At 45.9% G+C, this 71,152-nt stretch overlaps 2 protein-coding genes across 4 annotated transcripts; one reads left to right on the forward strand and one right to left on the reverse strand.

The window, feature by feature from the left end:
* Positions 1–305: 305 nt before the first annotated feature.
* LOC310708874 (signal-regulatory protein beta-1-like) lies at positions 306–9,546 on the reverse strand. Of its 2 annotated transcripts, XR_014527183.1 has the most exons (4): positions 9,214–9,379; positions 4,769–5,110; positions 1,436–2,259; positions 306–772 (listed from the first exon to the last, which is right to left on the reverse strand). XR_014527183.1 is itself a non-coding variant. In XM_083507788.1 (3 exons), exons 1-3 carry the CDS (start codon positions 9,326–9,328, stop codon positions 2,159–2,161), a joined length of 558 nt encoding a protein of 185 aa, XP_083363914.1. In that variant the 5' UTR covers positions 9,329–9,546; the 3' UTR covers positions 877–2,158. The 2 variants fall into 2 exon arrangements, 1 of the variants encoding a protein (XP_083363914.1); XM_083507788.1 differs by lacking the exon at positions 306–772 and having other exon boundaries at positions 877–2,259; positions 9,214–9,546.
* Positions 9,547–11,219: 1,673 nt separating this feature from the next.
* Positions 11,220–31,284, forward strand: LOC310708824 (signal-regulatory protein beta-1-like). 2 transcript variants are annotated; one of them, XM_083507687.1, is made up of 7 exons: positions 11,221–11,461; positions 18,047–18,385; positions 19,422–19,760; positions 20,361–20,465; positions 23,236–23,257; positions 26,914–26,956; positions 30,386–31,284. In XM_083507687.1, the coding sequence occupies exons 1-7, from the start codon at positions 11,389–11,391 to the stop codon at positions 30,500–30,502; spliced, it is 1,038 nt and encodes a 345-aa protein (XP_083363813.1). In that variant the 5' UTR covers positions 11,221–11,388; the 3' UTR covers positions 30,503–31,284. The 2 variants fall into 2 exon arrangements, with proteins under 2 accessions (XP_083363814.1, XP_083363813.1); XM_083507688.1 differs by lacking the exon at positions 19,422–19,760 and having other exon boundaries at positions 11,220–11,461.
* The last annotated feature ends 39,868 nt before the right edge of the window (positions 31,285–71,152 follow it).

Here is a 71,152-nt window from a genome sequence, read left to right on the forward strand (position 1 = left end):
GCACCACTTTAGCTAATGGGGCCTCCTGCTGCTGCTGCCACGCCACCACCATGCGATTTCTGTTCTCATCCTGAAGCAAAGTTCTTAACCCGAGGTAATATTTCTGGGTTAGCGGAGTCTGTAACCTGAAGTGTATGTAACCTGAAGCGTATGTAACCTGAGGTACCACTGTAATAATAATACAGTTGCGCTGGCGCGACAGAGGCAACAGGGATAGCTACAGGCACATGTGGTCGACCCGCCCAAAGGTGGCAACTGTGGGAGAAAATTCATTTCTGAGGGATCAATACAGAGGCTCAAACCAGCTTATCAGACTTTTACTGAGTAACGCATTACAGGACAGAGTTCAAAAGAGTCTGTGAGAGCATTCCATCATCTTGGCTGTTTCATCCTCTAGCCAGCTATCTCCTGCCCTTTCTTCCGCCCCAGCAGCTCACCACCACTTCACCCAAACATAGTCTTTTCAAACACTTATTCAACCCAAGCAGTCAGTTAGGCTCCCTCTAAACCAGCCCCCTCCCGACCCCCCGGTTTAGTGGTCAGACTGCAATCTTAACAAACACAAGCATAGCCTTAATGATCATGAGATTTGTCGAATTTCGGCCTCGTGACATTTTGGAACCAGGCAATGAGTCAAATAGATAAGAACCAAAGTCTGGAGGTAGCCTTATTGAATTTTCATACAAATGAAACCGAAGAGCTGGTGAACAAACATTTAACTGGAATTGTGTTGATGGGAGCATGTGTGGCTAAGGCCAAGTTCTGGATAGACCTTGTTACGGTAAAATCTGGGTGTTAGGCTGCTCTGCCACCCAGCTCGTCGGACTAAGTCCGCGGGTCCCTGCGGAGTAAAATGAGCTCAGCCGGAGACAGGAGCAAGCTGCAGAAGATCCAAGTTTATTGCGCAACAGGTTCAAGGCGAGATTGAACAGCGAGAAAGGGGTGACATGAACTTTTGAAACTTCCCTCCATGTCCCAGAATACAGTGCAAAATACATCCCAGTTACATCATGAATACATTAAGAAGAGGTTGGGTTACACAGATTACATCATGAATACATTAAGAAGAGGTTGGGTTACACAGATTAACATATGGAGGAGGGAGGGGGGAATATGCAGAGCTGGAGATATGCGCAGATAAGCACATCCTGAGAAGACAATGGTCCATGTATGCATAGTCTGTCACCTGGCATAGCCCGGAGGAAAGGCTTGGAAGAGTGATTTGACAGGATTAGGGTCTTGACACCTTGCTTGAGGGATTATGGAGGACAGGGGAGGTGTCATGGAGTCCTAGAGAAATTGAGCAAATTGGCACGTTGATTTTCTATGAATTTTATAGATTTTAGTCCCTTTTGACATTGACAATTGGAAATAAATGGATATATTGTAGCGAAGAAGGAGGTGAAGAAGACATGCCCCCCCCTTCCGTATCAACCTCAAGGGAGCTCCTGTAGCACCGTCCTCCCAGAGAGTGTGGCAAATAACCCTCATGGAGAAATAAACACAAAACCTGAAACTATCCAGAGGAATGAAACACAAGGGGGCATTCACCAGAGAATGGTGGAACTTCATTGTATTCACAAATACACCAGAAGATGAAAGGCGTATGCCCGTTTGTGGGATAGTGTAACAAACAACTATATTTATTTGCTTCTTGCTATAATACAACTTGCTTCTACTGCAAGTGAATAACTAGGTTTGCATGGTGCTGTCTCTAGGAAAAAAACCCTGAAAGAATTGATTAGGTGTTAATAATTTCTGTTGCTCCAGCATAAGGGGCATCAACTTCTGAAATGGTGGGAAATCACAATAAAGTACCGTACAAGTGGGGGTGGGGAATGAAAAATATCCCTGAAAACAGTTTCTAATCCAATGCAGATACACAACAGGATAAACATCTCAGGGATAAGACTTGTTGAGAAAAGGAGGACTTCAGAGGGTGCAGAAATGGCACCAGAGAGGGTATCTTTATGATACATGATGGAAGGAAGTTTCAAAAGGTAGCTGGCACCATTCCCACATTGTGCAGAGTGGATTCCAAGGTATCCTGGCCCTGGCTGCATAGGTCTTTGTTCACCAGCACCTTGAGATGTAGACAAGTTCTAGGAAGGTCTCCACCAGCTCCTGTCCCTCTGTTTCTTAGGTTTCTCTTGGCACATTATTTTTTGAGGAAACGGTAGAAGAGGAAAGGGGCAAGAACAATAAGCTTGTTGGCCAGAATAAGCCCGATAAAAAGATTGAAGGACAGCAGAGAATGATCTGCAAGGGAAAAGACAGGAGATTAACCACCAAGAAAAGCTTTGGCCCAACAGCAAGGGGAGCCTCTGTCTGAAGACTCTGGCAAGGTAATATTCAGAGAATATACAAATCAACTTGTAAGAATCTACATATAGAAATTCATAGCTGCCTTGCTCATTTCAAAGTTCAAAAATACTCCGCATGTCATTATTCCTATTAGCAGTGCATTTTTTAAAAATAAAACAACCCTGTAATATTCAGAGAACTTACAAAATGTTAAAGGCAGTAAGAGCAAGCTGCTCGTTCATAGGGCTGCGATACGTCTGGGTTTTCCTGGTCATATCTGGGATTCATTCTTTTAAAATAGCGCTGAGTGGGGGAGGAATTTCTGGAAAAATGTCTGGGAAAACTGGGACGTGTGGCAATACATGTCAAAAGGGAAGATTTTTTTGGCGAATTTCCTTAAAAATAGCTGGAAAACGTAGCTTTTAAAAAAAGCTCAACAACTTTTAGCTCAACAACAACTGATTGGAGAGTGTTGGGTGACTGGAAGCTCCTTCCTTCCTGGTGTCCTCCTTATATGGTGTTTTTCTGTAACACTTTGGAGGCTGGCTTTTTGTGAGCCTGAGGTTAGCCTGAACTGCTTTGAATTGATCCAGCTGCTTCAAGACCAATCCAAAACTACCTTGAACCTGCAACCTTGGCATTATCAGCACCCTGCTCTAACCAGGGGTCAGCAAACTTTTTCAGCAGGGGGCCACTGTCCCTCAGACCTTGTGGGGGCCCCCGACTATATTGGGGGGGGGAATGAAAGAATTCCTATGCCCCATAAATAACCCAGAGATGCATTTTTCAATTTTTATTATTATTAAAAGTTTTCTTGATTTACAAAAGTGTGTGCAATGTCTCTCTCTCGTATTTTTTCCATGTAACATTTTTACAAATCAGTTTCATTTGTTGAGACATTAGGAAGAAAAGCGGGAAAGAGATGGAGAGGGGGGGGAAGAGGGGTGGGGGTGGGGTCGGGTGGCGATGTTTCTATTTTACTTAATATATGTAGGGTTTGGTGTCAGCGTTGCTTGTGCAGGTTCTCTGCTGTTCGCTTGTGTTCCTTTGGTGGTGAGAGAGGTTGGGGTTGGCCTGGGGTGTGGCTGTTCATTTGTGGTTGGCTGTGGTGGTCTTTGTTTTCGTGTGTGAGTGGGGTGGGTGGGTGTTTTGGATCAGGTTAGCCAGATTGATTCGTATGCTGTTGGTGGATTTCTATCGTTGTCTTGTTGGGCTTTGTGTGAAGAGATGCATTTTAAATAAAAGCACACATTCTACTCATGTAAAAATACACTGATTTCCAGACCATCTGCGGGCCGGATTGAGAAGGCGATTGGGCTGAATCCGGCCTCCAGGCCTTAGTTTGCCTACCCCTGCTCTAACCAGCTTGATCCAGGGTGACAATCAATAGTAAAAAAGACTCCTTCATCAGCCACCACTGTGCTTCATTGAAGAGAAATGCTCTTTGTCCCTCTCCCTCTTCCCTCAAATGCCCAAATAATTAACTGATCAATTAGGAAATCAGACCAGGCTGGGGGTGGAGTCAGATCCACCTATTCCCATGGAATAAAGACCCAGGTATGTTGCGCTGTAGGTTAAACCACAGAGCCTAGGGCTTGCCGATCAGAAGGTCAGCAGTTCGAATCCCCGAGACGGGGAGAGCTCCCGTTGCTCGGTCCCTGCTCCTGCCAACCTAGCAGTTCGAAAGCACGTCAAAGTGCAAGTAGATAAATAAGTACTGCTCCGGTGGGAAGGTAAACGGCATTTCCGTGAACTGCTCTGGTTCGCCAGAAGCAGCATAGTCATGCTGGCCACATGACCCGGAAGCTGTACACCGCCTCCCTTGTCCAATAAAGTGAGATGAGCGCCGCAACCCGAGTCATCTGCGACTGGACCTAATGGTCAGGGTTCCCTTTACCTTTACCTTTATGTTGCAGGCATCGTGAAAGGAGGATTTCTAGGAAGGATAGCCTTAAGAGAACTTGCTAGAGGGGAAACAGGACCACCTGGCCCCTGGGACTCCCCCAGACCACACCTTTATCGGTCCCACTTTGCCCACTGCTTGTGTGTTTCTCCATGGCTGAAATGTGTCCTTGAGCTACAATTGTGCCTCTTACTGGCCTGGTATATTTCACATTTTCATTATTTTTATTATTACTTTATTTATTTGCATTTAAAAAGTTATTAAATTTATATACCGCCCGTCATCAAAAGATCTCAGGTTGGATCCCAAGTTTAAAATACAAGATAAGAGGACAAATACATAGTTAAACCAGAAATGACAAAATAATAACCCCCCCTCAAAAAATATATATATAAAAGGGTTAGAATATTAATCAGAGGAACGTTTTGTGGCTCCATCCACTGTTCTTTCTTTTTTAAGTCTGACCTTCACCAAAGACCTTTGCTCACAATATGGAATTTTTGTACTGAGGGGGCATTTTTTCCTCATTGGAGGCAAAGAGAATTTGAGCAGGGGACTTACCAGTCACAGAAACCTCAGTGCCCACTCCCGATTTAAATTCTTTTTCTTGGGATCCTGCCCTGTACTTGACACAGTAATAGGTCCCGGCATCCTCAGGTCGGATGTTGCTGATGCGGATGCTGAAGTCTGTTTCTGATCCAGGAAGAACCCTGGTCACGCGTGGGGGAGATTGTCTTATTTCACTGTAAATGGTGGGCTGGTTTCTGCCCAAGCCCTTGTGCCATTTCACGCCTCCTGGTGGACCAGTTCCTCCTACTGTACACGTCAGAGTGAGGGTCTCTCCTACTGACACGCACAAGGGTCCTGGGGGTTGCAGAACTTCAAAATCTTGGCCTTGGGCACCTGCAACAAAATGAATGGCTTTTATCCAACACTGTGTGCGAGTGAAACTGACTTCCACCCATGTGGCGGTGCTCCATTTTCTCCTCTTCTCCTTGCCGCCCCTGAGTGTCCTCAAAATCTGATCCAGGGGGTTAGAGCAGGATTTAAGGGTCCACGGGGGGCTGCAGTGGAAGAAGAGGAAAGCGAAATCCCACTGCATGAGCAGACATCCTCTCACATTTGTTTGTTTGTTTTCCAGTATACCCCCAATAACAGACAAATCAAAACAATAACAATTAATTCCCAACTATACAATTATCAAAATTCCAATCAACTTCCTACTAATACATTTTAGTTAAAGTGCCCCCCCCCCTGCACGTTGGTTTGGGCGCATTTCCAATCTTATATCACTGTGTTCCATAATCTTAATTAATTTCAGTTACATTTCAGTTATAATAATAATCCCTTAGTCAACAGCTACATAATTAATGATTTCTGTTCGTGATGTTGCAATATACACGGAACTCAAACTATTATCGTTATTCTGCCCTGCATGTGAAACTGTTAGGTCTATGGAGATACCTTCTGTCCATTTACAGTGTTAGTTGTTTTTGAACGGAGGTGAGGCAGGAATTAATCTGTCTTTCCAACATAGTCTTAAACTTCCCTTCCCCCTTCTTTCTTCATTTCAGATCATGCGCAGTTTCCATTTTTGCCTGTCAATATCAATATTACTCCAACGCCCCTTCCTCACTTGTAAATATCTTTTTATCTTACATCTTATATTCTGGAGAGGGTTGCCGAATCATAAATATATAAAATAAGTAAATCACGGGCTTCCCTCTCTCCAATCGACTCTCACGCCGAAGAAAATCTTATCTCAGTTCAAACCTTTGATCCATGTAGCTGGTATATTCTGCAGTATGTTGTTGCAACCCTTTCCCATCATGCATTGATACTTTAAAGCCAATTGAAAGGCAAATTAAATGGAGAACCTCTGCTTCTTAATGGTGACGTAGGAGGGTTTTCGCCAGGCGAAGTGCTTTTGCACTCAATGCCTCTCGTATTCCATGCTGGAGCAGGAGCCAGGTACCAAGAAGAACTGTGAGCGAAGCAAATTCCCTGGGGGAGAATTTGCAAGGATGATTTATCCTCAGCTATCCTTGTTTTTTGTTTGCTGATGATCCCCCACTATCGTGGGGGCTGCCTGCAGTAAGGCAGGCAGGACCGGAAGCCCACAATGATGCATTTAATCCAGGGAATGAAAATGGGGAAACAGAGGCAAGATGAAGGACAACACAGCCCTGCTCACCTCAGTTCTTCTCAAAAGCATTTCACTAGAGGTGCATGATTTATGCAGTTATTTCATCTCCAATACACATGGCAGTCCTGTTTCAGATTAGCTGGTAAGAATAATTTTTTACTCCCCTTTTTCTGTTTTTTAAAATCTCTCTCATTTTAGCAGCTGTTACCAAGTACTGCCAAATACTACTTGCTACTGCATCCCTTCTTTCTCCCAAATAGTGTTCCTTATATTGAGGGAGGTGATAAATACTGCAAATATATTGATGTGAAATGTTCAGGAAATAATTGAATATTCAGATAATAAATCAGCATGAAGCCTGTTCATACAGGAAAATTGATTTTTGGGGAAAATCGGGGGGGGGTAGGGAATGGTTCCAACTCTAATCACAGTCCTCTAGCGTGGATATTTTGTTTGAAAAGCTGGAAGTCAGTGATAAAAAACAACAACAGAACAAAGACAAAGATATAAATTCTCCCCAATACTGCCTTGTGTTTCATTATTTGTTACATTTAAAGCAGTAATGGGGAACATTTGGAAACGCGGCATTCAAACCAACCAAATGAGCTTTTCAGGCACAGTAGGAGATAAAAAATTCTGACTTGCAAAGTGCAGGAAGTGTTGCAATTCTTCTTCGAAAAGAGGCAGAAGAGAGAATCAATGTCCTGTGAGCCCCCAAGTTCTGATTTTCATGGAAATGCAAATTCAATATTGCAAACTCTGGAGACTTTGTGATAAGCAAAGTAACTTGACTTACGTCATTAAACACTGGTTTCCCCAAATTTGCCACCTTTGGCCATGTCCACCACAAGTGCCTTTAGCTGCCCTCTCTCTCCAGCACATAAATGGAGTATGTTTCAATAACATGTTGCAGAAACACCCTCCCACACACAATAAAACAGTAGCCTGGAGGGCCCTTTAACAAGGAAGAAACAAATAGCACTGTGGATATGAGGAACACATTGGTGCAAAGCAAGACAGAACCCATGTCAGAAGACCGAGTAGGTGGTCACGGGAAAGTCACCCTGCCTGAGATGGTGCTGTTCATCTGGGACAAGCCAGTTTCTAATGTTCTAAGAGAATTTAAATCAAGCATATAATAAAGGACCATGGCTTTTGAAGGATGCAAGGTCTATTTATGCCGGCTCTCACATCGGGCTCAGCAGTGCTAGGAACCTGCAGGGGTGTCTGCTGTCGGCCTCCAGAGCAGCCTTGCCCTTGTGCGCTATGTCCTTGCTTGGCCACTTGCCCTCTTGGACCAAGAAAGGAGGGGCAAGAGTCATTCCCTGTCCAACTTTCAGTGCTTTTTGAATATCTATACTGGGTTCTGTCAATAAGCATCACATGAGCATATATCAGCCATATCTGGAGGACCACAAGTTCCCCATCCCTGGAGGATAGGAGTCCAAAGGAAAGTTCATTTGCTAAGATTTAGGAGGAGGAACTAACAGCTTTGCCCTTCCTTCTACAGAGCATCCCTTACTTTGCCTCACACTATTCTTTATTATTATTATTATTATTAAGTCACAAATGTGACCCAAAGCTACATAGAAACACTCTCTAATAGCTCAGATCAATTACGAGAAACACAACCATCAAAAATATCTACAAATACAAGGTGGGTCTTATAGATCCTGTTCCACTAAAAAAAAGTCTGCAAGTACTTGAAACCTTACAACTTCAAGGCCGAAAGCCCAGGTCACAAAGGAGAGCATTCCACAAATGGGGAGCCACCACTAAAAAGGCCCGTGCTGTCACAGGCACTCCCGTGATGGAGGCAAACAGAGAAGGACCTTGGATGACCGCTGCAGGTTCCCTATACTTTCTTGCTACACCGAGGCTCACCAACCTAGTGCTGTCCATAGCCAATTCCCATATATCTTGGGGGCACCAGAGTGGCAGATTCTGGAAAGCTATGGGTTATACTGGACTTGTGCGGGCAGTTGTGAAGGATTCCCTGGTCCTGAATGGGGTAACTGTGCCCCTGAAGGACCAGGTGAGCAGCCTGGGAGTCATTTTGGACTCACAGCTGTCCATGGAGGCACAGGTCAATTTTGTGTCCAGGGCAGCTGTCTACCAACTCCACCTGGTACGCAGGCTGAGACCCTATCTGCCTGCAGACTGTCTTGCCATAGTGGTGCATGCTCTGGTTATCTCCTGCTTGGACTACTGCAATGCACTCTATGTGGGGCTACCTTTGAAGGTGACTCGGAAACTACAACTAACCCAGAATGCGGCAGCTAGACTGGTGACTGGGGGCGGCCGCCGAGACCATATAACACACGTCTTGAAAGACCTACATTGGCTCCCAGTACGTTTCCAAGCACAATTCAAAGTGCTGGTGCTGACCTTTAAAGCCCTAAACGGCCTCGGTCCCGTATACCTGAAGGAGCGTCTCCACCCCCATCATTCTGCCCGGACACTGAGGTCCAGCGCCGAGGGCCTTCTGGCGGTTCCCTCATTGCGAGAAGCAAAGCTACAGGGAACCAGGCAGAGGGCCTTCTCGGTAGTGGCGCCCGCCCTGTGGAACGCCTTCCCACCAGATGTCAAAGCGATAAACAACTACCTGACATTCAGAAGACATCTTAAGGCAGCCCTGTTCAGGGAAGTTTTTAACATGTGATATTTTACTGTATTTTTGGTTTTTATGGAAGCCGCCCAGAGTGGCTGGGGAGGCCCAGCCAGATGGGCGGGGTATAAATAATAAATTATTATTATTATTATTATTATTATTATTATTATTATTATTATTATTATTACTTCACTGTAGCTAAAACCCTGAGCAAGCCTGCAAGTTCAGTGTCTACCTTTAAACACTCACCCAGCATTTGCAGGAGAAGGAGCAGCAGAAATGAACGAGGAGGCCCAGAGAACGATCTTGAGGCAGTCATCAGGAGGGCAGAAAAGAACCCCTTCAGAGCTGTGTCTGGCATCATCTCCTTTCCCGTCAGATGTTGCCTCTGTAGAAGGAAGGGAAAAGCTGTTAGTTCCTCCTCCTCCTCCTATTAAATCTTAGCAAATGAACTTTCCTTTGGACTCCTATCTTCCACAGATGGGGAACTTGTGGTCCTCCAGATATTGCTGATATATGCACATGTGATGCTTATTGACAGAACCCAGTATAGATATTCAAAAAGCACTGAAAGTTGGACAGGGAATGGAAGTTGTGACTCAGTGTGCTTTAGGTTGACACTGGGTTTCAGGACATTGACTGACCAAACCCAAAGAGTGCTCACTAATGGTTCCACATCGTCCTGGGACAAAGCAACAAGTGGGGTGTTGCCGGGTTCTGTCCTGGGTCCATTGTTGTCCAGTGTCTTGGATGAAGGAATTGGGGGGGATGCTTAGACCTTCATGGGGGCCCCCATGATATTTATCTACTTGCACTTTTTGGGTGTGCTTTTGAACTGCTAGGTTGGCAGGAGCAGGGACCAAGCAATAGGAGCTCACCCAATCGCGGAGATTCGAACTGCTGAACTTCTGATCAGCTATGGTCTAAACCACTGAGCCTCTTGGGCTACCAATCAGAAGGTCGGTGGTTCGAATCCCCGCAATGAGGTGAGCTCCTGTCGCTCGGCCCCAGTTCCTGCCAATCTAGCAGTGCAAGTAGATAAATAGGTACCGCTCTGACAGGAAGGTAAACAGCGTTTCCATGCGCTGCTCTAGTTTCGGTATTCCGTTGCCCCAGAAGCGGCTTAGTCATGCTGGCCACATGACCCAGAAAAACAGTCTGCAGACAAACGCCGGCTCCCTCAGCCTGTAAAGTGAGATGAGTGCAGCAACCCCAGAGTCGTCTGCAACTGGACTTAACTTTCAGGGGTCCTTTACCTTTACCTTTACTTTACCCAGATCTTGTTTCTGGTTGTCAAGGGGCCACCATGAAGGTCTAAGCCATCTCCATTCTGTCTTCTGCGGCATTAGCTACCCCTTCCTGTTTGCTGTCACCTGCAAATTTGATAAGCATCCCCCCAATTCCTTCATCCATGTTATTAATAAAGACACTGGACAACAATGGGCCCAGGACAGAACCCTGCAACACCCCACTTGTCGCTTTTTCCCAGGACGATGAGGAACCATTAGTGAGCCCTCTTTGGGTTTGGTCAGTCAGTGTCCTGAAACCCAGTGTCAACCTAAAGCACACTGAGACGCAACTTCCATTCCCTGTCCAACTCTCAGTGCTTTTTGAATATCTATACTGGGTTCTGTCAATAAGAAAAACTGTCTAAGGACAAACGCCGGCTCCCTTGGCCTGTAAAACGAGATGAGCGCCACAACTCCAGAAAGGTCTGGGTAACCACTGTTATTTTCTTCAATGGGGTTGTTTTACGACAGTTTGCCACAAATCTTCTATGAATTTGCAGTTTTGGTATCCGCAAGTATTTTTGTGAACTCAGTGTTATTCTTGTAGGGTCTTGACTTCTGTTAAAAGGGGGGGGGGGGGATTACATTGGTCACAGCAGAGCAGCCAACTTAACATGACTCACCTCATCTATGTGCTAGTGACTCTCAAACTTTGGGATTGTTGAAATATATCAACCCCCCCCTTAAAAAAAAAATTAAGGGCCTTGAAGCCGAAGCTTCATTAGTTTCAATCTTCCAGAAGATTTCAGTGGGGAAACTCAATTAAATGATCCCCAAATCGAAACACTTTCTGAATATTGTCCCAGTGCCTCCTACGTCCTTTGTCTACCATGGAAAACCAACCCTTTGTCTACATTAATCACAGTGCACTGTCCGTGAGCTGGCTGCTCCCCACCACTGCCATGTGACTGTAGCGCAGCAAACAGTGATTGAACCACATTCTGAATCCAGCGAGACTTGGTTTCCTGCTGCCACTTCCTGTTTGCGCTTTGTGGGCTGAACCCAGAAGCCGCAAGGCAGTGGAATTGCCCAAAGTGGAGCCTGGTGATCTGTCAGCAGCAGCCTCTTCCATGCCACATTTGAGTGGCCGGCGCTGAAGGTGCCCTTTCTCCTTTCAAAGCAACCAGCGTCTCAGATGGCTTTCAAGGGCTCCCTTGGGTGCCTGTTTCTCAATGCGCTGATGATCCAGTTTTCAGAAGGAATGGAAGGTGAGTACACGGCCACAGTGTGAACTTCATAGGAAAGTTATACTGAAGAAGTGAGACCAGCAATGCTGTTCCTTGTCTGAGTTACAGCCAGCCAGACATGCCCTTTAGTGAGAAACTCCATTCCATTCCTTTCCCCCTGGTTTTCAGACAGCTTGCTGTGACCACTGAGGCTGCTCCATCCTAATAGGGTTGGTTTTTTGGGTGTGTGGGTGTGTGTTACCTTCTTAGTGTGGTGTAGGGGTTTGAGTGTCAGACTATATGACCTGGGAGACCAGGGGTTGAATCCTTTTTCCTTGGAGGTTTTTAAGCAGAGGCTGGGTGGCCATCAGTCAAGGATGCTTTAGCTGAGATTTCTGCATTGAAGGGGTGGGACTAGATGACCCCTGGAGGTCCCTTCCAACTCTCTAATTCTGATTCCATGATCAAAAACCATTCTACCTTTCTTTCAAATCAGAACCAGTGAAGGCAGTGAAGGTCCTGTGTGAGTGTCTGGAGGCGGTTGGAGGATGGATGGCGGCTAACAGATTGAGGTTGAATCCTGACAAGACAGAAGTACTGTTCTTGGGGGACAGGGGACAGGCAGGTGTGGAGGACTCCCTGGTCCTGAATGGGGTAACTGTGCCCCTGAAGGACCAGGTGCGCAGCCTGGGAGTCATTCTGGACTCACAGCTGTCCATGGAGGCTCAGGTCAATTCTGTGTCCAGGGCAGCAGTCTACCAGCTCCATCTGGTACGCCGACTGAGACCCTACCTGCCCGCAGACTGTCTTGCCAGAGTGGTGCATGCTCTGGTTATCTCCTGCTTGGACTACTGCAATGCATTCTATGTGGGGCTACCTTTGAAGGTAACCCGGAAACTACAACTAATCCAGAATGCAGCAGCTAGACTGGTGTCTGGGAGCGGCCGCTGTGACCACATAATACCGGTCTTGAAAGACCTACACTGGCTCCCAGTACGTTTCCGAGCACAATTCAAAGTATTGGTGCTGACCTTTAAAGCCCTAAATGGCCTCGGTCCAGTATACCTGAAGGAGCGTCTCCACCTCCATCGTTCTGCCCGGACACTGAGGTCCAGCTCCGAGGGCCTTCTGGCCAGACATTCGCTGCGAGAAGCCAAGTTACAGGGAACCAGGCAGAGGGCCTTCTCAGTAGTGGCACCCGCCCTATGGAACGCTCTCCCATCAGATGTCAAAGAAAAAAACAACTACCAGACTTTTAGAAGACATCTGAAAGCAGCCCTGTTTAGGGAAGCTATTAATGTTTAATAGGTTATTGTATTTTAGTGTTCTGTTGGAAGCCACCCAGAGTGGCTGGGGAAAGCCAGCCAGATGGGCAGGGTAAGGTAAAGGTAAAGGTAAAGGTACCCCTGCCCGTACGGGCCAGTCTTGCCAGACTCTAGGGTTGTGCGCTCATCTCACTCAAGAGGCCGGGAGCCAGCACTGTCCACAGACACTTCCGGGTCACGTGGCCAGCGTGACAAGCTGCATCTGGCGAGCCAGCACAGCACACGGAACGCCGTTTACCTTCCTGCTGGTAAGCGGTCCCTATTTATCTACTTGCACCCGGGGGTGCTTTCGAACTGCTAGGTTGGGAGGCGCTGGGACCGAACGCGGGAGTGCACCCCGCCACGGGGATTCGAACCGCCGACCATGCGATCGACAAGTCCTAGGCGCTGAGGTTTTACCCACAGCGCCACCCGTGTCCCTGATGGGCAGGGTATAAATTAATAATAATAATAATAATAATAATAATAATAATAATAATAATTCTTATTATTATTATTCTCCCATTCAGTCCAGTCTCCTTTAGCCCTTCCTGCTTGTTTAGTTTAATATATTAACATCAATGGACTGAGCAATTCCCATTATTTAAATAACCATAACTTCTTAACCCTCTATTACATTTTGCAGAGCATTTTAGTGGCATATAATAATAATAATAATAATAATAATAATAATAATAATAATAATAATAATACAGGTGATATCAAACATACGTCACACTCTGAATAGACGCACTGATGTCACCTGACTTTAATAACTTGAGCCTATACTGATTACAGTGGGTCTGCTCCATGTCTTAGTTGAAACTCTCTCTGACACTTCTGTGAATGATTCCTTAAGAGTCTCAATCACTGCAAATCCTCCTATGTTATGCTTTAAATCTATTTGTTGTTGTTATTGTTTATGGCTTAAGTACCTGAAAGAATGCTTGAGTGCTTGCGAAAGATAAGTGTGCAGCAGGATAATGGGTAGATAAAAGAAGCAATTATTTTCTCTCAGAGAGGAACTAATTTCGGTGGCGATTCCGGCAGGATTAAGAGCTGAAGTCCTAAACTCCACATTACGAAGACGCAAAGGCCTCTCCATTTGTCTTTTGCCTCTCGATTAGCAGCTCGAGATAAGAGGACTCCAGAAAGCTGCCTTAGATCATCTGGTCTTAGGTCCTCTAGTCTATCTAGCCCAGTAATGTCTACACTGACTGTCAGCTGCTCTCCAGAGGAAGAACATGTGAAGAGTCTGCTGGACCAGGTTTGTGGTCCATCTGGTCCAGTATTCAGTGATGAGAGAGCTATTAATGGCTTATTACCTTTAAAGCCCTAAACAGCCTCGGTCTAGTATACCTGAAGGAGCGTCTCCACCTCCATCGTTCTGCCCGGACACTGAGGTCCAGCGCCGAGGGCCTTCTGGCGGTTCCCTCATTGCGAGAAACCAAGTTACAGGGAACCAGGCAGAGGGCCTTCTCAGTAGTGGCACCCGCCCTGTGGAACGCCCTCCCATCAGATGTCAAAGAGAAAAACAACTACCAGACTTTTAGAAGACATCTGAAGGCAGCCCTGTTTAGGGAAGCTTTTAATGTTTAATAGGTTATTGTATTTTAGTGTTCTGTTGGAAGCCGCCCAGTTGGAACCCCAGCCAGATGGGCAGGGTATAAATAATAAATTATTATTATTATTATTATTATTATTATTATTATTATTATTATTATTATTATTATTATTACCCTGATGCTCCAGCAGTCTCTTCTTATCCTGTTCTGACAATGACCAACCAGATACTCCTGGGAAAGTTAGAGGAGACCCATAAGCCATGTCTTCCCTGGGACTTGGATTGCCAAATTCTTATTGACCCCTACAACCTGACAGACAGAAATTTAACAGGTGAAGCTCTTTCAAGCCATGGAGATAAGTGGTGGAAAACACTTATTACCTGATTGTTGTTGATGATGATGATGTTGATATAATTTACCATATTTTTCCGTGTATTAGACAAGGTTTTTTGACTCAAAAATTGTGTGAAAAAACGGGGGTCATCCAATACATGGATAGTGGCATGCCCACCAGCCAGCCGGTTGGCAGGCGTGCAACTTCCTCTGATGCGCGTGGGAAACGATCTAGGGAGTGTTTCCTGCCCGCAGCTGCGTGGAGGGAGAAGCTCAACAACTTTGGCCCATCTCCCCTCATTTTCTTAAAATCAAGTCCCCCAAAATAGGGGGGGGGTCTTATACATGAGGGGGACGCGGGTGGTACTGTGGGTTAAACCACAGAGCCTAGGACTTGCCGATCAGAAGGTTGGCGGTTCGCATCCCCACGACGGAGTGAGCTCCCGTTGCTCGGTCCCTGCTCCTGCCAACCTAGCAGCGTGAAAGCACGTCAAAGTGCAGGTAGATAAATAGGTACCTCTCCAGTGGGAAGGTAAACGTTGTTTCCATGCACTGCTCTGGTTCGCCAGAAGCGGCTTAGTCATGCTGGCCACATGACCCAGAAGCTGTACGCCGGCTCCCATGGCCAATAAAGCGAGATGAGCGCTGCAACCCCAGAGTCGGCCACGACTGGACCTAATGGTCAGGGGTCCCTTTACCTTTATACACAAGGGCGTCTTATAGATGGGAAAATACGGTATATGCCACCCATCCTGACTGGGTTGCTCTGGCCACTCTGGGCGGCTCCCAACAAAATATTAATAGTACAAGGCACTGGAAAAAGTTTTTAAAAGGAAGAACGTGGATTGGGGTTCCATGTTTGTCGAGAACTTACTATTAGATGAACTCTACAGGTTTATGGCTGCCAGCTGAATGTGTGACCTCCTGGCTCCATTGAAAAACACCACTCAGATGATTTGTGGCGGTGCCTCAGTGGTGTCTGCGTGGGCTTGACCTCTGATGGCTCACCCACAGATGAAAGCCACCACTTGACACGGCACAGTCATCAGAGATGACCGTTCTATGTGCAGAAACAGGCCGCTGAGACTGAGTTTCTGAAATAGACGCCCACACGGTTTGTGCTGGGCTTTTCTCTCTTACGTACTTTCCCCTAAGATGTTCTATATCCTTACTAACCACTTGATACAGCTGGAATGGACAACCTGTGGCCCTCCAGATGTTGCTGAACCCCAGCTCCCCTCAGGTCTGGCCATTGGCATTGTAAACGGAGAAATCTGAGGGCTCCCTTGGACAAAAAAAACAAGGATACCAGCCAGGAATACCAGAGCAAAACAGCAGCCGGTAGGCTTGGTCTTTATTGAAGACTGTTGGGGCAGGACTCCCACCTGCCACAAGGTGGAACAAGATGGAAGCCCCAAACAAAGAGAACCCAAACTTTTATTAGCTGCTAATCCCCATGTTACACCCCCCTAAACTACATCACTCATACATCACGGTTACATCATGAAAGGGGAGGTCTGGTGGCCGTAATCTGAGCATCCTGGACCCTGCCCCATGGTTCTCCTTGCCCTCCACCAAACCCCCATCAAGTGTAACAAAAAAGATATTTACATTTCCCTGTTTCCCAGCCAAGTTAATCACACCATTTTGTCTTCATCTGGGTTTGTTATTTCTGGAATGGCTACCTGTCTGGCACTCAGGTATCAGGAGGCCAGGGATTATCACTCAGGGAGAGGGGCTGCTGAGGAGCTGAGTTCACATGTCTATATGAATTTCTGAAGTTTTCCCAGTGAGCCAGTACACAGATACATTTATCAGTGAATTCTTACATTTGGTATCGTCCAGCAAAGGCCCTTTGAATAGATAGGAAAAAAGTGTGATGAAGTGTTTTACGGAGACAAATCACAAAAGTCACAAAAGTGATTGTGCTGGTTTTGGTAGTGGGCTGCATGTGCAGGATATCTTGCTGGAGGGGCAACTCCCCCCAACCTATACATAAATTCCTGCAACAGCATTGCTGGCTAAGGCTAGTGGAAGTTATAGTCAGGGCTTTTTTTCAGCAGGAACTTGCCAGAACTCCTTTCCAGCTCCTGTCAGGTGGGCGCCTTTGCTATGATAAGAGAGCAAAGGACGCACTCACAGTGAGTTCCAGCACCTCTTTTTCTAGAAAAATGGCACTGGATATAGTTCATCAACATCTGGAGGGCCAAAGATTCCTCACTCTTGTGCTACAGGCAAAGAAATTTGCATGCCTGACGCAGCATGACTGACGAAGGCCGAGTTCCTTATTTCACCCGCAAACTCAGACATGTGCGCCTCCAAAAGAGGAACCATCAACACATCAGCTGCAGTCGTTTTCATTGGAAGCGGCTTTGCCCAAGCAGAAAGGTTAAATGCAAGAAGGAAAGAACAGATGTAAGGGAGCTGCTCCCTGCTAGCCTGGATCACGGGTCTTCAAAGGATGGGGAATCTATAGTCTATTTTTAAAAGAAAACAATTAAATCGTATTGTAGCTTCCTAGTTTTTATAGCGGGTTCTTCTACCACATCCGCAGGTCTGCAGACTTTGGTTTGCATTAAGCAGGTGGCCGGATTGCTAGCGATGGTGCTAAATTTACCATATTTTCCGCACTATAAGACGCACCAGACCATAAATCGCACCTAGTTTTTGGAGGAAAACGAGAGAAAAAATATTTTGAATCAAATGTTGTTGAAGAGGCTCTGTGTTGCTATCCCTGAAGTCAGAACAGCAAGAGGGATTGCTGTGCAGAAATCCCTCTTGCTGTTCTGGCTTCAGCGATAGCTGCGCAGCCTGCATTTGCTCCATAAGACACACACACATTTCCTCTTACTTTTTAGGAGGGGAAAAGTGCGTCTTATAGAGCGAAATATATGGTAATTCTAGTAGCCAGCAGGGAAAGGCCCTTCTGAGGCCCTCCTTCGTGGGCTTCCTCCTCGAGAGGTGCTGAGGGTGGCAACACGAGAACGGGGCCTTCTCTGCAGTGGCTCCCCATCTGTGGAATGCTCTCCCCAGAGAAGTTCACCTGGCACCTTCATTATACACCTTTCGGTGCCAGGCAAAAACATTCCTTTTTAACCGTGCCTTTGGTTGATCTGATTGTATACCCTTTTAAAATATGGCTCTTTGGGGGGGGGGGGCATTTGTAGGTCAAGACACTTCTTATTCCAGGTTCTCAGACCACCAGCACCAAGGGGGAAAATGCAGTGCCTGAATTTCACGTTGTCCAGCCTTTTCCTTCCTTGGTTATTTTCAACGTGGGCTCATTCCAGGGAATGTCCACCACAGAGCACCAGTGGTTGTTGACCACAGCTGAAGAACAATTGCTCTCACAAAATCAAAAGTGTCAAAAAGGTTGTCTGGGGAACGAGCTGTCACAACAGACTGCCGTGTGTCTTTCTTTTCAGGTGTTGCGAAGGAGCCGCAGTTACAGGTGTACCAGCCAAAGAATGCTATCTCAGTACAAATAGGAGATAATCTCACACTGGAATGCTGGGTGACTGGGGAAGGCCCACCAGGACCTGTGAGGTGGTTCCTGGGAGAAGGTCCCACAAAGAAGCTTATCTATACAGGTGTTAGAAGTTTTGAGAGAGTAACAAGAAATAATGAAATATCCAACGGAGATTTCACCATTGTCATCCATAATGTTACCTGGGAGGATGCTGGTATTTATTACTGTGGAAAGTCACAATATGGAAAAGAAGACATCATGCTATATGGGGGTGGAACTGAGGTGGTTGTGACAGGTGAGTGGTGGAAAACTAATGGAATTTCTTTTTTAAAAAAATTCAAGTCCTAGTTGGTTTCATTGGCTTAGAGCCACCTTGGATTAGTGTGGTAGCCAAGTCCAGCTACAGGTTTTTTGAGTTCTCCATGACTCCCCACCTCCCAATATAGTCCCTGCATCCCAGCAGTGGCCAAATTCATTCTCACCATATGATCGGACAGGGGTCTTTAGTCTTTGGGGGCCAGTGGGCACATCAGGAATTTTGGTAAAGTTCTGTGGACACCAGTCACAAAATGGCAGCCATGGGTCGTGGCATGATGGTGGTGGCGTCTTAAAGAGCAGATGACAAAATGACCTCCTTCAGCCACCACCATGCTGAGTCACAGAGAGTGGCTCTTTGCCATTTCCCTCTATTTCGAACACATAATAATAATAATAAATATTTTGGTGCCCCCAAGATATTTGGGAATTGGGTATGGAGGGCACCAGGTTGGTGAGCCTCAGTGTAGCAAGAAAATATAGGGAACTTGTGGCTGTCAGCCGAGGTCCTTCTCTGTGTGCCTCCATCATGGGAGTGCCAGTGACAGAATGGGCCTTTTCAGTGGTGGCTCCCCATTTGTGGAGTGCACTCCCTTTTTACCTGGGCTTTTGGCCCTGACGTAGAAGGTTTCAAGTACTTGTGGCCTTTTTTAGTGCTGCAGAATCTGTTACACCCAACTTGCATTTGTAGAGATGTGTTTTCTAGATTTTTAATGCTTGTGTTTCTTGCAATTGGCTTTAGTGTTTAGATAGTGCTTGTAAGTAGCTTTGGGTAAGTTTTGTGAAGTGATGATGATGATGATGATTTTATTTATACCCCACCCATCTGGCTGGGTTGCCCCAGGAACTTCCAAGTTATTTTCAACATGGGCTCATTTCAGGGAATGTCCACCACAGAGCACCAGTGGTTGTTGACCACAGCTGAAGAACAATTGCTCTCACAAAATCAAAAGTGTCAAAAAGGTTGTCTGGAGGATGAGCTGTCACAACAGACTGCCGTGTGTCTTTCTTTTCAGGTGTTGCGAAGGAGCCGCGGTTACAGGTGTACCAGCCAAAGAATGCTATCTCAGTACAAATAGGAGATAATCTCACACTGGAATGCTGGGTGACTGGGGAAGGTCCACCAGGACCTGTGAGGTGGTTCCTGGGTGAAGGTCCCACAAAGAAGGTTATCTATGCAGGTGCTGGAAGTTTTGAGAGAGTAACAAGAAATAATGAACAATCCAATGAAGATTTCACCATTGTCATCCATAATGTTACCTGGGAGGATGCTGGTATTTATTACTGTGGAAAGATAAAATATGGAAAAGAAGACTTCATGCTACGTGGGGGTGGAACTGAGGTGGTTGTGACAGGTGAGTGGTAGAAAACTAATGGAATTTCTTTTTTAAAAATTTCAAGTCCTAGTTGGTTTCATTGGCTAAAGCCTCTATAATAACTGTTCTGGTATTTCCCGCTTATTCCCTCATAAAAGACACAACACGACACCGTCTTCTATAAAAGTATAAAAAGGTTTACTCACATATCATTCTGTTCACAATAGGATCCCAGAAGGCAGACTTAGCTTAGAAAAGTAACATATACCTAGAAACTATCTCATAAGAAGACAGTCCCTTTGTCCTCAAAGAGCATCTTTGGCTAAGCAGATGTTGCTTCTTCGATGCATGTAGTCAAGAGAGAGAGAGATGGCTGCCCTGCCCTGTTCTTTTGTTGTTACCTGCACAGGTGAGGCCACGCCCACCTCTAGTCACATGCAGAGGAAGTCTGTCCCAGCCTAGAAGGAAACAGGAAGTTTACCTGCTGGCTGGACAAACATTCCTCCCCGTGTGTAAACATGTTCACTCTAGGAATGTTGTACTTGACTGCTCTTCACATCCCACACAAGGAAGTTCGGTTTTCAGTGCCAGTTATTTTCTGGTCCTAACTTTCTGCCTTACACCACCACGTTCATCTAGATTCACCACCTCCCAATACCGCCCCAGTGGTTGCCGGGGTGAGCGTCCTCCTCCTCGCTGTCTTGCTCCTCGTGGCAGTTTACATCTACGTAAAGAAGAGGAAAGGTGAGTTTGGCACCTATGTTTGGAAGCAACTGACCCCTCCTCTCCCTCGAGTCAGCGGAGCAGAATAAATAATTTCCATATAGTCTTGGAGGGCCCTATATTTCCACCCCACCCCAAATTTCTGAAAAATGTGCTGCCCAAATGTCGGTCCGGTCACTTCTGCTCAGACTAGCCTACCTTGCGGGATCAGGCTAGGGCCCCATCTGCACGATACATTTGAAGCAGCGTCATACCACTTTAAACAACCAGGGTCCGCCTGCAAAAGAATTCTGGGAAATGTGGTTTCTTATGGGTGCTGAGAGTTGTTTGGCGGCTCCTAGTCCCCTCGCAGAGCTGTAAATCAGGGGTGGCCCAGCCCGTTTTATGGCAAACTCAGCGGCTGCCCCGGGCAGCAAAAGCCTTAGCTATGCCACTGACTGTAAGTATCTCTTTTTTCCTTCTTTTAATAATTTCAATGGGGGGGGGTGACAAGAAATTTTCTGCACTGGGTACCATCTGACCTTGCTACACCACTGGTTTCACTGCCTGAAGCAAAGTGGGAAGGTGCCACGGCTCCTCTCTACTGAAACTGGCAAGGTTGCGAGAGTTCCATGAGATCTTTTTTTTTAATGATATTTATTAAAGTTTCCAATAAAAACACATAAATTTCACAACTTATTTTCTTGTAACTTGTTTCCCCGACCTCCTCGTACCTCCCCTTCTTGTATACCCAGTTTGAATTGTTTATACAGCAAATCCTTATCTCAACCTCTTAAATTATTGTAGCTTTAAATTCTTACTTACAAAAAGAAAATCATTTTATCATAATTACAGCTTGAAACCCCTTAAGATCAATCCAACATCATTCAACATTCCTTAATTTTACAATATTTTTGTAGATAGTCCTTAATTTTTTTCCAATCTTCTTCTGCCGACTCTTCTCCCTGGTCACGGATTCTGCCAGTCATTTCTGTCAGTCCCGAGAGTTCCATGAGATCTTGACGGAAGCCGTTGTGTGACCTTTTGGGGTGGCACCCCATGGGATTTTGCAGCCCAAGGCATCTGCTTCAGTTTGCCTCATGTATAGTCAATTTGAAACTGATTTTCTGGATTTTTTCTCTCCTCTGCATTCACATCCAAGATCCGCTGGTGAATTTGGTAAAAGCACAATTGTCAAAACAAATGTGGATCTTGCATGTGAATGGATTTAATGCAGAGGGAAAAAAAATGAAAATTCAGGATATTAAAAACAACATTAAAGAAGCTATAGAGACAAGAGTGACAGCAATGGGAAACCTCCCACCTCCAGGTGAACTAGCCAATCCAAAGAATCAGTTTCAGTTTGCCTCATGGGCAGGCTGGCCCTGATTCTCAGATTGTTTTAACAAACTACAATTCCCAGGATTCCTTGGGAGAAACCATGTCCATTTGAAGGGCTATGACACGGCTTTCAATGTATAGTGCAGATGCTGTTGGCATGTGATGCGCTCATCATGTGTTTAAATGTGCTTGACTGATGCATACAGAGTGGTTTTATGCTGGTGTTTAGTTTCTGGTGTTTGCTCTGAATTAAAAATGAAACACCAGCCTAGCCAGGCTGCTTTTATTCTGAAGAGAAGGGAAAGCGTCACGGTGTGGCCCTGATCCAGAACTTGCCTTAGATCCGGGTTGTGGCCAAACTCTGAAAACTGCTCCATGGCTGCTTTTTGCCTTCAAAAGTGCTCAGAACCCCTTTGGGGACTGTGGAGGAGAAAGGAAGGGATCGTTTTCAGCAGGAAACTGGTTCAGAGACCAGAGGCCACAACTGCTTTTTCTCAAGAATAAGAAGCAGCCCAACAGAGAGCGCTTATTTTAAACACACAACTGGCACCACGTGCAGTTTGTGTTGGGATGCTGTCAGGGAGGCGGGGGCAATTGGCAGGCCCCCAGCTGGCTCCAGCCCACCGGCCGGCAGCCAGGCGATCTCTGGTTCTCAGAACAGCATCAAAACTGCGACTCAAGCCTCAGAAACCTTTCAAGACTTAAGCACGCAACCCAGCAGAGATAAGAACTCTTTGCAACGGAAGAGGCGGAACAGAGAATTGTGTAAGCATATTTACAGCATTTATTCAGCAGCAGTGGCGTAGCGTGGGGGGTGCCGGGGGTGCCGGCCACACCGGGCGCAACATCTGGGGGGGCGCTCGCACTCACAGCTCTCTGCCCCTACCTGGCTCACTCACTCTCTCTCACTGCAGTGCTGGCTGTGCAAATCTGATCCGAGCCGCTGGGTCGCCGCCCACTGTGGAGGGGGTGGGTGCCAGGTGTGCGGTGCGGAGAGAGAGCGAGGGACTATCTGGGGGAGGGACAGTGCAGCGGCCGCCCAGCGCAGTGCTGAGCGCAGGAGAGAACCACACCAGACCAGACCAGGCAGCAGCAAGAAGAAGCTGGCAGGGGCGGCAGGTTAGGGGTTAGGGGGTGCAAATTACTTGCCTTGCCCCGGGTGCTGACAACCCACGCTACGCCGTTGTTCAGCAGCAGGACAAAGGAAAAACATGTCTGCTTCCCTTCGTGTCCAAGCAAAACAGCAGCACAGCAAAAGCAATATACAACGGAAGTTCCCAGCAGACTGTGCTGGAAGTAAACAGACATGTGACATACAGCAACTCCACATATCTGTTCCTCTTAAGGTGGAACAGAACATCAATATCCTAACATCCTCCCCGTTTCCATGTAGAGCTTAGTACCTGTGGTTAGCATTTAATGTTTGAAAGCCAATTTACTGTCTCTTCTCTTCTCCCTTGTATGTATCTAGGCAGAAACCAAGAGACGTCAAGGTCTGTATATATTTTTTAAAAATGCAATTTCATTAACTTTCCCTAGTGTTTGGGGAGATGAGTATTTAAGTCACATAAATTTGGTCAACGGTGGCAGAAGTGTGTCCGTCTGTCTGTAAGTACAGAAGTGTGGACTGATTGAGAGAGATTCACAGATGTGGTTCCCCATATATACATGCCAAGATCCATTGGTGGCAAGGTTCCGCAATAAGCAGCTTCTAAAATTACAAATTGGATGGGTAAACATGTTGTTATGAGTTTGTTGGTGTCAGGAGTTTTTTTTTAGGGAGAGGGGGAGTAGGCTGTATGCAAGACCGTTCTAATTCCTGGATCCAGCACGGATTCAATTGCTGGAATAGCCAGGCCAGCCTGAGTGATGAGCCATTAAGAGAACCAAAGGAAAAGCAATGGGCCAATAAGAGAACAAAGGAAAGGGGGCTCTGTGCCAGAAGGCAAATGGGTGGGGCCCCTCCTCCAGTTCTTCGCAGGACAAAGCAGGAGTTTGAGAACACAGTTTGCTGTTATCTTATGTGAGCAAGAAGCTGGGGTGGGGGGGGGGCGGAGAAGCAGCAAGCAGAGTGTCAGAGAGCAATGGCTGATTTCTGTTTGAAGCCAAGTCTGCAGTTATGGGGAAAGCAATGCCCTTTTGGGGTGTTGATGCTGTGAAACCCTCCACTGCAAGCCCAGGTTATACAGGTGAAACTCAAAAAATTAGAACATCGTGGAAAAGTTCCTTTATTTCACTAATTCAACTTGAAAGGTGAAACTAATATATGAGATAGACTCATGACATGCAAAGTGAGATATGTCAAGCCTTGATTTGTTCTGTATATATAGTGGAACCTTGGTTTTCGAGCATCTTGGAAACTGAATGTTTCGTAACTTGAATGCCGAAAACCCGGAAGTGAATGCTTCTGTTTTCAAATGTGCCCTGGAAGTCTAATAATACAGTGGTGCCCCGCAAGACGAATGCCTCGCAAGACGGAAAACTCGCTAGACGAAAGAGTTTTCCGTTTTGGAGGTGCTTCGCAAAACGAATTTCCTATGGGCTTGCTTCGCAAGACGACAATGTCTTGTGAGTTCCTGCTGTTTTTTTCCCCTCCCCCCCTTTTTCTAAGCCACTAAGCCGCTTATCAGCTGATCCGATCAGCAGATAAGCCGCTAAAAGCCGCTAATAGCGCTAATCCGTCAATGGGCTTGCTTCGCAAGACGAAAAAACCGCTAGATGAAGAGAATCACAGAACGGATTCTTTTCGTCTTGCGAGGCACCACTGTAATAATAGTAGTAGTAATAATAATAATAATAATAATAATAATAATAATAATAATAATTTATTTGTACCCCACCCATCTGGCTGGGTTTCCCCAGCCACTCTGGGCGGCTTCCAACAAAGATTAAAAATACATTAAAATGTCACACATTAAAAACTTCCCTAAACAGGGCTGCCTTCAGATGTCTTCTAAAAGTCTGGTAGTTGTTTTTCTCTTTGAGATCTGATGGGAGGGCATTCCACAGGGCGGGTGCCACCACTGAGAAGGCCCTCTGCCTGGTTCCCTGTAGCTTTGCTTCCGGCAATGAGGGAACCATCAGAAAGCCCTCGGAGCTGGACCTCAGTGTCCGGGCAGAATGATGGGGGTGGATACGCTCCTACAGGTATACTGGCTTCCACTGTGTGTTTTTCCATTTTCTCAATGGAAATTGCCAACAGTCCTTTGTGCCTCGGTTTTCGGATGTTTCAGAAGTCAAACGGTCTTCTGGAACAGATCACGTTGGAAAACTGAGCTTCCACTGCATATGTAAATAAACGATATATCATAAAGACTCCACAGTCTCTGCTGTGCCTCATTCTGAGGAACTCCTGGAATCATGCTCCACTGAGAGATTGGGATGGCAGGCAACAAATCCAAATTTTAAGAGCACTCTCTCTCTCTCTCTCTCTCTCTCCCTCGCACACACATTTTTCCAATTAGCCCCAAACTAGACACTTTAAAAGGTTTGAAAGTGCTTTGAAAAATGCAAATGCCTTCAGGCTTAATAAATCTTAGCCCAAGTGCCTATTAAGAGGCGGCAATGGAGAAATCAAATAGAGTCATGTCCACTACGTTAATAATGGATAAAATGCAGCTCATTTGCCTCCATTATTTTCATTGCGTAAAACTCCAGGCTATAATTCTAGCGGGCTGATTAGTGTGTTTGAGGTTTATTTAAAGATCAACTCTGACATGGGCTTCACTAAGTGAAAGACAGCAGCTCCCGCCCTGTTGGGGGTTTTTTTTGGTTTTTGGTTTGCTATGCTCATTTCACAGAATCCCACGTGGATCTTGTGCGCAGATATAGAAGCTGAGTTCCAGAATTTAGGAAGCAAGTTCTCCCTGTCCTCCTAGAGGTGGAGATATATTGCAACAGAGGGTCCTCAAAGGACTCTGACATTTCGGACAGGCGTGGCAAACCACCAGTGCCCATTTTTCCTCCACGTGGCATTCCCCCCCCCCCCGGTGGCAGCAGCAGGATCTGTGGCAGACAACATTACAGCAGTGGGCTGGGTGGGGATGGCAGAGGGCAGTTGCGCCTGTTAGGAGTTCAGCCTACACTCGAGTAGGACCCTGGAAGAGACACATGCCCGACTGGCATGTTCTCTCCCTCCTGGTTGATCGTTCGGGAGCTTCATAAGCTTTCTTCAGCCCAAACATCACAGCGACCGATGCCAACCGACACCAGCACACTTAGGGATCCGCAGAGTTTGTGCATCATGTGTAACAGACCTCAGCAACTCAGCGTTTTGGCTAATCTACTTTATTTACATATAAACACACACGGAGCACTGCAACGTGGCTCCTTCTCTCTCTAGCATCAGACAGCAAAGAGGAAAAGAACAAAGGACAATAGTCCCACTTCACAGAACACAGTAACACAAACATCCTGTCTCTGTCACTTTCCACTCTGTGGAGTCAAAACATACACCGTCATGTGAAAGACAGAGCAGAGATGGCGCTGTTAGAATTCCTGCTATGCAGATATGCCCACCTGGGCTAAGTGCAGAAGTTCAAAGTGTTAAGTTGTGGGTGAACATCTCAGACGACACAGTGATTCTTCAAACAGCTCTTGTTTATTCATAGGCCAGAACAGAACTGAACTGAAGGGTTCAGCCAGCCTGCTTATATAGAGCTCCAGTACAACGTAACTGTAACAACTTTCTGTAACTATCCAATCACTGAACGTCACTTTTGATCCCTTATTTGCATATGTGGACCTGAGTGAAAACTATCTACAGTACCCCCCTGCTGGCCCAGGGTGAGAACTTCAGTACATAACACAAAGGATGGGGAGGAAAACACCTGCTGCTATGCCACACCTGAATATAAGAAGAGCCTCGCTGCTACGTCAGGTCTGTGGCCCATCTGGTCCAGAATCCTGTTCTCACAGTGGCCAGCCAACAGGAAAACCAGTCAGCAGGACCTGAGGCCTTGCCTCTCCTGTGGTTTCCAGCGATGGCTTTTCAGAGACATGCTGCGTCTGATAGTGAAGGGGCAACACAGCCCTCGTGGCTAGAATGGACCAGCTGAGGAATAGGCTCGACTTTTGTGTCTGTCTCCATATATAATCAAGAATTCCCCTTGCTGATGATTTTTGCTCGGTGTTCTTTTTCCCTCCCCAGGCCTGAAGCTCCCACCCAAGAGAACACAAGCCTTCCTAAACAGGTATGAAGAATAATATTGGTATGCACTCTCCTCCCCCTTCCCTAAAGAACCAGGAAGTCACTGGGACAGCTTTTTCAGGATGAGTTCCCTTGAGAGGGAAGAGGGCTGAAAACATTGGCGTGTTTGTGTAATGTCAGTTTATTTGCAAACTGCAAGATGAGAAGGAGGGGGAAAGACCATGTTTATTTGAATAAGCATCCGAGTACCCAAAAGCAAACAGAAGGTCTTTTCTTCTCCCCAGGGTTTTTTTGCCTGTGGGCTGCAAAAACTCCAAGCATCTCTCTCTCTCTCTCTCTCTCTCTCTCTCTCTCTCTCTCTCTCTCTCTCTCTCTCTCATGCATGGCTAAGTTCAAACTGACAGGCTGTGTCATTGAGCAGGTGTGTGTGTGTGGGGGGAGGTTTCCTATGGCACCCACCCCAGGGCCTCTGAGCATCCTCCAGCTCTCACAGACCCATAAGCAAGCCCCCTGAGTTACTGAATTATACACAAAGCCCATTGCATGTTTTGAAGAAGCAATGGAGGCTCCACATACATGTTGGATAGCTCAGTTGGTTTGAGCAGGGTGCTGATAATGCCAAGGTTGCAAGTTCAATCCCCGTACGGGACAGCTGCATATTCCTGCACCACAGGGGGGTTGGACTGGATGACCCTCAGGGTCCCTTCCAACTTTACAATTCTATGATTCTACATTGTTTGCTTGGGGGTGGGGAGAACTGGTGCAACTTTATAAATGTCTCATTTGTTTAGATGTCTCTTCTCTACTGTAATTACAGTAGTAATTCTCTACAGCCTAGGACCCTCGTACCTACGGGACCGCCTCTCCCGGTATGCCCCGCAGAGGACCTTAAGGTCCATGAATAGCAGCACCCTGTCCCAGGCCCTAAGGAAGTCAAATTAGCCTCAACCAGAGCCAGGGCCTTCTCAACACTGGCTCCAGCCTGGTGGGACGCTCTGTCTCATGAGACCAGGGCCCTGCGGGATCTGATTTCTTTCTGCAGGGCCTGTAAGACAGAGTTGTTCTGCCTGGCCTTTGGCTTGGAATCAACTTGATCCCCTTCCTCTCTTTCCTTTTTCCTTTCTCTTTCTGTGATGGAACTCCTATTTTGGGACTTCCCTGGCTTTTTTCTGGCCCACGCAGGACCAGTCTGGATAGTTGGCCTTGGTGAAGATTTGATGTTTTCATCCCCCAAAAGTTTTTGATTTGAGTTTCTACTGAAACGAGTCTGCATTTTAATGTTGTATTTTAATCTCGTTTTTAAGTTGTATTTCAATCAATTGTTTTTATACCTTGTGTTAGCTGCCCTGAGCCTGGTCTTGGCTGGGGAGGGCGGTGTATAAATTTATTATTATTATTATTATTATTATTATTATTATTATTATTATTATTATTATTATTCTCTCCCAGCTGGCTGCCCTCTGCAAATTTCATTCACAAGTCCCTGGAGCAGCTCAGGGGTCACAACATAGGGTTCCAGCTCCCAGTAGCAACAGCTTCATATGAATGCAGCCATAGGTCTTCTTTAAAGCACACCTTCACTATTCTAACAGTCTTGGCTTCCCCCAAAGAATCCTTGGAACTGCAGTTTGTTACATGTGGCTGCTGGGAATAGTAGTCTAACAACCCTTGACTCCTTATAAAAATTACAGCTCCCAGAATTCTTTAGAGGAAGTGTTAAAGTGGTGAAAGGTGATTCAGAGGCATGCTGTGGATGTGACCTTAGCTTAACTGGAGCTGCGTGCTCAGGAATTCTGAAATCCTGCTGCAAGAAAAGCCTGAGGATATGCATATTCTTATTCCCTCTGATTTTAAATAACTTATTCTATCATGTTCCTGTGGGGTACAATGCTGATTCTGCTAGTTTTCAGGAGGGGCGAGACACCTAAACTAAGGTTACCAGGTTTTTTTCAATGAATCAGGGGACGCTTTTCAACTTCAATGGATTTTGTATGGGGACTGATTTGTAAATCTGGGGACTGTCCCTGGGAAACGGGGACTTCTGGTAACCTTAACCTAAACCAAATTCCTGGAGAGTTTATTCAGCTCCCAGTCTGGCTTTCAGGTCCTATCACTTTGAAACATCTATTTTTTGTTGGCTTGAGAATATGTTTTATTCCTCCCCCCACACACATAACGAACATAATTAAAACTACAATAAACAACAACAGCCATAGCTGTCAACTTTTCCCTTTTCTTGCGAGGAATCCTATTCGGAATAAGGGAATTTCCCTTTAAAAAAGGGAAACGTTGACAGCTATGGCAACAGCTAGCCTCAGGGGGAGAAGCATAACAACATCTTAAAATCGGAGCCTTTATTTTATGATGCACGTGAAGTCTTTAATACAATAAATCTCTGCAGATGTTTCCATGGGTCTGGGGATGTTGTTTGGACTGACCATCTTGTCTTGCCCAGGAGATGAATGGATGTCAGGTGTTGCAAAAGGATAAAGAACTTGTCTTGGCCTCCGACCTCGCTGATTTGGCAGGTCACGTTCTTGGCCAGAACAACAGACCACACCTGAGCATACCATGAATCGCCTGTTGCAGAACATCCACATTTAGCAATTCCTAAACGATCTACAATCTTAAGGGCTAGAAAAACCATCCTTTTTAAAAAAGAAGAAGCCAGAACTTTTAGGAAGCCTCATCCAGGATTATATCTTGCTCTTGGAGAGCACTGCAGCATATGTTGTCCTGCCTCAAATGTTCTGAAGAGAAGAAATCACACTTTTCTTTTCTTTTCTTTTCTTTTCTTTTCTTTTTTCTTTTCTTTTCTTTTTCTATAATTTTATTAGTTTTTCAACATATCATTTTCAACAATAATTAAACATACTTTCATATCTTATACCATTTGTTGACTTCCATCAATCACATCTGAAAATTTTCCAATCTACGCACTTAATATACATTTCTTACTTCCACTATTACATTTAAATCTCATAACTAATATCTCTATTCTTTCTCTACTTTGCAATGTTTCATACATTTCTCCTTACAAAACTTCTTGTAGTCCTACTAGCGTAATTTGTTGACTACAGTTGCTTTTCAAATAGTTTGTATATTTCTTCCAATCTTCTGTAAATCTCTGGCCCCGCAGGTTTCGAATCCTTCCTGTCATTTTATCTAATTCTGCGTAGTCCATTAATTTTGTCTGCCATTCTTCTTTCATCAGAATTTCTTCTTGCTTCCATTTCTGGGCTAAGAATACTCTTGCTGCTGTTGTTGCATATAAAAACAATTTAACATCTTGCCTCTTAATATCCTCACCTATAATACCAAGTAAAAATGCTTCTGGTTTTTTAAAAAATTGATATTTCAACATCTTTTTCATCTCATTATATATCATTTCCCAGAAGTTTTTCTTTCTTACATTCCCACCACATATGATAAAATGTTCCTTCTTTTTCTCTTTTCTTTTCTTTTCATCCAGGGTGTTGTCAATAAAGAGATTGTCTATGCAGACCTGAAGGATCCCAGCGGCCAGCGAAGACCTAAGCAAAGGAAGACAGAGGAGTATTCAGAATACGCCAGTGTCCGTGTAGCTTAGTCTGTGGCTGCGAGAGGAACATTTTCCTGCCTGGACTCAAAAACCACCGACCAGAGATGAAGATCCATCAAACAGACCCTACCATGCAAATTAAAGAAGTCTGGGTGTGCTGCATGGATTCAGGCTCAGAGAGGCGTGGCTCACCCTTCCTATTTGATCTGGCTGTTTTTGCAAGAAGTTTGAAAGGAAAGGCTGTTTCTTTTTTCCTTTGTGCAGGGAGATTGGGTTCTTTGTGCAGGGAGCATCACTCTCCGGACATTGCACAGCTCATGGACACTGGAAATGGATTTATACTGAGTCAGTTCACAGGTCCAATGAGCCAGTGTGGTGTAGTGGTTCAGAGCGGTGGACTCGTAATCTGGTGAACCGGGTTCGCTTCCCCGCTCCTCCACATGCAGCTGCTGGGTGACCTTGAGCTAGTCACACTTCTCTGAAGTCTCTCAGCCCCACTCACCTCACAGAGTGTTTGTTGTGGGGGAGGAAGGGAAAGGAGACTGTTAGCCACTTTGAGACTCCTTAGGGTAGTGATAATGTGCAATATCAAATCCAAACTCTTCTTCTTCTTCTCAGTAGCGTCCACACTGACTGACAGCAGCAGTTCTCCATGATTTCAGACGGAGCCAACTAGAGATGTGATGGGGAACTGAATCAGGGTCCTTCTCTACCACAAAGCTAAAATCCTTCCACCCTTGCTGAGGGAGTGCAGCCCCTTGGATTATTCTTAAAGCTTTTAATGTTTAACAGACCACTGTATTTTAATACTCCAGGGTGGCTGGGGAGACCCAGCCAGATGGGCGGAGTATAAATAATAAATTATTATTATTGTTGTTGTTGTTTAGTCATGTCCGACTCTTCGTGACCCCCTGGACCAGAGCAAGCTAGGCACTCCTATCTTCCACTGCCTCCCGCAGTTTGGTCAGACTCATGTTTGTAGCTTCGAGAACACTGTCCCACCATCTTGTCCTCTGTTGTCCCCTTCTCCTTGTGCCCTCCATCTTCCCCAACAGAAGTCTTCTCTCCTCATGAGGTGGCCAAAGTCTTGGAGCCTCAGCTTCAGGATCTGTCCTTCCAGTGAGCACTCAGGGCTGATTTCCTTAAGAATGGATAGGTTTGTTCTTCCTTGCAGTCTCAAGAGTCTCCTCCAGCACCAGGATTCAAAAGCATCAATTCTTCAGCGATTAGCCTTCTTTATGGTCCAGCTCTCACTTCCATACATCACTACTGGTGTATGGTAGTGATGTAGTGATGATGATGATGATGATTAACAACAGAAAAACAGAGCCCTGCAACTAAACCCACTAGGCTTGGCCCATTCATTAATAGTTCACCAATTTGATTACCAGGCAAGCAAACACGCGGGTGTACTGGGGGTTGTTTCCCTAGGAGGCTGATGGAGAGACACGTGTTTTCTGATGCGCGCAGGAAGACGCACCACTGCAGAGACCGAGGGAAGGCGGAGCAAAGGCGATTTTGCATTCTTTTCTCTTTTGCAGCCAAGCGCAACCCTCGCCCCGCGCAGGGAACCTGTCAGCGGCGACGGCAACCGTCTAAACTCCCCGCTCCGCTTCCCTTTAATACACTGGCAAATGTTTCCTGCAGAACAGATTCCATTAAAATGTACCGACAACGCCGCCTCTAAGCCCGTTTTTGCTAACCAGCTGAGTGGCAGGACGGCAGCAAAAGAGGGAGGCGGGCGCGCTAGTCGGATTGAACTTGCAGCGCTGTTGCAAGAGCTATTTAAATAAAACAACAACAATAATAAATCTTTTTGTTACGTGACACTTGCGATCCCAGGGCAGCTGCGGCTTCCTTAGCCTTCGAGCGACGCCTGCAGTTCAGAGCGCGCAATCTCCAGCTCCTCCGTATCCTCCTGCCTGCGTTCAGGGGCGGTGGCTTCCTCGCATTTTAAGCGCCTTAAAACTGTCTCCAGCTAACACGGCCTTCCTTGCAAGCTGCCGTTCTCTCCCCCTCCCCATCGCCCCCGGGAGCTTCTCCTCGCACCCTAAGCGGCCCGGATCCCCCTCCGTTTGCGATCTGCTTGGCGTTCAGGGCAGCGGGTGGCGAAGGAGGGCTGCGCGCTTTTTAGTTCGCGAAAGGGAGTTGGTGAGGATCACGAAGGGCCATCTGCGGCACCCAACGACTCCTGCCTTAAAGGCAGAGCCACACAGGGAGCTGCCTTCTACCAAGGCAGACCTCTGGTCCATCCAAACCATTATTGTCTGCACTGACTGGCAGCTGCTGTCCAGGGTTTCAGGCATGGGTCTCGCCCAGCCTACCCGGAGACGCCCAGCGCGCAAGACTCGGCTCTCTGGGTTGGTGGACATCACTGCCTCATGTGGAAGTGAGTTCCACAGTTCAACTGTGCATTGCGTGAATAAGGATTTTCTTCTCTCCTATACAATTCCTTCCAGTAGCACCTTAAAGGTAAAGGTAAAGGAACCCCTGACCATTAGGTCCAGTCGTGGCCGACTGTGGTTGCGGTGCTCATCTCGCTTTACTGGCCAAGGGAGCCAGCATTTGTCCGCAGACAGCTTCCGGGTCATGTGGCCAGCATGACTAAGCCGCTTCTGGTGAACCAGAGCAGCGCATGGAAACACCGTTTACCTTCCTGCCAGAGCGGTACCTATTTATCTACTTGCACTTTGACGTGCTTTCGAACTGCTAGGTTGGCAGGAGCAGGGACCGAGCAACGGGAGCTCACCCCGTCGTGGCGATTCGAACCGCCGACCTTCTGATCAGCAAGTCCTAGGCTCTGTGGTTTAACCCACAGCGCCACCCGTGTCCCTTGCATTCCTCTTTGGTTCCTGTTTATTTAGCCTAAAACATGTATGCATGCTCAAGTAGTTCTTTGTAGTTAAAAGGATTCCTCCGATCTGACTTTGTCCCACGTGGGGATTCTTTGAAATGCTCAGAGGAAATATGATTGGTTCTTACAAACTCTGTGTTTAAAGTTCTTTTGTTAATAAAAGAGAGCTGGGCCAGGGTGTGGCAGATTATTATTTCGCACTTCCTCCCAGAGTCTTGCTGGCCAAGCTCGTATCTATTTTATTAATCAGGGTCCAGTCCTTTCCTTTGCCTTCGGAACGCAGCATTGTCCACTTTCTCTATGCCATGAATAGTTTTAAAAACTTCCATCTATGCCGTCTCCTATTCGCCTTTTCTGTAAACCAAAAAGTCCAAAAAGCTGCATCCTTTCTCTGTGTATATATACGAGCGTTCCAGTGATTATTTGGGGCTTCAGGGCCTACTAACCTAAATTGGAGTCTGGAGATACACAAACTTGTGTTTTTTAGTGCTTCGAAATCTTGAGCAAAGAAGGAACTGGGAGCTCGCAAGCAACTTCAGCATCATGAGATGCCGGGGTCTGAAGCAGAGACTTTTCTCATGCAAATCAGTTGCTTCGCCGCTGAGCCCCAGCCCATGCAACATGCATGGCGGTACATTTTTGCAACAGCAGATCCGGGAACACAGGGGGGAAAGTCCCGCTGAGCTCCACCGCCTATGTACTCCGAAAAACAACATGATATGGAACAAGAAAGGAGTCAGAACAGCGCAAGCAGAACCATTAGGTTGTTAATTTTAAAGATTTAAACCCTGCCTTTCAATCAAATGGTCCCTACGCTGCCTTGCTCCAGATTTTAAAAAGTCAATACAGGAATATCAAGATAACTTGTGTGTGTGTGTGTGTGTGTGTGTGTGTGTGTGGACACACCTGCTAGCCTCCAAATCTATGTTGATTATATAAGAGTTGTATACACTTAATAGCCGGAATCCCTAAGCAGGTTACAGTAAAATATGAAAATCAGATTTAAAATGCATATGTCACACGAGACAATATTATTTTTTGATTTTATTAATCTGTGGATTGCCTTCCAGATGAGTCTCCAAGGTGACCAACAGCAAAAGAAATAAAAACAGCTTTAAAAGCACTACAGAATATGACAACCACAGATCTGCCTTGATGTTTTTTGTTTTTGTTTTAAAAAGCCTAAGGCAGATACTAAAAGCCTTGTGCAGCAAGCTTCTGGTATTTTTGAGAATTTAATGCTCCTGAAGAAGGCAGTGACCTACTGTGTGTATACAGGATATTTATTATCGTTGTTATAATTAATTAAATTTGTCTACCGCCTTATACCCCCAGGTCTCAGGGCGGTTCACAACATAAAATCACAATGTAAAATCACAAATACGTAATACCCAATAAACCCCCATCTCCCCGACACATTTTAAAAGGGCATTGGATGTCAATCACCCAAAGACCTGGTTAAAGGGGAACATTTTTGCCTAGTGCCTAAAGGTGTATAATGAAGGCTCCAGGTGAGCCTTCATGGGGAGAGAGCATTGCACAAACGGGGAGCCACCGCAGAAAAGGCCCTGTTCTCGTGTTGCCACCCTCCAGACCTCTCACAGAGGAGGCGCATGAAGATGGGTCTCAGAAGATGATCTCAGGGTCTGGGTCAGTTCATATGGAAAGAGGCGGTCCTTGAGGCATTGTGGTGTTGAGCCGTTTAAGGCTTTATAGGTCAAAACCAGCACTTTGAATTGGGCCCGGAAACTAATTGGTAGCCAGTGCAGTGGAACCAGGATCAAACCGTCTTGCTCCGGTGAGCAACTTGGCCACTGAATTCTGCACTAACTGAAGTTTCCGAACTACCGTATTTTTCCGTCTATAAGACATCCCAATGTATAAGACGCCTCCTATTTTGGGGGACTCTGATTTAAGGAAATGGAGGGAGATGGCCCCCGTGTATAAGACGCCCCCAAATTTTGGACATTATTTTTTCAGGGGGAAACCTAGTCTTATACACAGAAAAATACAGTATCTTCCAAGGCAGCCTTACATAAAACGCATTGCAGTAATCTAATCTCAAGGTCACCAGAGCACAGACAACAGTACAGTGGACGCTCAGGTTGTGAACGTGATCCATGCGGTAAGCACATTCGCAACCCGCAGCGTTCGCAACCTGCAGTGCCACGTCTGTGCATGTGTGGTTGTGATACGGCGCTTCTGCGCATGCACAAAGCGTGATTTAGCACTTTTGCACATACGTAAGCACCGAAACCCGGAAGTATCCTGTTCCAGTACTTCCGGGTTCGGCATGGTGCACAACCCAAAATCGCGCAACCCAAAGCGTCTGTAACCCGAGGTATGACTGTATAAGGATACAGCCGTCTCTCAAGTACCCTGGTCCTGGGCTGTACAGGGCCCTACATGTTTGCACCGACACCTTGAGCATGACCTGGTAGCAAATTGGCAGCTCGTGGAAATCCTGCCGTAGCTGAATCCTGTGTCTCAGCGTCAAGGGTCGCCCCACAAACAGCGCATTGCAGTAATCCAGCCCTGAGGTTCCCAATGCATGGGCAATTGTGGTCAAGGAATGGCTGCTGTTCTCTTACCAGTTAATTCTCATAAGAGGACTGGTAACCACTGAAGACACTTGCACCTCCAGTGACAGAGATGGGTCGAGGAAAACTCTAAACCACAGAGCTGGTCCTTTGGGGAGAGTGTGGCCCCATAGATCCAGAAATACATTGATTTCCCAGACTTGGGAGTCACTCACCCACAGAGCCTCCCATCTTGCTAGGATTCTTCTCCAGAACTTGCATGCATCTCCTCCAGCCTCCTTGCTGCTCAACTGCCCCAGATCTCTCCTGAGTGAACCCCGTCTGATATGGGGCCTCCTCGACCTGATCTGCCAGCCCTATAGGCTTCCAACGCTCATCATTCTTGATCATTTCCTCCACTGGCTGGAGCTGATGGTAGTTGGACTCCCAAGAACATTCAGAGGGTTTCAGGCTCCCCATCCCTGTTCTTGTCTAGTGAGCTTCATGAGAGCTTCAGAGGGACAGTGTGGTGTAGTGGTTAGAGCGTTGGACTAGGACCTGGGAAACAAGGATTCAGAGCTCTGCTTGGCCATGAAGCTCGCTATGTCTGTCCTAGGGGTCACTCCACTTCCTCTCAGCCTAACCTACCTCACAGGGTTGTTGTGGGGACTAAATGAGGAGGGGGAGAATTATGTACAGCACTTTGTGGTCCTTGGAGGAAACGGTGGGATTTAAATGCAATGAATAAATAAATTAGGGTTGGACCAGATGACCCTGACTGGTTTGCCCAGTCTGCGAGGACTTTAAATCTTTCCACTGAGAGATCAGCTGGGTAACTTTTTATTAGGGAGCAAGTTCCCTTATTCTTCCAGACTTTTAGAAGACATCTGAAGGCAACCCTGTTTAAGGTAGCTTTTAATGTTTAATAGGTTATTGTATTTTAATATTTTAATATACCCCAGACAGGTATTAATAATAATAATAATAATAATAATTCCAAAAATGTGGCCTGTGTTGCTTTTAGAGTGACAAATTTTAGGGAGGAAACTTTGTGGGCATGATAAGATAAATTCTTCAGGGGAGCGAGCTCTTCAATGCCTGTTATTAATAATTTCAACTATGCAATGCATTTTATTTTGTTCCATGTCTCTTGGGGATTTTTTTTTGTAATGGCTCCGACTACGTAAATAAATAATACTCAACAGTTAAATAATATTTGACTGCTTGGCTCTTGGGAGCCCCTTCCAATTCCCCAATTCAATTATTCTGTAGCTGAGCAGGGATTTGAACCCATGTTCCTCTCCAGCCCTGGCCTGACAACTTAACTACTGTGATGGCTCAGTCTCTATCCTCCCAGCTCCAGACAAATTCCTTGACCTTTTAAAATACTGCATTGATTCTTCCTTGCTTTTATGCTTTTTCACTCTGCTGCTGCCATGTTTTTATTGCAAGGCCCTTTTAATATGTCCCCCCTTTCCCCCTCAACGGCTAGCTTATTTTGATTGTTTCCCGCATTTTCCTGCGCTGCCCCAGGGAGCACTGACAGTAAAGGGTGGGTGGGATGCGATATGTCAAGCTGCGAAACGTGCGAGCTATTCGTGGCCCAATTTGCTCGCCTCTCGGCTTCTTTAATGCTTCCTTCTGGTCATGTGGCTCGGCGCCACCCTTGGCGCACGGACACACCCTGCGCATCCCCAGGAGGCCGCTGCGCTTTCAAAGCAAGTTTTCAGCACCAAAACTTTCTCCACGTCGATCGCGACCCCCGAAAGCAATTTTACCTCGCTCGGTTGTTATTTCCCACGTGGGTTCCCGCAAAACAGTTCGGGCAAAAGAATTGCAATTGCTACTGTACAACCTGACACTCTTGCTCTGGCCAGCAGGTTTCTGTTTGGAAACCTGCACTGGAGAAAATACCATCTACTCCTCCTCCTCCTCCGCTACAAATGAGAAACACACTATTCTCCTCCATTTGTCTGTTGCTTTGTGTAGTTCTAGCACTGAATGGGAAAACCTGTTGTGCATTGAGGCCCACAAAAGACACCCAGAGAGCTTTGTATTGTTGATTTTTGGGGAGGGCAGGATAACATTAGTTTTCTTCCTCCATGGGGAAAAACGGTTCATTTTCCACATTTCTGCAGACTTTTTTTAAAAAATCAACATCATTGTTGTCTGTTTTCCGCTATAGGCACAGCGTGGTATAGTGGGTGGAGCTGGGCTGGGAGAACCTCCCAGCTCCCAATCAAGCCACGCAGTTCACTGAGTGACATAATAATAATAATAATAATAATAATAATAATAATAATAATAATAATAATAATAATAATAATAATTTATTATCTGTACCCCACCCATCTGGCTGGGTTTCCCCAGCCACTCTGGGCGGCTTCCAAGAAAGATTAAAAATACATTAAAATGTCACCCATTAAAAACTTCCCTGAACAGGGCTGCCTTCAGATGTCTTCTAAATGTCATGTAGTTGTTTATCTCTTGGACATCTGATGGGAGGGCGTTCCACAAGGAGGGCGCCACCACTGAGAAGGCCCTCTGCCTGGTTCCCTGTAGCTTTGCTTCTCAGCTTCATCTACCTCACAGGGTTGTTGTGAAGAATGTGTGCCAACCTAAGCTCCTCGGAGGAACGGTGGTGGGATAAAGGAGCCGGTGTTGTGGTTTAGAGTGCCAGACTAGGGCTTGGGAGGCCAGGGTTCGAATCACTGGGCAGTGGCAGAGCATATGCCCACATTGCCCAGGGTGGGCATGCTCCCGAGGGGGGTGGGGTGTAGTGGGTGCCCTCCCAGGTGCAGGATAGCCGCTCGGGTGCACGGAGCGGCGCACACACCCTGCAGCCAGGGGCGGAGCGAGCCGCCCACAGGGGTGGAGCGAGCTGCCGATGGCAGACATTCGGCGCACTGCCCACCCACAACTCCCAATAATAATAAAAATAAATTTTTATTTATATCCCGCCCTCCCCAGCCGAAGCCGGGCTCAGAGCGGCTAACAACAATAAAAGCAACACAGTTTACATAAAACCACAATCAATTAATTGAAATACATTCTAAAATCAATTCATTCTAAAATCAATTCAGAATCAAATTAATGGCAACCATTGGGCTAGAGTTCTGTGAGGATTACCAAAGGAGGGGGTCAGACCGTGCCTTGGCCAAAGGTTTGGTGGAACAGCTCTGTCTTGCAGGCTCTGCAGAAAGATGTCAAGTCCCGCAGGGCCCTAGTCTCTTGTGGCAGAGCATTCCACCAGATCGAGGCCGTGGCCGAGAAAGCCCTGCCTCTGGTTGAGGCCAGCCTAACCTCCCTGTGGCCCGGGACCTCCAAGGTGGTTTTTTTAAAAGACCATAAGGTCCTCTGTGGGACATACCAGGAGAGGCAGTCCCATAGGTATGAGGGTCCTAGGCCGTATAGGGCTTTAAAGGTTAAAACCAACACCTTAAGCCTGATCCTGTACTCCACCGGGAGCCAGTGCAGCTGGTTTAGCACCGGGTGAATGTGATCCCGTGGCCAGGACCCCGTAGGAGTCTCGCCGCAGCATTCTGCACCCGCTAGAGTTTCTGGGTCAGTCTCAAGGGCAGCCCCACGTAGAGCGAGTTACAGTAATCCAGTCTGGAGGTGACCGTCACGTGGATCACAGTGGCTAGGTCAGGGTGAGAGAGGTAAGGAGCCAACTGCTTAGCTTGGCGGAGATGAAAAAATGCCGCCTTTGTTATAGCTGCAATCTTTGCCTCCATGGAAAGGGAGGTGTCGAAGATTACACCCAAACTCTTAACGGACGGTGCTGGCACTAATTGCGTCCCTGCAAGAGATGAGAGTTGTCCCCCCAATCTCGTATTGTCCCGACCCAGCCAAAGGACCTCTGTCTTCAAAGGATTTAATTTCAACCGGCTCACACATAACCATCCAGCCACAGCTTCCAGACGTCTGATCAGTGTGTCTGGGGCCGAGTCAAGATGGCCATCCATCAACAGATAGAGTTGGGTGTCATCAGCATACATGATATAAAGGACAATTTTGAAAGCCATAAGGCAGGAGGGAAGGAAGTCAATAGGTTCTAAAGAACCAGGGATGTAAAGTGGATTGTAATGATGTAAACGTATATTATCAAATGGAAAATAAATAAAAATTATATATATAAAAAGAAAAGAAGCCCCGGATATAGGTGCAATAAATAAGTATGATGCAAATGCTATGAAAGTGAGGAATTGTGATAATCACAGACACCTAAGCATAAGGCCAGGAAGGAGAAGAGGCCATCTCACAGAACAAGAGTTGGAAGGGACCTTTGTTTGGAATCTGTGGTGCAAGATGCAACTGCAATATCCCGGAGAGCTGGTCATCCGGGTTCCAGCCAATAGTTCTTTGAGCAGTTTAACAACCAACCCCTCTTTCCAGGGAACTCTGAGAATTGCAGCTTTGTGAAGGGAACAGGGGTCTCCTCACAACTCTCAGCACCCATAACAAACTATAGCTCCCAGGATTTTGGGGGGACTGTTCTGTTCTGTACTAACCTTGGATCCTAGAACAATAGGCAAATAGGATCCTAGAATGCAACAACTGATTGGCCTGCAGGAAAAGACCAATCAGGCTCCAGGAGGGAAGCAGAATCAGCCAATCAGACGGGACTCATTGTGTAAATCATGTGTATAAAAGCCTGATGTTTGGGGGGGAGGGCAATTAAATCACTGTTTTACAAGCTGCAAGAAAGAGCATGAAATCACTACAGGACTCCGAGTATATTTCAGTTCAAAGTGCTTTAAATGTATGGTGTGGATGTGGCGCTAATTCTGGTTTTGTCTTCCTGCTGAGTTTTGCGACAGCAACTCTAATGGACCAATCTTCATCCATGCAGAGCCACTAATGAACATCACTGACTTGTGGTTGTGAGTGTTTCTGGAGACCTGTGCCCCACAGCTGACAGAGGTGGGAAATTGTCCCCCTCGAGGGAAGCCTTGGCTTCACTTGAGCATTCTGCAGAAGCATCATGGATTCATAGAATTGTAGAATTTGGAGGGATCCCCAAATCTAATCCAAACACCTGCAGGAATCACAGCTAAAGAATCCTAACATCCAACCTCTGTTTGAAAACCTCATATGAAAGAGAGCTCACTATCTCCAGAGGGAGACCGTTCCACTGTTGAACAGCTCTTTACTGTCAGAGAGTTTTTCCAGATGTTTAGTTAGAATCTCCTTTCTTTTAATTTGAATCCATTGATTTGGGTCCTACCCACTGGGTCAGCAATAAACCCGCTTGCTCCATCTTCCACTCCTTTCAGTCTCTTCTTACTCCTTCAACCGTTCCTCATAGGGCTTGGTTTCCAGACCCTTGATCATCTTGGTTGTCCTCCTCTGCACCTGTTCCAGCTTGTCAGCATCCTTCCTAAATTGTGGTGCCTTCTTAAAATGTGGTGGACATGTGAGAAAACGAAAAAGTTTTCGGAACTGATTTATAACGAATTGAAAAAGATATTTAAATATACTTTCCCGAAAAAGCCAGAAGCTTTCTTGATAGGCTTGACAGGAGAGGAAATAGAAAAAGCAGATCAAAGGTTATTTATGTATGCTACGACTGCTGCCAGAACTTTGTTAGCCCAAACATGGAAAGTAGCAGAGTTACCAACATTAGAGGAGTGGCAGACGTGTTGGAGCTTCCGTACGACCGAGCTGTAATGGCTCTCCTCCAACATATCTTCGGAATCCATCGACCTCTGCTCCGACGGTGATTAACGACCTAAGACTTTAATGAGGCTTCAGACACGCTCCCCATTATGCAGAGTATCCAGACAGCAGCAGAAGAGCCAGAAATATGTGCTACATCACTACGTTTATTTTTATCTACTCAGGATAGAAAGAATATGCATCTGCTCTCTGTGAGAGACAGTGAACAACAGGAACACAAAACAGGAAACCAGTAAAATCAACATCCATCTCCCGTCTCCGGTGAGACTTCCAACAGTCTGGAATGTCAACAGAGTCTTGTGACTCCAAAAATCTGCACAGTGGCATAACAGAAATCTAACAAGACGAAGATGGTTGACTATGTGGAACTAGCAAAACTGACCTACAGGATCCGAAATCAGGAGGAAACAAAATTCCAAAGAGAATGGAGTAAATTTATGGATTATATAAATAATAACTGTAGAAACTTGAAGACTGTGGCAGAACTGCAATAAATCTTACGATGTAGACATCACTGGATATAATAAGAAACTGTGGAAAGGTAACTGAAGTAAGAAAACCTGTTGAAGGGAGGGAGGGAAGTCAGGGCTGGGAAAGAATGTGGGTAAATGACAGTTGAACCTTATTGTATTTTGTTTGATTGATTTAAATGAAAAACCAATAAAAAGCATTGACAAAAATAAATAAATTGTGGTGCCCAGAACTGGACACAGGACTCCAGGTGTGGTCTGACCAAAGCAGAATAGAGTGATACTATTACTTCTAGCGTATAGTTAAAGCTATGGTTTTCCCAGTAGTGATGTATGGAAGTGAGAGCTGGACCATAAAGAAGGCTGATCGCCGAAAAATTGATGCTTTTGAATTATGGTGCTGGAGGAGACACTTGAGAGTCCCATGGACTGCAAGAAGATCAAACCTCTCCATTCTGAAGGAAATCAGCCCTGAGTGCTCACTGGAAGGACAGATCCTGAAGCTGAGGCTCCAAGACTTTGGCCACCTCATGAGAAGAGGACAACAGAGGACGAGATGGTTGGACAGTGTTCTCGAAGCAACCAGCATGAGTTTGAAAAACTGCGGGAGACAGTGGAAGACAGGAGTGCCTGGCGTGCTCTGGTCCAGGGGGTCAAGAAGAGTCGGACATGACTAAATGACTAAACAACAACAAATTACTTCTAGCTGCTCAATAGTCTTCCTCTTGTTTCTCCATGTGTGATATTATGTGGGGTGGGCTCAGTTGATGCTGAGAATGCCTGCCCTCCCTCCCTTTTCTGATGGCCTGGGATTCGGACTCGGATGTTGAACCTGAGGGATCCCAGCCTGCACAGGAGTCCCCGTCTCCAGAACCAGCTGAGCCGAGGCTGGGGCCTGAGCCTGAAGGGTCCTCACCTGTGCTGGATCCTCAGGTGCAGGCGCCAGCTGAGTCTGCTCTGGCTCCTGAGGTGATGGAGGACCCATTGCCTGCAGGTGCTCCACTCTCAGCCCCTTCAGGGGAAGCTGAGGTTGCCTCTGGGTCCGGTAACCCTCCAGCCTCTCCTGAGCTGCGGAGGCTCAGGGCAGAGAGGCAGAGGGAACTAAGTTCCCGCAGGAGGAGTGCTTGCCTCCAGGCCAGGAAAGGTGAGTCACCTGTGGACCAGGGCCGCCCTATGCCTGGGGCAGATAAAAGCCGGCCAGCCCCAGTCCCAGGTTGCGGGAGCAACATTGTTGGTAGCCTGTTCCTGCCGGCACCCTGTCCTGCTCTTCTGCCAGAGTTCCTGACCTCACCCGACTCCCTGCCTTGGACCCAGCTATAGCTTTGACGGACAGCCTCCATACTGCACCCTCGACCTCGGACTGGACTCGGACTACGCTGCATGGTTAACCCTCAGGACCAGCACACCTTTGCAACTTTTGGTGCTTTCTGCTTCCTGCCACCCGGAATGCCATTTCCATTCGCTGGCGTTTGCCAGACGGGTGCGGCATCAGGAACGATGTGTAACCCAGGGGAGAGTCATGCGGAGGATCAGAGGGGATCGTGATGAAAATTGCAACTGAAAAGGAGAGAAGACGTTTCCGTGCGTGGGAGGGAAATAGTGGAATGACACACAGTGCAACGCCTGGGCACCCACCCACCCTGGAAACAAAATTAATCCAACATGCACAATTTACACTCACAATCCGAAAGGCTGAACGATGGACACAACTGCAGGAGGGCTTCTCCAAAACCAACGAATTCAGTCGTTCAAATTGGGGGCATTGGGGAGCTCTGCTTCTGTCCCTTGCCAGGATTTGGGGGTTAGGGCAGGAGGGCTCTATTCATGGTAGGACCCTCTCTCTGAAATGATTTCCCCTTAGAGATGCATCTGTTTGACCACTATGATCAGGGCCGTATTTAGGCTGGATGAGGCCCTAAGCTATTGAAGGTAATGGGGCCCTTTATATGTCCAACTGTCCTTTGTCCACAACAAATTGTCACTGTTTTTTGTGTTGCTATATAGTATTTTATGGACCTAACAGGTATCTCAAGCCATTTGCACATAACAAAATATGTATTTTATCAAAGTAACTGATATAGAAATGAGCAAACCAGTGATATTTTAGGGAGCAGGCTAGCAGGTGGGGCCCATTACTTACATCATAGGAGCCTACACAACACACAAACACTATTGCTGTATGTAGGTTTTATTTTATTTGTTTTTTTATCTTATATTTTGGAAATGTAAAAGGTAAAGGCAAAGGAACCCCTGACTATTAGGTCCAGTCGTGGCCGACTCTGGGGTTGCGGCGCTCATCTCACTTTACTGGCTGAGGGAGCCGGCATACAGCTTCCGGGTCATGTGGCCAGCATGACTAAGCCGCTTCTGGCAAACCAGAGCAGCGCACGGAAACACCGTTTACCTTCCCGCCGGAGCGGTACCTATTTATCTACTTGCACTTTGAGATGCTTTCGAACTGCTAGGTTGGCAGGAGCAGGGACCAAGCAATGAGAGCTCACCCCGTCGTGGGGATTTGAACTGCCAACCTTCTGATCAGCAAGTCCTAGGCTCTGTGGTTTAACCCACAGCGCCACTTACATCATAGGAGCCTACACAACACACAAACAAGCTATAGCTTGTTTAGCTTATACATAAATCTGGCACTGACTATGAGAACAGATTGCTGGACTAGATGGGCCATTGGCCTGATTCATCAGGCTCTCCTTGTGTTCCGACATCCCAAAAGATCAGAAATTACTTTTTATGAAAAGACAGCAGCTGCTTGAATGCTACTAGCCCAGAGATGGAAAAGACGTCCCTACCAGAGAGGAATGGCAAGCTAAATTGATGGCAATGCTGACTAGAAAACTCAGGAACCAAGATGACAAAAACTTTAAAAAACAATGGGGATAATTTATCAGTTATTTAGAAGACCACTGCAAGCAGATGGGAACATTAGAAGGATTTTATTCTCACTTATAATGGATAATATAGATTGATATAAAATATGGATTATGGAATAATATGCAGTTGAAAATGTCGCAAGATTTGTGTATCTGAAGAAGTGTGCATGCACACGAAAGCTCATACCAAGAACTAACTTAGTTGGTCTTTAAGGTGCTACTGGAAGGAATTTTTTTAGCAAGATTTAGAGTAATCTCTATATATGGATATGCATTTGGATTGTTACAATTTTGCATTTGTAAAATCAAATAAAAACTATTTCAAAGAAAAAGAGGGGGGGAGGGAGGGGCATCTGCCTGTCATACTTTTGTCTGCGCATGAAGACTTTCCCTGTTGAACAGACCCCTGTCGCTCCTTGAATGGGTGTACGCACCATCTTCAGTCAAGTTGAAGGCACATTAGAGCAACAGGGAGAAAAATATGCCTGTCAGGGGTTCAGGAGCAGAGGCAAGGGCAAGGGAGGAAACAGAGAGCGAGGGGGAGGAGGCAGAAGAAAAGATGAGTGATGACGACGACCCGAGATCTCCGAGTCTTTCCAGTGAATCAGAAGATTCACAGAAAGGAGCACCAGGGGCCAGGGCAAGGGGGGAGCCTAGGGGGACACCCCAGGAAGAAAGGGCCAGAGGGGGCTCAGAGGGGAGCAGTTGGAAATCGGGACCAGCGTCACCAACAGAGAGCAGGGAAGAGGAAGGGCGCCAGGTATCAAGCGCTGGAAGCTCACAACAGGAGGGAGGGCACGAGTCAGGAGTGGCCACACCTCCATCGGGGAGCGAAGAAACGGTCAGACGGAAAGTGGAAGGTTGGGCGTGCGCGCCAAGTTCAAATGCACAGGAAGGTGGCGCAGTAAGCAGCCCGGAAAGGGAGCCAGGTCCTAAAGCCCGGCGCAAGGAGACAGGAGGGTCCGGGGGGTCAGCGTCAGAAGAATCCCGGAAGGAAGAGACCCCGGGGGGGGGGGCAGAGGGACCCAGAGAAGAACAGTCAGGCGGAAAAGGTGGAGTAAGGCTAGGGTATTAAGTTGGTGTACAGGGGGCGGAGACTCAGACGGAGCTTCGCCGGTCTAACCCTTAAGACGTAGAGTTGCGCGCAGCAGCTTGAGAATGGAAACTGTAACTCAATAAAAGACTTTTACAAGTGACCGCTGGCTAGCGTGATCCTCTGTGAGCTAGGATCTGGAAGCAGCTCTGACAATGCCAAAGAGAGTTCGGGCGAGAATCTATTTGCTACACTAACACAAATTGCATTAAGACAGCCTTCAGTTCCATCGGTTTTAATGAAGGAGAACTTAGGATGCCGCCAGAAGTGGGATCTCTAAGCCAACTTTGATCAGAAAGAAAACTGACGTGATGAAGCGAGAGTAATGCATGGATGAAGCATCTGAAGATCCCACAGGAACCGTAGTTCTCAAGTCACACTGAAGAACCTTGGAAAAGATTCAGCGCAGTGGAGGGGGGGGGAAAGCAGAAAAGAGTTTACTCCTGAATTTTGCAAGACCTTAAGCAGCTGACATTTTATTTTTTTTAATAGCATGCAACTGCCAGACTGAGAAGGCCAACTTTGACATGTTGCAAAAGTTTGATGAGTTTTATAGAGGCAAGAAAACACTGGAAATGTATGCACTTCAGAGGAGGACTTAGAGAGAAAGCAAGACGTCTGGAGAACTTTTATGAGGCCTGGAACTGGTGTAATGAGCCGCATTTGCAGCTCCAGGCAGGTAATGGGTGCCGCTGTGAGAGCTCAGATTGTGATTAGTACTATGCAGAGACATAGAGTGGACACATGTCCTATTTTCCAGAAGAGAGTCATCTCCTTCTTCTGCAGGTAAACCAGGCCCTAAGTGCAAGATAACGATTTGCAGATTTTAATCCAATTTCTGTCCATGCCCCCTAAAGGCTCCACTGCTCTTTGGATTCCACTTAAAACTAAGAACTCGTCTGGCTGGCCTCTTCAGGAATAAGGGGCAGAATTTACAAAAAGGATCAGCTATCTGAATTAATAAAAAAGAATGGGTCTGTATGTTTGTTTTTAGATCTATTGCACAAATATATACCCTTAAAACACACAGAGATATTTTCTTCTGCCTAGGTATGGGGGGAATTGAATTCAGCTCACAGTTAGAGGCAAACCAAACCAATCTGCTCCTTCCGAAACGATATCTGTACTGAAACATAGTCCTCCTTTGAAATCCGCAGTGTGCATTTTGCAACGCAGTTCCCCACCCAAGGTGTGCAAAAATGCACACACTATGGGGAGGTGTGAATAAGAATGCATGTGCTAGTGAAAAGAACGTACTGGCATCCATTATATATTAGGCAAAAGATGTGTTTTGTTCATAATATTTTGTTAAGGTTGCTTCGTAATGCACTTGAAAATAAGCTAATCTAAATGCAATCAGAAAAAAGAAAGGAAAATGCAGTCTTCTCTCAAAGGTAGCTCTTAACCCTTGTCTCACAGAGAAAGAGGTGGGCCCTCCCAATGGGAGATCTTCATTTCCCGGTCTCTCACGCAGGGTCCTTCATCAAACAGCCATCACCTTCATGTGTATATAATCCCAATAAAGACCAGGAACAGGGGACTCCAAGGAAATAAAAAACAAACAAACAAAGAATAAGGAAGATAAAAGAAAGAGAGGAATATAAGAGAGAAAGGGAAAAAAAGAGATAAAATGACTTCCAATTTTCCATCTGTCAGTTACATACAGAAACATTATTCTAAATATTCACTCTACGGTGACATCCAGCTGTTCTGCCTTCTGCTAAGCAATACTTTCCCATTTTCAGGCAAAATATGTTTTTGGAAAAACGTGTATATCAAGCAAAATTGCATATAAACACGTGTCTGATAAGAGAAATTTGCAGCAAAGTGCTGAAGAATTTTCATGAGGTCTTTAAAAAAAGAGAGTGTGTAAACTGATGTGGAAATGTGGAAGAGCTGATGTTAGTATTGGAAAAGTGAGAAAAAGAATCCAGAATTGGCAGATTTGCCAATTCCTACTAGCCGCGATGACCACGCCCTGCCTCCATGGTTGAAGACAGCAATGGTTCTGAACTCCACTCCCACTGCTGGAAACCACAGGAGGGGAGATATAATAATAATTAAAAATAATAATTTATTATTTGTACCCCACCCATCTGGCTGGGTTTCCCCATCCACTCTGGGCAGCTTCCAACAAAGATTAAAAATACATTAAAATGTCACACATAAAAAACTTCCCTGAACAGGGCTGCCTTCAGATGTCTTCTAAAAGTCAGGTAGTTATTTATCTCTTTGACATCTGATGGAAGGGCGTTCCACAGGACGGGTGCCACCACCGAGAAGGCCCTCTGTCTTCTTGCAATGAGGGAACCTCCAGAAGGCCCTCGGCGCTGGACCTCAGTGTCCGGGCAGAACGATGGGGGTGGAGACGCTCCTTCAGGTATACTAGACCGAGGCCATTTAGGACTTTAAAGGTCAGCACCAACACTTTGAATTGTGCTCAGAAACGTACTGGGAGCCAATGTAGGTCTTTCAAGACCAGTGTTATATGGTCTCGGCGGCCGCTCCTAGTCACCAGTGTAGCTGCGCATTCTGGATTAGTTGTAGTTTCCAGGTCACCTTCAAAGGTAGCCCCACATGGAGCACATTGCAGTAGTCGAAGAGGGTATATAACTAGAGCATGCACCACTCTGGTGAGACAGTCTGTGGGCAGGGAGGGTCTCACCCTGCGTACCAGATGGAGCTGGTAGACAGCTGCCCTGGACACAGAATTAAACTGTGACTCAATGGACAGCTGTGAGTCCAAAATGACTCCCAGGCTGCACACCTGGTCCTTCAGGGGCACAGTTACCCCATTCAGGACCAGGGAGTCTCCCATACCCACCCGCCTGCCCCCTGTCCCCCAAGAACAGTACTTCTGTCTTGTCAGGATTCAACCTCAATCTGTTATCCCCCATCCATCCTCCAACTGCCTCCAGGCACTCACACAGGACCTTCACCGCCTTCACTGGTTCTGATTTGAAAGAAAGGTAGAGGGCTCTTGTTTTCAAATCCTGCTTCTGGATTTCCCAAAGGTATCTGTTTGACCACTGTGAGAACAGGATACTGGACTAGATCGGCCATTGGCCTGATCCAGTAGGCACTTCTTGTGTTCTAAATAATCTCCCTTACCCAACCTTGAAAAACAATGAAACCAATCTGACACCTGCTAATAATAATAATAATAATAATAATAATAATAATAATAATAATAATAATAATACAGTGGGACCTTGGTTCTCAAGCTTAATCCATTCCGGAAGTCCGTTCCAAAACCAAAGCGTTCCAAAACCAAGGCGTGCTTTCCCATAGAAAGTAATGCAAAACGGATTAATCCGTTCCAGGCTTTTAAAAACAACCCCTGAAACAGCAATTCGACATGAATTTTACTATCAAACGAGATCATTGATCCATAAAATGAAAGCAATAATCGATGTACTGTACTATAAAATAAATAAGACAGTATTGTAGATGCTAAAAATTAAAATTATTATTTTTTCTTACCTGCACTGATGATAGTCATTGTTTAGTTGGGGGCGGGGCTTTTATCCATTTCCTCAGTCACGCAATCAATCAATCAATCAATCAATCAGTAGCTGAACTGGGTTCCACACAGTCACAAAAACAAATTAACCAAAAAAGCCTCAAAAACGAAAACGCAAAATAAATAGCAAAAACAAAAGTGGCAAACTTAATCGATTCTGGAAGTCCAATTGACTTCTGAAATGTTCTAAAACCAAGGCGCAGCTTCTGATTGGTGCAGGTGTCCCGGAAACAATAGCTGACAACCGTGTCGGATGTTCGGCTTCCGAAAATCATTTGAAAACCAGAACACTTACTTCTGGTGTTTTGGTGTTTGGGAACCAAGGCGTTTGAGAACCAAGGTACCACTGTATCCAGTACTAGTCCTGCTCAGAGTAGACATATTGAACTTAGTAGGATGCTGAAGTAGAAGGTCCTTTGGCCTTCAGGCATGTGTAGCAGTGGGCCTCTGCATTTGGGGACTGGGTATATAAATTGAGGTGTTGCAAGTTCATCTCTGTTTCCAACTCTGAAATGTCAGAAAATGTTTGTTTCTGCTTCAGTTGCATAATCCAGACACAATTGATTATAAGCAAGGAAATAAACTTGGCAGCAAGCATTTAATGACACCATTACAGGAAATGAGGGAAAAGGCTTTGATGATATCAATAACACGTTATTGATTTTAAAAAAGGATGAAATGGGCCACAATCATACAATGAATGGAAAGCATTTGCAAAAGGCATGATAGATGCGGGGAGTAATCAAAGGTATCATCATCAACTTGATTTATTTGTAAACCAATGAGGTTTAAGCCATTTAATCAAAAGTATCTCAACAGGGTGGCCTGGTCATAGAATCTAATAATAATAATAATAATTATTATTATTATTATTATTATTATTATTATTATTATTATTATTATTATTATTATTATTTATAGGCCACCCATATGATTGAGTTGGAATGGACCCAAGGATTGTCTAGTCCAACCTTTGCACATTTATTGATTTATTTTATAAAATTTACACATGCTTGATTGTTGTGAACCTCAGAGAACTTTGCAAAGAGATGAAATATAGTGCCACTGTATTCTGCTCTGGTCAGACCTCACCTGGAGTACTGTGTCCAGTTCTGGGCACCACAGTTCAAGAAGGACACTGACAAACTGGAACGTGTCCAGAGGAGGGCAACCAAAATGGTCAAAGGCCTGGAAACGATGCCTTATGAGGAACGGCTAAGGGAGCTGGGCATGTTTAGCCTGGAGAAGAGGAGGTTAAGGGGTGATATGATAGCCATGTTCAAATATATAAAAGGATGTCACATAGAGGAGGGAGAAAGGTTGTTTTCTGCTGCTCCAGAGAAGCGGACACGGAGCAATGGATCCAAACTACAAGAAAGAAGATTCCACCTAAACATTAGGAAGAACTTCCTGACAGTAAGAGCTGTTCGACAGTGGAATTTGCTGCCAAGGAGTGTGGTGGAGTCTCCTCCTTTGGAGGTCTTTAAGCAGAGGCTTGACAACCATATGTCAGGAGTGCTCTGATGGTGTTTCCTGCTTGACAGGGGGTTGGACTCGATGGCCCTTGTGGTCTCTTCCAACTCTATGATTCTATGATTCTAGGAAACAATAAAATCGAGAAAAAATTCACAACCGTACCTTAAAATATACAAAAGTTAAAATGGTAAACCAGATTAGAATTATACCAATATTCTAAGCATCTGGGTAGGCTAGTCTAAGCGAGAATGTTTTAGGTAGGGACCAAAAAGAGAACAGTGACGGTTGCTTGATCGCAATAGACAGGGACTTCCAAAATGCTGTTCGCACCATAACACAGGAGTAAGGAATCTGAAGCCCTTCAGATACTTCTAGACTCTTCTTTGGTGATCACTCGTAGGTGTGTAAGATTGTCTTCCATGAACACAATCTTAAAAGTGAGTCCTTAAGTGACTGTGGAGTAGGGCGGTTCATAATTTTTTTAAAATAAAAAAATACCTGTTCCAAAGCTCTTATCTTACTACACTAGGGATTATATAGCTATATATGAAATTTCATGCATATCAGTTAATGTCTTGACCCTGCTCCACTGAAGTGAAATTTCAGCCTTCATGACATAGGAAAACGGCCAAGTAAACAGCTATTTTCATGGCGGAGGGTCAAGATATTAACTGATATGAATGAAATTACAGATATAGCTATATAATCCCTAGTGTAGTAAGATAAGAGCTTTGGAGCAGGCATTTTTTTTAAAAAAGTTTTTTATGAACTGCCCTACTGCGGAGGCCAATTCTGGATCCACACGTCCTTCCACAGTGGGGACATTGGTTTCCAGGCAGGAGTTGATCACGGTGAGGGTTTGCCAAGTGTGCCTTCCTCTTAGCATGTTTCTCCCTTGCGTCCTGAGTTCGAATGTCTTCAAAGCTCATGACACCTTTGGTAAAGGCTGTTCTCCAATTGGAGCACTCGCAGGCCAGTGTTTCCCAGTTGTCGGTGTTTATACTACATTTTAAAAGATTTGCCTTGAGAGTGTCTTCTGGATCCTATTGTTCTAGGACCAATCAGACTGCTGCATTCTGAATCCTATTGTTCTAGGACCAATTAGACTGCTGCATTTTGGATCCTAACACCTACACTTTCCATTTTAAAGTTCGGAATAGAGTAGTTGATTTGTAAGACGACAATCAGGCATCTGAACAACATGACCAGTCCAATGTAGTTGACGTTGAAGAATCATTGCTTTGACACTGGTGATCTTTGCTTCTTCCAGTACACTGGCATTAGTTCGTCTGTCTACGACTCCCATCACGGCTAACCATGAGTCATGCAGACTCGCGCTGATGGGAGTTGGAGTACAACGATATTTGGAGGGCCGCAGGTTACTCAGCACCAATCACCACTGTCCTACCAGCTCCATATCTCAGTTCAAAGCGTAACTCTCTATACCTGATGGATTCTGTTCCAAGATCGTGAACTGTGCCTAAATTATTACAAAAAGACATTGAATACATGAAGGACATTTGGATAGTAAACATAAAGTAACGGCTCTCCTAATATGTTCGCTCGCCGCAATATCCAAATCACCCTCTTGCATTCAACTCCCCCCCCCCCTTGTAATAATTTAAACTGCAGATTAATCAACCTACAGGTTAAGAACGTCAAACCTGAGACAAATGCCAGCCTAAACAAGGGGAAAGGTCCTTTGTGGCTAAACAGTTGCGAGCTGCAGGCATCGTGCAAAATTGGTGTTGGCACGCACACATATTTTGGCAAAGTCTATTCATTCTTCACAAACCTGTAATTAACGGTACCCTGAGCCAGCTGTGTAGGGAAAACATCAGAAAATAATATGATGCCTTTGAAATCCAGGGATTCTTTTCCAGACATGGAATGCCACATGTCTTGATGTCTGGCAACGGCCCCAGTTTTCTGGGCCTGAGGGACTATGTTGCCTCAAGGCCTAACTACCCATGATCAAACGACAGTGTTCAAAGTGGAGTTGAGATCATAGAGCAGCTACTAACGTAGGCCATGGATTCAAGGACAAATTCCTACCTGACAATATTCATACCTTTGGTTGCCGCAGCAATGTACCATGGCAGAGGGCCTTCTTGGTAGTGGCGCCCACCCTGTGGAATGCCCTCCCATCGGATGTCAAAGAAATAAACAACTATCTGACTTTTAGAAGACATCTGAAGGCAGCCCTGTTTAGGGAAGCTTTTAATATTTGATGAATTATTGAATTTTAATATTTTGCTGGAAGCCACCCAGAGTGGCTGGGGAAAGCCAGCCAGATGGGTGGGGTATAAATAATATATTATTACTATTACTATTATTGCTATTGTTGCTGTTGTTGTTGTTGTTGTTGTTGTTGTTGTTGTTGTTGTTGTTGTTGTTAAAATGAACTCTTCTGGGCCAGAAGAAGGATCCACCTAGTCCAACGGCAACCTGCTTTCCACAGTGGCCAACTACTGTATACCTGCTCCCTAGCACTCGGGATTCAGAGATAGAGTGCTCCTGCAGCTGGAGGTTCCATTTAGCTATCATGGCTAAAAACCATTGCTGGACCTCTCCTCCGTTAATTTGTTTAACCCACCTTAAGCAGTCAGTATTTAGCACATTGTGGAGCAGCAAATCTCACAAATGAACTGAGCACTGTATGAATAAAGTGCTCTCGGTCTCAACTCTACCATGAATCACTTTCATTGAAGGACCCCAGATTTTAGTGTTATGGGGAAAAACTGCTTTCTGTCCACTCCCCCCCCCAGCAAGTACATAAAGGGCAGCCTCTAGCAGAAGCATCGTTGCACAGGCAACAGAGAACTAGGCTTCAAAGCTGAGTTGCGTGGTGAGAGACAGTGTGGTATAGTGGTTACAGTGTCAGACTAGGGCTTGGGAGACCAGGGTTTGAATCCCCACTTGGGTATGAAGCTCAGTGTGGTGTAGTGGTTAAGAGCGGTAGTCACGTAATCTGGGTAACCGGGTTCGCGTCTCCGCTCCTCCACATGCAGCTGCTGGGTGACCTTGGGCCAGTCACACTTCTATGAAGTCTCTCAGCCTCACTCACCTCACAGAGTGTTTGTTGTGGGGGAGGAAGGGAAAGGAGAATGTTAGCCGCTTTGAGACTCCTGAAGGGGAGTGAAAGGCGGGATATCAAATCCAAACTCTTCTTCTTCTTCTTCATGTCAGGAGCTTGTCCTACACTCGAGTAGGACCCTGGCAGAGACACATGCCCGACTGGCACGTTCTCTCCCTCCTGGTCTTTCATTCGGGAGCTTCAAATAATAATAATAATAATAATAATAATAATAATAATAATAATAATAATAATAATAATAATAATAATTTATTTATACCCTGCCCATCAGGCTGGCTTTCCCCAGCCACTCTGGGCGGCTTCCAACAAAGTGTTAAAATACAGTAGTCTCTTAAACATTAAAAGCTTCCCTAAACAGGGCTGCCTTCAGATGTCTTCTAAAAGTCTGGTAGTTTTTGTTCTCTTTGACATCTGGTGGGAGGGCGTTCCACAGGGCGGATGCCACTACCGAGAAGGCCCTCTTCCTGGTTCCCTGTAACTTGGCTTCTCGCAGTGAGTGAACCGCCAGAAGGCCCTCAGCGCTGGACCTCAGTGTCCGGGCAGAACGATGGAGGTGGAGACGCTCCTTCAGGTATACTGAACCGAGCTTTCTTCTGCCCGAACATCACAGCGACCAATGCCAACAGACATCGGCACACTTAGGGATCCGCAGAGTGTTCGCAGTTTGCATAACAGACCTCAGCAACTCAGCATTTTGGCTAATCTACTTTATTTACATATAAACACACACGGAGCACTGAACATGGCTCCCTCTCTCTCCAGCATCAGACAGCAAAGAGAAAGAACAAAGGACAAGAGTCCCACTTCACGGAACACAGGAACACAAACATCCTGTCTCTGTCACTTCCCACTTTGTGGAGTCAAAATATACACCGTCATGTGAAAGAAAACAAGTCACTGCCTCTCAGCCTAACCTACCTCATAGGGTTGTTGTGGGAATTTATTTACAATGAACCTAATAAAATATTTAAATACACTTTCCCCCCCCAAACCAGAAACCTTTTTGTTGGGGTTGATGGGGAAGGAAATTAAGAAAGCGAACCAAAGATTTTTTATGTATGCCACAGCCGCAGCAAGAAATATGCTTGCCCAAAATTGGAAATTGCAAGAAGTTCCCCCTGTTGTGGAGTGGCAGATGAAAATGATGAGTTATACAGAGTTAGCCAAACTGATGGGAAGAATTCAGGACGATCAGAGGTTTCAAGAAAGTTGGAGTAAATTTATGGTGTAATTGTAAAACTTTAAAAACACTGACAGGATTGAAATAGCTCTTACAATGTATGGCAGATATAAGGTTAAATAAACAGAATATAAGAAAATAAGGGATACTTGCTGAAGGGAGGGAGGGGAGTTGCAAGCTTGGCAGAGCTAAAGTATTTATGTGATTTATTGCAATGCATTATAGAAGTATGTATAAGGAAAATAATAAAAAAATTTGGGGGGGGGGAGGAATGTCTGCCTCGCTTGCAGTTATCTGCATAAGGGAGATGGTGCTTGCTGTGTGTGGAAGACCCCAGAGAGGCAGCTTTGAATCTGCAGGAGGTGAAAACACCAGGTGGCCACATTTTTAGCTGAAAAGGGGGCTTTCCAGAAAACGAAAGGAATGGGGAATGAATGGTATGCCAGGAACCACAGGCAAATTGCATCAAGGTCAGAATCCCCATCTGACTCGGACCCTGTGAAATAAAAGCAGCAGGAAGTGCTTCTTTGAGCAATGTGCATATTATGGGATTCGCTCCCACCAGAGGCAGTGATGGCCTTCAAAGCGGGGTGGCTTCAGAAGAGCATGAGACAGATTCACGACGGAGGAGAGGACTGCCAACGGTTAGGAGCCAGGGTGGGTGTGCCCTGCCTTCACGGCAGGCAGCAGAAATCCTTCTGAATGCCATTTTTGGAAACTCTACAAGAGGCGACGGTGATCTCGTGCTGGAATCCTGCTTGTGTGTTTCCCAAGATGCTGGTCTAGATCATGGGTAGGCAAACTAAGGCCTGGGGGCCGGATCCGGCCCAATCGCCTTCTCAATCTGGCCTGTGGACGGTCCAGGAATCAGCGTGTTTTTACATGAGTAGAATGTGTCCTTTTATTTCAAATTCATTTCTGGGTTATTTGTGGGTGTTATGTACTGAGTTGAATAGGATTCAAACTGATTGGTCCTAGAATAATAGGATCCAAAATGCAGCAGTCTGATTGGTCCTAGAACTTTAGGATTCAGAATGCAGCAGTCTGACTGGTCCTAGAACAATGCAGCAGTATGATTGGTTGGCAGGAACCACCCAATCATGCTCCAGATAGAAGTGAATCCACAACCTGATTGGCTTACAGTAGAATTCCGGGATTAGCCAATCATGTGCAGCCCATTGTGTAAATAATGTATATAAAGCAGATACTTTGAGGGGACTTTCATTCATTCCTCCTCACCACTATGAGCTGAATAAAGAGCATGAAATCACTTTGCGACTCTGAGTATATTTCAGTGGGGCATAGGAATTCGTTCATTCCCCCCCCTTCAAAATATAGTCCGGCCCCCCACAAGGTCTGAGGGACAGTGGACCGGCCCCTGCTGAAAAAGTTTGCTGACCCTTGGTCTAGATGATCCATTGGCCTGATCCAGCATCAGAGCTCTTATTATGTTCTTATGTCCAAACTGGAGTAACTGAGACAACCCCAAAATGGAGAGATTTATCACTGCTCTGATAAAAGTCCCCTTGGAGATGCTTTCAAGCAGAGGTCAGCAACCTTTTCCAGCTGTGGGCTACTCCACCATCCCTCAGACCATGTGGTGGGCCAGACTATACAGTGGTACCTCGGGTTAAGTACTTCATTCGTTCCGGAGGCCCGTTCTTGACCTGAAACTGTTCTTAGCCTGAAGCACCACTTTAGCTAATGGGGCCTCTTGCTGCCACTGCGCCGCTGGAACACAATTTCTGTTCTTATCCTGAAGCAAAGTTCTTAACCTGAGGTACTATTTTTGGGTTAGCAGAGTCTGTAACCTGAAGCGTATGTAACCTGAAGTGTATGTAACCCAAGGTACCACTGTATTTTGGAAAAAATAAAAATGAACAAATTCCTATGCCCCACAAATAACCCAGAGATGCTTTCTAAATAAAAAACACACGTTCTACTCATGTAAAAACACCAGGCAGGCCCCACAAATAACCCAGAGATGCATTTTAAATAAAAGGACGCATTCTACTCATGTAAAAACATGCTGATTCCCGGACCGTCCACGGGCCGGATTGAGAAGGCGATTGGGCCGGATCCGGCCCCTGGGCCTTAGGTTGCCTACCCCTGCTTTAAAGTTTTGGGGTTTTTTTAAGTGCCAGGAAGGAGACCTGATCACTGTGCTTCTCCATCATCTTTCTTCATTTTTTATAAGATATTTATTAAGGTTTTTTAAAGATATTACAATACAAAATGAAAAAAAAAACCAAAATAAAAATAATTAAAAACCACTCCATTTTTCTATTACTTATTTTCCTTCGCTTGTTTCCCGGACCTCCTCATACCTCCCTTTTTTTGTATTCCAGTTCAATTTGTTGGCTCAGCAAATCCTTACCCTCTTTGTTTATCCTAATCTTTGCTCTTCAAATAGTAACATTAGATTTTTCTCTACTAACAACCCATTTTTCATATTCCCTTAAAGCATTACAGCTGGAAACCACTTAATTTCTATCCAACATCATTCTAACATTAATTAATGTTTCTCCATCATCTTTCTTGAGTTCCTTAAAGAGGCATGACCAGCTTTCGTCTCCACGCAGATGAATTGTGAAGGCGAGGAGGCACCCCTGGTCTTTGCACCGGGCTCCAGGTCTCCTCCTGCCTCTTCCCCACACACATGAATGCGTGACAGGGTTCAGCACCCATGAAACCCTGAAGGGTTAATCTTCATATTTTTTGCAGAAGTAAGTTTAGGGCAGAAACTCACTATGTGCAGAAATTCCCTGGCGAAATAAGGCTTTAACCCCAGCTGCCCGTCCGCCCTCTTCCTCTGCTCCGAGGCCTCAAGTTGTTCCAGCGCCGTGATTCAAGAAACTCAATGTGTGAACAAACAGCGTTTAAAAAATGCATTGCGGGAAGGGAGCTTGACCTTTCGCCGGCCTCCTTGCAAGATGAAAAGCGTCATCCGAAGCAGCACGTGATCGATAAAGCCATGAACCCGTGGCGCTGCTTGGCCCATCAAATTCTGTGGTCTTAAACGCTGAAATGGAGGCACAGTTGTGACCAAGGATTGCAGGGTGGGGACAGAGGGAGAAAACAGGGGGGAGAGCAGCCGGGAATCTGCAGAAAGGAGAGGAGAGAGAGAGAGAGATGTTTTCCAAGATTTGGCACTGCGATGGGTGGAGAAGGTCATCTTCCTTTCTCGGCCGCCTACGGAGCACAGCTCAACGGAGGCAGATGGCATTTATTTATGCTGAGCGGTGCTGACATGTTCCATATTCAACAGCAGCAGCAAAACATCACCTCGGTGCTTCGGAGGGGTCTTAAGATCAAGGAAGTCAGGCTGCAGGGGGAGCTCTGGAGTCTCTTTGGGAAACAGAAAGGGGGAAGACTGGCATCTTGGAAGCGAGATGGGAGGGGTTGAAGAGAGGGCAGGGGAGAGAGAAAGAAGGAATAATGGGGGGGGGGATTTAATGCTGGCATTTTTATGTCACCCTGGCAGATGCAAGCTCTGAGGAAGACCCGGCGTAGCCTGTTGCAACGTGGAGAATCACACCAGGCCTAACCTGTGCAACTTTCCAAAGAGATAACACGGAACAGAAACGTGATCTTTTTTTTTGCAGGGTCAGCGAAAGAATTGGCAAGCCTCTGTGCAATACAGTGGTACCTTGGGTTACAGATGCTTCGGGTTACAGGCGCTTCAGGTTACAGACTCCGCTAACCCAGAAATAGTACCTCGGGTTAAGAACTTTGCTTCAGGATGAGAACAGAAATCGTGCTCCGGCGGTGCGGCGGCAGTAGGAGGCCCCATTAGCTAAAGTGGTGCTTCAGGTTAAGAACAGTTTCAGGTTAAGAACGGACCTCTGGAACGAATTAAGTACTTAACCCGAGGTACCACTGTACAGTGGTACCTCTGGATGTGAACGGGATCCATTTCAGAGCCCCGTTCGCATCCTGAGTAGAACGCAACCCGTGCCTGCACATCTGCGCAGGTCACGATTCGCCGCTTCCGGGCATGCGCTGACATCATTTTGAGCGTCTGCGCATGCGCAAGTGGCAAAACCCAGAAGTAGCGCATTCCGTTGCTTCCGGGTTGCCGCGGATCGTAACCTGAAAACACTCAACCTGAAGCATATTTAACCCGAGGTATGAAGAAGAAGAAGAAGAAGAGTTTGGATTTGATATCCCGCCTTTCACTCCCCTTCAGGAGTCTCAAAGCGGCTAACAATCTCCTTTCCCTTCCTCCCCCACAACAAACACTCTGTGAGGTGAGTGGGGCTGAGAGACTTCAAAGAAGTGTGACTGGCCCAAGGTCACCCAGCAGCTGCATGTGGAGGAGCGGAGACGCGAACCCGGTTCCCCAGATTACGAGTCTACCGCTCTTAACCACTACACCACACTGTACTGAACGCTTCAACATCAGGCGGAAATTAATTCTCAGGCTATTACGTTGAGCTGACAGTAAAGGTTGCGAGGCTTTTAGCTGCGGCAATCAAAATAAGGTCCACTATTGGACTGTCGATTCAAAACCCTGAAGTGTGTTTTATATAATCGACTTTTTATTTCTGTTCTTGGTATATCGCTTTTTTTTTTTGTTCCTATGGCCTGATGCAACTAAAGATCCATCCATCCATTCATTTTGAGTGCAGGTAGATGCTGGTGCAATCAGAAACGTTATTGTGAGCATACTCTGTGGTCACTCGATACAGATGCAGGATCTCACCCTGGGTGAAGAATCTTGTGTATCCTGAAAAATCCCACTGTTCCTTTTTTTTTAAAAAAAAGGACCGTATATACTCAAGTATAAGCCAACTTTTTCAGCACATTTTTTATGCTGAAAAAGCCCCCCTCGGCTTATACTCGAGTGAGGTGGGTGGCAGCGGTGGAGGGACGAGCGGCCCAAAAGGAGCTAAAATTAGGTGCCTCGGCTTATATTCGGGTCGGCTTATACTCGAATATATACGGTAATTTTCCTGAGAAGTCAAGATGGGTTTCATGTTTAATCAACTTCCAGGAGGCTTAGGGTCTTGCAGGTCAGGGTGTCAGAGTTATGCATTTACCTTCTCCTCTCATGCTTTGTGACAAATTGAATCTACGGCAGACAAATTGAATCTACGCCAAGCAAATCCGTACGAATTTGCTTGGTTTGCCTCACAGTGGCAGAATTCAGCTTTTCTTGGTATAGAATCTGAGTTCTGTATGATATGGAATTGTGATTATTTTTCAGGGCACCGGATCCACAGTGCTGATTGTGGCACAGCAGTACGTTGGTTCTCGAACTTAATCCGTTCCGGGAGTCCGTTCGACTCCCGAAACCATTCAAAAACCGAGGCGTGGCTTCCGATTGGCTGCAGGAGCTTCTTGCACTCAAGCGGAAGATGCGTCGGATGTTCAGCTTCCAGAAAACGTTTGCAAACCGGAACACTTACTTCCGGGTTTGCGGCGTCTGGGAGCCAAAACGTACAAGTACTTCCAGTCAGAAGCCACACACCTGAGACCTGGTTCACGCATACATGTGCACTTCTGAGTGTCCCCACACCTGTTTGCCAAATGTGTGAACCGACTTCACTGGGTAGAATATATATATTTAAAAATAAATAGATAGCAAATAAAAGCACAGTTGCTAGCTGTTATGTACTGAGTTGAATAGGATCCAAATTGCAGCAGTCTGATTGGTCCTAGAACAATAGGATTCAGAATGCAGCAGTCTGATTGGTCCTAGAACAATAGGGTCCAGAATTCAGCAGTCTGATTGGTCCACAGGAGCCACCCAATCCAGCTCCAGGTGGAAGTGAATCCACAACCTGATTGGCCTACAGGAGAATGCCAGAATTAGCCAATCACATGGGGCCCATTGTGTAAATAATGTATATAAAGCATAAATTTCGGGGGAACTTCCATTCCTCACTACTATGAGCTGAATAAAGAGCATGAAATCCACACTCAACTCAGAGTATATTTCACTAGCCAAACCCCGCCCCCCACTGAGGCATCAGGCATAAGCCTGCATTTTATTAATGTTTGATCAGGGCTTGTATATTAGAGAGAGCCTAAAAGATTTTCAAATGTTTCATGCCAGGCAGAGAAAACCTTGGCCATTCTCCTAAGACAAGGGCCCCCCCCCCTTGATTTATAGCAGAAAACAATTCTCAAAGTCGTAAAAGCTGAAATTACAGACTGAGTAATGACACTGACCCTACATGTTACAGAAGATAACAAAGGCAGAGATAAATATAATTAGGAATGGGCAAATAGTAAAATGATACCATGGGCCTCTTTTAAACCTTGAGCTGTATTTTCTAAGGCCAGAGGCAAATGGGAGAAAAAACATCTAGCTGACAGAGAAAGAGAGGCTTTTTGGGAAGTCTTTTTAAAGCATCTAGCTGGGAAGTCTTTTTAAAGCTGTTTCTTCCTTAAACAGATAATGGGAAAAGCAGCTTGCTGAAGGGGGGGGATGTGAACTGAAGAGGCTTCTTCTGAAACTGTTTTAAACTGAGTTCTTTTTTTTTCTTTCTCTCTCTACTTTAAAAAGGCCTTATTCCTTTTAAAAGGTTACCTATGATAATGTATGAAATATATTAGCTTAAATATATTGGCTTAAATGTAATTATGCAAAGGATTTAACAAATGCTAGAAGAGTTGTATTTATCCTGGAATTAAGTCAGCCAGCAGTTTAGCCCCCCTGCCAGACAGGAAGACGCCATCAAATGCTGTCCTGATATATTAGCTGTCAGACATTTGTTTAGAAACCTTCAAATGAAGGATATCTTTCAATGTTGATGTGAAACTCAAGATCCTTGACATATGTTTAAGATAAAAATTTAAGATTAACCATTTGTTTTAGAAGGCAATAGGGCAGGGAGGGCAAGAGGTGAGCTGGTAATTAAGATTCCTTGTTGAGACACATGTAAGATATATTACTACTTATTTGTCATTTATAGATGTAACAATATATAGCTGTTTGTGTTCCATATAAGGACAGGAGGATGGGTGTATCTTTTAGGATTGGTTATAGCAATCAGCCAATAGGAAATCCAACCAGGCTGATTGGACAGAGGCAGCCCAAGGAGGAGCAAAGGGGGCTGGATTAAGGGAATATAAGTGCTGGCCATAATGGCAGGAGGCCAGGCCAGAGCTTGGTAACCATATACCACTGTGCCTCTCATTTATTTGTCTGACAAATAAATAATTATTTTAATTTCTCTGTTGCTGCGTTGAATATTTCATTCCAGCTAAGCGTTAACCACAAGCAGGGTGCTACACCACAAGTCGACACCCATCCCTGCTTCAGACATTACCACACAAACATTTGAAGAAGTGAGAAACCACAGCTCACTCCCAATCATTTCATCTACCAGATCACATGGTGTTTGAGTTTCCTTCAAAGGTGGCTAAGATATATGTGTATAGTTGCTTCACTGACTTGCCCAGAACTATCTATTAAATCTGTGGTGGGAGCTGTGAAAGAAATCAAGATCTTAACTCTCCCTGCCCCACCACCACTAGATCACATGTCCTCCTGATTCTCAACACTTTCAGCAAAAAGCCATTATGATGATTGTTTCTTTCAAAAGGCTAGCAGAACCGAGAAAGCAGATTTTATGAAGGCAGTGGAAGTCCTTTTATGCAAATAGCCAAAAGGGGAAGGGGGTTTTTCGGCAGCAGAGATTAGAGGTTCTTGTTGAGGTTGAACCTGGACGGAAGATGGCCCAGGTTAAAATATAAATAAAGTGAAAACCCAGAGAGCAAAGGAAAACAATAGATGTAGCCTGATGTTAGAGCCAGCAAGGCGCGTGTAGCCACTGGCATGCCAGACGCTTGTTGGAGGCAGTGATTGTTTCTGTAGCTTATTAGTCACTCTGGGAAAGGGATTTGCAGGTTATTGTGGGGAAATCCTTTAAGCCACCAGCGGAGTCTGCCCTGACAGGGGAAAACACAAACAGGCGCACAGGATGTAACCCTGCAAGGTAAGAGCACAGAGGGGGGTTGCTGGTGGGAATGATGTTTCTTTCTTGGCGATGGGCGCACGGCTTTGATGTGGCTCGTATGGCCAAGGAGAGCTGTTTCTTTCTCTGCGTGTGCTTCTTGTGGCTTCAGCGTGGTGGGCCTGGCAGGGCCGTGGCGTCGGGGAGAGTCTCAGGAAGCAGCAGGGCAGAATGTCACTGCAGGTGGCTGCACAGGTGTGGAAAGGTGCGGCAGACCCTCCAAAGGTCTCTATTTTCCAGGGGCATCCCTGATATACAAAAGCCGTCCCAGTTTCTAGTTTGATCCCAGAATGTCCCTCTTTCCCTTTGTTGTTGTGTTGTTTAGTCGTGTCCAACTCTTCATGATCCCATGGATCAGAGCACGCCAGGCACTCCTGTCTTCCACCCGCTTTCCCTTAGGATGTCCCTATTTTCATGGGAGAAATGTTGGAGGAGCTATCCGACCCCCGAGCCATACGGAGGCAAACCTATATAAAGGTAAAGGTAAAGGGCTGACTCTGGGGTTGCGGCACTCATCTCACTTTCTTGGCCAATGGAGCCGACGTACAGCTTCCGGGTCATGTAGCCAGCATGACTAAGCCGCTTCTGCTGAACCAGAGCAGCGCATGAAAACACTGTTTACCTTCCTGCCGGAGTGGTACCTATTTATCTACTAGCACTTTGACGTGCTTTCAAACTGCTAGGTTGGCAGGAGCAGGGACCGAGCAATGGGAGCTCACCCTGTTGCGGGGATTCGAACCACCGACCTTCTGATCGGCAAGTCCTAGGCTCTGTGGTTTAACCCACAGTGCCACCTGCATCCAAAATGCTGTATAAAGAAGGTTAAAAAAAAAGTTTATTGTTTTATCATGTTTTTATATATGTTGGAAGCTGCCCAGAGGGGCTGGGGGAACCCAGTAAGATGTGCAGGGTATAAATAGTAAAATTATCAGTGTGGAATCTGACGTCCCTATTTTCACCAGAAAAATGTTGGAGGGTATGGTGTGGGTGCAATTGCCCCCCACGTCACCATGTGCCCCTGTGGGTTTCACAGACCGCATGGGTAAATCAGGGAATGCTGTTGCTCTGGGAAAACCTTGCATCCGTTGCGACCGCCCTCTTGAGTCCAATGAGGCCCTCTGCACTTTCTGACCTGCAAGGAAGCGGAGTAAGACCTGCACCAGGTGTTGCTGCTTCCAGGAGGCTGTGGGAAAGACTTTTCACTGTTACTCTCCCCAACATATGCATTTTGCTGCTGTCAGTCTCCTCTGGATTAAGGGTATGGGAGCCAGGTTGTGTCGTTTAGCCTGGCAAGAGGACCCTTTCCCACTGTGGGAAGGGGGGGGTATTGTTTTGCTGTTTTGTTTTACTTGTTCTTGTTGTTGTTTAGTCGTTTAGTCGTGTCCGACTCTTTGTGACCCCCTGGACCAGAGCACGCCAGGCACTCCTGTCTTCCAATGCCTCCCGCAGTTTGGTCAAACTCATGTTTGTAGCTTTGAGAACACTGTCCCACCATCTCATCCTCTGTCGTCCCCTTCTCCTTGTGCCCTCCATCTTTCCCAACATCAGGGTCTTTTCCAGGGAGCCTTCTCTTCTCATGAGGTGGCCAAAGTATTGGAGCCTCAGCTTCACGATCTGTCCTTCCAGTGAGCACTCAGGGCTGATTTCCTTCAGAACGGATTGGTTTGATCTTCTTGCAGTCCATGGGACTCTCAAGAGTCTCCTCTAGCACCAGAATTCAAAGCATCAATTCTTCAGCGATCAGCCTTCTTTATGGTCCAGCTCTCACTTCCATACATCACTACTGGGAAAACCACAGCTTTAACTATACGGGCCTTTGTTGGCAATGTTTTACTTATTTACTTGTTATTATCCTGTATTTTATTCTGTGAACCGCCCTGACATCTTATGATGAAGGGCAGGATGTAAATCTAACAAATAAATAGGGGGGTGGGAATCAGCCAATGTGAAGAGGTGCAGAATGACAGGGGCTGTTGCTTAAAGAACCAGGAACCTTTTTCTGGGCCCACCAACTGCTTCAAGGCACTGGGACTTGCCTCCTCTTGCAGAGGTGAGGGGAAACCTTGCCATTGCTCATTTGCATGTTGATTTCCTGAGTTTTGTTTAAAAATTATTCAGTCCGTTGATGTGGTGCCGAAGAAAGGAGCAGGTGGCTACAAAGGCAGGGGAATGGCAAAGTTATAAATCCAAATAAATAGACAACTTGATGGGGACAACTCTGGAGTGAATAACTAGAGGGTGGTAGCGTTATTCCCTCCCCCAATATGGGATTATAATTGTAAAAAACTGGGATAATTTTCTAGAAAGTCGCATGTTCTAGAATCCAGCCTTTCTGTTATGTTCGACATGTCACTGGGGTGTTGATCACGGAGAAACCTTTGTTGTGGGACCATAGGTGGAGGCTGGAATACAGAGTCTCCACTGTGTCTCTAGAACAAGGATGTTCTAGTACAAAGGAGCAACACTGGCTTTTCTGTGGAACAGCTGCGTTCTAGAGCAGCCGCCCCTGACCTGGTGCCCTCTGGATATTTTGGACTGGTGTGAGAATTATAGCGCAACACATCTGGAAGGCTGTCCATGGAGGCACAGGTCAATTCTGTGTCCAGGGCAGCTGTCTATCAGCTCCATCTGGTACGCAAAATGAGACCTTCCCTGCCCGCAGACTGTCTCGCCAGAGTGGTGCATGCTCTAGTTATCTTCCGCTTGCACTACTGCAATGTGCTCTACGTGGGGCTACCTTTGAAAGTGACTATAATTAATCCAGAATGCGACAGCTAGACTGGTGACTGGGTGTGGTCGCCGAGACCACTTAACACCGGTCTTGGAAGACCAACATTGGCTCCCAGTACGTTTCCGAGCACAATTCAAAGTGTTGGTGTTGACCTTTAAAGCCCTAAAGGGCCTCAGTCCAGTATACCTGAAGGAGCGTCTCCACCCACATCGTTCTGCCCGGACTCTGAGGTCCAGCGCCGAGGGCCTTCTGGCGGTTCCCTCACTGCGAGAGGCCACGTTACAGGGAACCAGGCAGAGGGCCTTCTCGGTAGTGGCACCCACCCTGTGGAACGCCCTCCCACCAGATGGCAAAAAGAAGAACAATTACCAGACTTTTAGAAGACATCTGAAGGCAGCTCTGTTTAGGGAAGTTTTTAATATTTGATGAATCATTGTATTTTAATATTCTGCTGGAAGCCGCCCTGAGCAGCTGGGGAAACCCAGCCAGATGGGAGGGGTATTATTCTTATTAATAATAATAATTCTATAGCTTAACTTCTGTGAAGAAATCCTTCTTTGAACATTCACAAGTTCTTGTGTCATGAAGGGGGGGGGGGGAATTTCCTCTATCCGCTTTCTTCATGCCACACATTATTTTATAAAATTCAATCATATTAGCACTCGCTCGCATTTTCTCTGAACGAAAAAGTCCCAAATGGTACATCCTTTCTTCATATGGGAGTTGCTCCACCCCTTTGATGATTTTGGTTGCCCTTTTCTGAAAACTTTTCACAGTTGTTGTTTTTTTTAACCATACATTTACATGATGGCAGTGCTGATGCTGTGAGCTCCCTAGGTCACAGGCCCACTCACCTGTCCAGTTGCATCTCCACCTGCTCCATACAGGTCGGCTTGGTTGGAGGGAAATGCCCCCATGGACCAGATTGAGAGCCATTCCTGGCCAAATTTGTCCTGCGGGCCAGAAGTTCCCTATTCCTGGTCTATAGCAGATGTCTCTTCTATTATTATTATTATTACTATTACTATTATGAATTTTATTGCAATTTTAAAATTCACAGATCTTACAGCGTCTTTTTCCTTTGCATAATCTATTTTTCTTTCTCTACATATTCATCTATTTCTCTACATGCTTAACTTCCCTCTACCTCTTAACAGCTTCATCTTCTCTCTTTACAGCGGTACCTCGGGTTAAGAACTTCATTCGTTCTGGAGGTCCATTCTTAACCTGAAACTGTTCTTAACCTGAAGCACCACTTTAGCTAAATGGGGCCTCCCGCTGACGCTGCACCGCCGCTGTACAATTTCTGTTCTCATCCTGAAGCAAAGTTCTTAACCTGAAGCACTATTTCTGGGTTAGCGGAGTCTGCAACCTGAAGCGTACGTAACCCGAGGTACCACTGTATTTCCTTTTCTTTGTGCTGTGTTCCAGTATACCTCAACCTTTTCTTTGTACAGTGGTACCTCAGGTTACATACGCTTCAGGTTACAGACTCCGCTAACCCAGAAATAGTGCTTCAGGTTAAGAACTTTGCTTCAGGATGAGAACAGAAATTGTGCTCCGGCGGCGCGGCAGCAGCGGGAGGCCCCATTAGCTAAAGTGGTGCTTCAGGTTAAGAACAGTTTCAGGTTAAGAACGGACCTCCGGAACGAAGTAAGTACTTAACCTGAGGTACCGCTGTCTAGGCTATCTCCTCCAATTAACTTTTCTTTTGTGAAATTTACTCTAGATGCACCCAAATTTGGATTGGGGGAACCATGTTTACTCATGTAATTTTTAAAACAATCCCGTTCATTTTTCACCCTTGAGCTCGGGTGCCTCTTCTAGTCCTGTCTGGAAATACCAGAGATCGAACCTTGAACAAACTCCATGCAGAGCGCATGGTCTCTCACTGAGCTATGATCCTTCCCCAACCATCCAAATATCATGGGGGAGAGGGTGAGCTGAGATAAATTATTCCCAATAAGGCTCTTGGTCTTCTGTGTCTTTGGCTGCCTCATTGCTTATTTTTCAGTGTCCAGTTATTATTTTCACAGGGCACCACTTCCACTTTGAGAGATTCTCCTACTTTCATTTGTTCCCGCCTTTTTGGCTAGACTCAACCCCAGCTGCTCCTCCTGTTTGTCAGCTGATCTTTAAACTTCTGATTTTACCGCTGTTTAAGCAGAGTTGTTTACCACCTTAAGGGTCCTGCTCAAGAGACAGGCAGGATCAAAAACGTCTTAAACTAAAATAAATGACAGCTTGACACATAAATTAACAACTGTGAAGGTGAGAGGGATTGTGGAAATCTGGCACCCAACTGGTTTCAGCAGGACACTGAAATTTTTGCCCAAAATAGATAAATAGTGAGGCTTTGCAGCCGAAGTATCTTTAGCTCTGAAAACTCGTGTTTCAACTCAGAATGCAGATCAAATGAAAACTGCTTGCAGACTTCACTATTCTCAGGAGTTCCCTTATTCGTTTTCCTGGCAAAACCCCGTCGCTGCTAAATTAAGCACCAATCACCGCGCCTTGGTCAAAGAAGGAAGACATCGTAGCCTCAAGATCCTGTAAATAAACTGGGTGTTCTCCAATTAATGAGAGCCCAGTAGCCAGGAGCACAGAGAACAGTCACTACTGTGCTGGACAAAAACTTGCTTGTGTCGCGATGGGACCTCTTGGCTCTGTGAAAAGACACCAACTCTGAAAGCTTGCCTTGGGGGAGAGCCAGAGAAGCTGAGATTTAAGAGCTTGGCTGCCAGGGTGTTAATAATTCAAAGCCAGGCACCCGGGAGCCGAACCTGGAGAGATGGGAAACAGCTGGAAGAGCAGAAACTGGCACTTTCTGGAGATGCTTTGGCCTAGATTAGGTAGATGCCTACACTGAACAACCTGGGCTAAGCTAAGGGAGGTGCGAACTGCAAAAGGAATAGATGGCAAGGAATTCAAACAGCGTGCAGTTTGCAAGTTGTGCGTTGGATTAGCCCCCATGGATCATATAACATGACCCTATTTTCCGAGGACAGTCCTCCATTTACAGAAGCTGTCACAGTTTCTGATTTGATCCTGGAATGTCCCACTTTTCCTTAGGACGTCCCTATTTTCATTGGAGAAATGTTGGCGGGTATGGTAGGACACCCCTATTTTCACCAGAGAAATGATGGAGGGTATGGAGTTATGCGACCCTGCAAGCCAAGGAGATGAGTAACTATACAACTCTTAGAAGGCATCGGAAGGCAATCCCTTATAGAGAAAGTTTTGAATGCTAAATGTTTTATTATCCTATTTTTCACTGCATAAGATGCAGCTGACCATAAGACACACCTAGTTTTTAGAGGAGGAAAACAAGAAAAAAAATATTCTGAATGAAACAGTGGATGTATGATTTTTGTGGTTCATGCTGTGGCCACAGACATGAGATCTGATGGTGATTTGGGGTGACCCAATGCAAAAATCCTGAGGATCCATGTGGATCTGTGCTTTGTAACCACGTTTTTGCACCACTGTGGCCCCATGAAACAGTGGATGTGTGATTTTTTTGGTGCAGGCTGTAGCCATGGACATGCTGTGTGATCTGATGGTGAATTTGGAGTGACTCGATGTAAAAATCCTGAGGATCCATGGGCTTTTACCTCCCCCCTCCCAGGCAGCCTGCTTCCTTTCAACACTCCCTTCCCTCTTGTTTGCCTTAGTGTCTTTTCCTTAGCTGGAGCAGTTTTTTACTCCTCCTTTTCTTCTAATTTCTCTCCTTATTGCTTTAGTCTTCCTGTTTCCCCCCTTTGCAAGTTCACAGTCTTTATCTCCCCCCTCCCAGGCAGCCTCCTTTATCTCTAGCGTCCCTTATCTCTCTCCCCGACTGGCAAATGATCAGTGGCTTTGTTTCAACACCCACTTCCCTCTTTCAAAAAAAAAAAAGAGAAAATGATCTGCATTTTGCCCCTGGGCAATTTGGCTCCAGGGACCACACATTCACTCCATAAGAGGCACAGACATTTCCCCTTACTTTTTAGGAAGAAAAAAGTGTGTCTTATGGAGTGAAAAATATGGTATGTTTTTATAGATGTTGGAAGCAACCCAGATTGGCTAGGGCAACCCAGTCAGATGGGCAGGATATTATTATTATTATTATTATTATTATTATTATTATTATGGAATAGAACATCCCTATTTTCATCGGAGAAATGTTGGATGGTATGCATACAGGGAAAGAAGAAGGCATATGGGGCATCTAGGCTGGCTGAGTGAGAAAAGGACCCAGGGATGAAGATCAGAAGGATGGGGCAGAGCCAGTGGCGTAGCGTGGGGGGTGCAGGGGGGGCCGACCGCACCGGGCGCAACATCTGGGGGTTAGGGTTAGGGGGCGCAAATCCATGGGTTAGGGGGCGCAAATTACTTGCCTTGCCCCGGGTGCTGACAACCCACGCTACGCCACTGGGCAGAGCAGGCAGTGTGCCAAGAGGCAGAAGCCTAAGGACCAGTTGGTGGGAAAGGAATCGAGCTGTAGAAAGCAGGGATCCAGAAAGTAAAGGGGCTTGGCTGGAGTCAGAAAAATGCAGCGCTGTTGCAGTCAAAGGAGCCTTGGGGCAGCAAGGGGCCAAGTGAAATAGCAGGAGCTGAGTTTCACTTAACTGATTTGAGCTAACCAGACAAATCTCTGGAGCACAGGTTTTCTTCATTTCAGTTATATATTTGCTGAGCATCTTGGCCTAACGGCATTGCAGACCCCTGCATAAATATTAAATCGCTGAAGAGCAAAAAAAGAAGCCTTCCCCCCTTTGCGAGCGACGCTGTTGCTGTAGTGATTTAGGAAGAGTCCAGATGTTGGCTGAAAATCCTGCCTCTGGAGAAGCAGGATGAAACGGGCAGGCTGTGTGTGAAGAAAACAGGCAATGAGAAATCTATTTGAGAGGATGCCAAGGGGAGAGAAGCTCAGCTGCCGGGACTGATTCTCCGCTCTCTTCCCTCTTGGATAGATAGGTGTTTGTGGCTTGCTGTAATTGACTTGGTGTAAGAACATAAGGAGAGACCTGCTGGGTGAGACCAAAGGCCCCTCTAGTTCTCACATCCAGAAGCCCACAACAAGAAAAAGAGATGCTCTTCCCACTTGGGTACCACTCTGTTCTGTCTTGGTCAGACCACACCTGGAATACTGCATCCAGTTTTGGGCACCAGAGTTTAAGAAGGACGTTTACAAGCTGGACCATGTGCAGAGCAGGAAAACCAAGAAGATCAAGGGTTT

Source organism: Podarcis liolepis (assembly GCF_965112155.1).
Source record: "Podarcis liolepis genome assembly, chromosome: 6".
NCBI classification, from domain to species: Eukaryota; Metazoa; Chordata; class Lepidosauria; order Squamata; family Lacertidae; genus Podarcis; species Podarcis liolepis.

Coding starts and splice junctions, on each gene's coding strand:
- LOC310708824 (XM_083507687.1), top strand. CDS start 11,389: ATGGCTTTCAAGGGCTCCCTTGGGTGCCTGTTTCTCAATGCGCTGATG. Junction 11,462..18,046: donor GTTTTCAGAAGGAATGGAAG/GTGAGTACACGG, acceptor CTTTCTTTTCAG/GTGTTGCGAAGGAGCCGCAG. Junction 18,386..19,421: donor AACTGAGGTGGTTGTGACAG/GTGAGTGGTGGA, acceptor CTTTCTTTTCAG/GTGTTGCGAAGGAGCCGCGG.
- LOC310708874 (XM_083507788.1), bottom strand. CDS start 9,328: ATGATGCCAGACACAGCTCTGAAGGGGTTCTTTTCTGCCCTCCTGATG. Junction 5,111..9,213: donor CCTTCTCCTGCAAATGCTGG/GTGAGTGTTTAA, acceptor ATTTTGTTGCAG/GTGCCCAAGGCCAAGATTTT. Junction 2,260..4,768: donor CACTGAGGTTTCTGTGACTG/GTAAGTCCCCTG, acceptor TTTCCCTTGCAG/ATCATTCTCTGCTGTCCTTC.